The 60948-nt window shown below is 38.3% G+C and overlaps 2 protein-coding genes across 11 annotated transcripts; one reads left to right on the top strand and one right to left on the bottom strand.

Annotated features, from left to right (window-relative positions):
- Nucleotides 1-217: 217 nt before the first annotated feature.
- samd14 (sterile alpha motif domain containing 14) lies at nt 218-13909 on the bottom strand. 9 transcript variants are annotated; one of them, XM_058793685.1, is made up of 13 exons: nt 13778-13794; nt 13271-13297; nt 13064-13166; nt 12908-12981; nt 12370-12429; nt 10911-10960; nt 6817-6980; nt 5251-5608; nt 3879-3966; nt 2962-3030; nt 2707-2842; nt 1661-1774; nt 218-490 (listed from the first exon to the last, which is right to left on the bottom strand). In XM_058793685.1, the coding sequence occupies exons 6-13, from the start codon at nt 10951-10953 to the stop codon at nt 329-331; spliced, it is 1134 nt and encodes a 377-aa protein (XP_058649668.1). In that variant the 5' UTR covers nt 10954-10960; nt 12370-12429; nt 12908-12981; nt 13064-13166; nt 13271-13297; nt 13778-13794; the 3' UTR covers nt 218-328. The 9 variants fall into 9 exon arrangements, with proteins under 9 accessions (XP_058649668.1, XP_058649667.1, XP_058649676.1 ...); XM_058793684.1 differs by lacking the exon at nt 13271-13297 and having other exon boundaries at nt 13778-13909; XM_058793693.1 differs by lacking the exon at nt 13271-13297 and having other exon boundaries at nt 6823-6980; nt 13778-13909.
- A 189-nt stretch (nt 13910-14098) lies between these two features.
- Nucleotides 14099-35449, top strand: top2a (DNA topoisomerase II alpha). Of its 2 annotated transcripts, none has more exons than XM_058793682.1 (35): nt 14099-14326; nt 15216-15362; nt 15632-15722; nt 16393-16456; nt 16535-16680; nt 16763-16860; nt 17837-18049; nt 18151-18324; nt 19135-19236; nt 19334-19471; nt 20338-20476; nt 20558-20715; nt 20799-20924; nt 21004-21114; nt 21206-21311; nt 21531-21640; nt 21746-21838; nt 21941-22055; nt 22293-22414; nt 22655-22803; nt 25020-25251; nt 25369-25503; nt 25865-26065; nt 26195-26390; nt 27198-27289; nt 27391-27537; nt 27629-27712; nt 27919-28116; nt 30261-30387; nt 30617-30757; nt 31940-32108; nt 32253-32320; nt 32429-32539; nt 32901-33142; nt 34977-35449. In XM_058793682.1, the coding sequence occupies exons 1-35, from the start codon at nt 14300-14302 to the stop codon at nt 35112-35114; spliced, it is 4710 nt and encodes a 1569-aa protein (XP_058649665.1). In that variant the 5' UTR covers nt 14099-14299; the 3' UTR covers nt 35115-35449. The 2 variants fall into 2 exon arrangements, with proteins under 2 accessions (XP_058649665.1, XP_058649666.1); XM_058793683.1 differs by lacking the exons at nt 25020-25251; nt 25369-25503; nt 25865-26065 and adding exons at nt 23676-23907; nt 24025-24159; nt 24521-24721.
- The last annotated feature ends 25499 nt before the right edge of the window (nt 35450-60948 follow it).

Raw genomic sequence — 60948 nt, 5'->3', positions numbered from 1 at the left:
AACTCAATATATATATATATATATCATTTTTTTTTTTTTTATAAATAATATCAAAATTGTTCTTTGTGTTTTCATGACAAATATGCTGATGAGATCTCATTAATATACAATAAATTACAAAAAAGTACATGATACCACGTCACACTTCACCTTTAGACACCTTGCACACGTTCCTGAATCAGTTTTTGAATAAAATATGTAAATGAACAAATTTTGCAAGTTATCTTTATTACTATATCCATCAATAATACATTGTGAAAGCCAACGCAATGTTTGACATTAATAATGGCACCTGCAGCGTATTGTATTCAGTCTTTCAGAAATGCCATCAAGTGGTCAGTAATTTTTGTCCATCTTCACTGTGTCCATTTTTCCCGCTGTCCCGTTTTCCGTGAACGCCGTTCTGTCGCTCTGTCCTATCTTTACCAGCAGCAGAAAGCATTTTCTTTTTAAAACTGAAATCTGTGCCACGGCTGCTGTCACAGTCATTCTGAAAAAGAAGAAAGAAAAAAAAGACAGTTTTTTTTTTCACAAGGAACAAAATATATTTGTTGGTTACAGGTGTGATGTTTGAAGGATGACCGCTAAAGCAAACCAATAGGCTAATGTACCAAATGCTTTAATTTAGCATATTGAAACAGCACAGCAATTGATTCACTGAGCATGCAGCACAAACCACCTTTAATATGATTAAGCTAGTGTGAATCTGTTTCACTTCAATATAATATGATTGTCCTTTTCATTGAAAGATGCTGTGTAGCAGTGTGCCAGCGCCATCGATCTCCAAATGTTCCTCTTTGCATTTGAAAGGACTGAAACGGCACTTCATGAAAAATCTATATTAATGTTCTACCTGCATATTAAGATGTTCTTGCAAGCAGTTCTGCAACCTTTCTGTCCCTTTTTGGATTTAGCATTAAATAGTTGCACTGTTAGGTGTATTTATATACACTAAAAGTCAAAGGTTTGGAAAAATGAAGATTATTAAATATTTTTGAAAAAAGTATTTTATGCTCATCAAGGCTGCATTTATATTTGATTAAAAATATAATATATTTTAAAATGTAATTTTTTCCTGTGATTGCAAAGCTAAATTTTCTGCATCATTACTCCAGTCTTCAGTGTCACATGATCCTTCAGAAATCATTCTAATATGCCGATTTGGGGCTCAGATATTAGTATTACTCAATTATTAGATATTACTCAATTAGTAATAATGGTTCTTATAATTATCAATGTTGAAAACTGTTTTTGCTGCCTTTTTTATGGAAATGGTGATACATTTTTTTAAGGATTCTTTGATGAATAGAAAGTTCCAAAAACATAATTTATTTGAAATAGAAATCATTTGTAACATTATGAATGTCTTTACTGCGACTTTTGATCAAATGTAATGTGTCCTTGCTGAATAAAGGTATTAATAAATTTCTAATTGTTTAAACCTGAACCCAAACTTTTAAATGGTATCACGGTTTCCTCAAAAACATAAGCAGCAAAAATTGTTTTCAACATTGATAATGACAAAAAAATGTTTCTTGAGCATCAAATCAGCATATTAGAATGATTTCTAAGAATCATGTGATACTGAATACTGGAGTAATGGCTGCTGAAAATTCAGCTTTTAAGTGAGTGCAATAGAGTTTAAGTTCTGTTATCTCACCCCATCTGAATGCTCGGGGAGGGTCTGATAGGGTTGTGATGACTCAGTCTTGCAGGGTCTGCTGTCTTCCAGTAAACCCACTGAAGAATCAAAGTCCTCGTCAGTACTGGAGCCCTTGAAGTAAGAGGAATGAGTTTTACAGTGCTGTAATACTCCATAATTGGCTGTTTAAAATAAATCATTAATTTCTGTCAAAGAGGCTATTAATTTAACCTGTGAGAGAATTCATATTGAAATTGCAGTGTGTATCATCATTTTCATTCCATTAAATGAACCAATGAATCAACCACTGACTCTGCACCCCTTTACCTAAATTCATTACTTCAGACTTATGTGAATTCTAGAAGCTTGTGTTCTGCAAGTGAACGACGTATTATTGTGCCATCCCAAAGAAGCACAAAATCACTTTCACGGACCTTTAAATTAACTGTCCCCTCCTGGTGGAATGACCTGCCCAACTCAATCCGAGCAGCTGAGTCCTTGGCCATCTTCAAGAATCGGTTAAAAACACATCTCTTCCATCTTTATTTGACCCTCTAACTCTAGCACTCTCTATTCTAATTCTATTCATAAAAAATACTAACACTCGCTTTTCTAATCTTTTTGTATTCTATCTATTTGTTTTCTTTTTATTTATTATACAATTAACAAAAGCAAAAAAGGCCTCCAACACTAGCTTGCTCTATTCTTTTTCTCTTCTATCTGTTTTCTTTTTATTTATTATATAATAAAAAAAAAACCTTGCTACGTGTACTGCGTTAAGCGAACTGAGACTTGTTGTAGCACTTGCATGTCATTACTCTTTTGTTGATTTTGATTACTTCCATTGTCCTCATTTGTACTTCGCTTTGGATAAAAGCATCTGCTAAATGACTAAATGTAAATGGCTCACTCACTGTAACTTTTTTTCTTTCTTTTTTTCCCCTGAGGTCTACCAGTGATAGTAATTTGCAACTGCAATTTTTTTTTTATATAAAAATCATCACTGCAGCACTCTACTGTTTCTCATACAACAATTACAGAGCCTGTGGTTGAGGTTAGGTTACCTGGGTGAAAGGTCTGGATGGGGACTGGATGTTCTTGGGGGAGCCAGAACCTCTTAATCTTTCACTAAACCAGGAGAAAGGCACAAACGGTGGACCAGAGGAACGCGAGGTCCGGTTCTCTGTTCTCTCTGAATCCCTGGACACAAACACACAAAATACCTCACACATCTACGTCTGTACAGATATGCAAGGAAACACTGGTGCTTAGATTACTGACATTAGCTGAATAAATGCAGGACAGACTCACACACATACCGATTTCCTGCTGATAGTCTGTTGGATCTGTCTTTCCTGACCTTTCCATATGTGCGACGTAAAGTGACCCTGCCCACAGAAAAACAAGCAGATAACCTTTAGAGCACAACTCTGGCCACTACTACAGCATCTGTATGATTGCTCTCACATACAGGACAGCGTTTACAGTCATCAAACAGTACCCTATTGAAAAATAAATATACTAAAATGGATTTGAAATACATTTATTTCATGCTAAGTATACTACACATTTACATGTTATGCAACTGTTCTTTTAGTGTACTAAACTAGTATACTTACAGTATGCTTAATTGGTCCAACTCATTTTGTACTTAATGTACTTTAATTGTGCAGAAGTAGTGCTGAAGTCCAACTAAAGACTGTACTATATCTGATTATATCTATATCTAAATACTGAAGTATATCTGATTGTGCTAAAGTGGAACTATTGCAAATATACTTCAGGTACACTTTAAATATCTCGCATTTAAAGACCAATATTATTCAAAAATTTAAAAATCCTCATCAACAGTGACATTAAAACACATTTTAGGCTTAAAAATTAAGAAATGTGCATTTTGCACTAGTACTCCAAATGCAGTTTAATTATGAGTTTTATATCAGTAAGTCTTGAGCAATATGTCAGTAAATATGCTAACAGATTTGAAATATACTTAGTGTGAAATAAATCTATTTGAAATATATTACTTTTTTACTAGGGTATATCTACAAATAGCTTAATTATAGTTGTCCCTGCATGTTTAACATTTAAAATCTTCCAAAATGTTTATAGACATAGTCAGCAAACTCGAGGTACAACAAAGTCTGTGGTTAAAGACTCTGTGCACTGTGACAGGATAAATAGTCCAACCTTCATCTAAAACATTTAATTGCTGATTTTTTTGTAGGATACTAACCCCAGATCAAGAAAACGTCTCCTGGTTTTCTTGTCCAGCAGCACCGTTGGACTATCAGGTTCATCAGGGCCTGTGTCATGACTGTCGTCTGAAAACAGATCATCAAAATGAGCATCAGAATCTGGCCCAGGTATTGGAAACATTTAAAATGGATCAGAATGATCCAGATCTGAAAATCCCATGTTTTGCTATCCAGGATAAGGTTTTTTTTTACACAGCAAATTTGATTGGATCATCCATATTACCAATATTTGCAGATTAACAAATCTGAATTTCCAGAGCTGTAAATGGGAAAATATATTTCAGAAAACGGATTTCTGCTATCAGATGGGTTCATACAGTATATGTTCAAAAGAAAATTAAGAATTAAGAAAAAAAAAAAGATTCAGTAATTGGATTAGATCACAGACCACGGGAATCAGATAAGCCCTTTACACAATCTGACATGGCTGCGGTTGGAATTGAATTGCTGGTTCGTCTGGTCAGAGGAGAACTGGCCCCCCGACTGAGCCTGGTTTTTCCCAAGGTTTTTTCTCCATTCTGTCACAGAGGGAGTTTTGGTTCCTTGCCGCTGTCGCCTCTGGCTTGCTCAGTTGGGGACACTTAATTTCTAGCGATTATCGCCGATTTGATTGCACAGATACTATTTAAACTAAACTGAGCTAGACAATGACATCTCTGAATTCAATAATGAAATGCCTTTAACTGAAAATTGAGTGTTTAATCTTATCATTATACATTACTGACACTCTATCCTCCAATTTGATACTGTTAAGTGCTTTGACACAATCTGTATTGTTAAAAGCGCTATATAAATAAAGATGACTTGACTTGACTTGACATAATCCAGTCTTGGCTTTGATCTGGATCAAACCTTTAGTGTGTTGTTCAAACCTTTTTAGTTGGATTTGGATACTTCTGATCATATCAGTGGATTTCAGGAACAACATTTAAAACTTTAAAAATGTATCCTACATTGTGATATGTAGTCCCATTTAGAGCACTGGCAATCTGGATTCAGTGATCTGGAAAAGTTTGTATCTGGATCATGGTGATCTAATGTTGCTTTGAAAAAAAAAAAAAAGCCCAAAAGTAAGAATGTTTACCTGATCCGGGATAGCAAAACAGGGGATTTCCAAATATAAATCATTCTGATCCAGATAAAAAGTTTTGAAAAACTGGACCCAGAATTTAGTCCAGATCAGAATCAGAATAGAAGCTCAAAATTAGAATCTATAGTAATCCAGATCAGAGTCAGAATCAGAATCACTATAGAATCTAATTAATTTCAGAATCAGAATTCAAATTTATTGTCCAAGTTAATGATAGTTATGATATTACATTAGATGAGATGTTCGTATGCAGTTCAAACCTTCGCTCTGTGAGTATTCTCCATAGTGTAGAAGGGGTTGGCTGCCCTCACGTGACTTGAGGTGGTCCGTCTGACAAAGATGGGCTGGGGAAGATGTCTCCGAATGGATGCAGGGTCTGGAGGGAGACTTAGATGGGGTGAGGGGCAAAGCCTCTTGAGAGGAGGTGTTCAGGAGGTGCCTGTAGCTCCGTCTTTCATCTTGTGCCTCTTTTTCTCCAACCACAGTGTAGGGGTCAAAGGTGAATGTTCGGTCTCTCCGTGAGGATGGGGAGGAAAGGAGCAGGTCAGAGGAGGGGGAAGAGCAGCGAAAGGAAGGGTGGATTGGAGAAGAGGAGGTCTGCACGGAGCCGCCATAACTCTAGACCGCAGATACACACAATGATATATCATATCCCATGAGCCTCACATGAATGCGTGTTTTTAGGGTCAACCGAATCTAAAACTGACTAACTAAATAAGTAAATAAATAAATAATGTTACTTAAATGTTACATTAAATTAAATCAAATAAAAATATTTTTGAAAAATGTAAACTTTCAGCTAGTTCCCAAAGTAACATTTCTCATTTTCATATAGTTTAACTTGATATACTACAATAACTGAAACTAAAACTGATATATAAAATAATCAAAACTAAATAGACATATAAATAGAAAAAAACTTACACAAAATAACAAAAAAGAGTACAAAAATTACTAAAACGTAACATAAAATATAGAAATAAAGACTATTCAAGATAATAAAAACTATAATAGTTTCTCAGTTATACTACAGTAACAATGTATGTTAAACACATATGCGGTTATGTTTTCTTCTGTGGAACACAAAAGAAGATTTAAAAATAAAAATCACACAAATCTTTTTTTATTGACCATGACTGTAAAAATTGAGCTCCAAAAATGACCACCAAAAAGCACTACGAATAATTCCAATAAAAAGCTTTAGTGGAAGGGAATATTTTTAGTGAATATTGAAATGTTTTTAAACTTATATTAAGCAAGGAGGCATTAAATAGTTCAAAAGTGACATTAAAGACTTTTATCATTTTTACAAACTATTTCTGTTTCAATAATATTTCATATTTCAAAAAAGTTATTTTGAACTTTCGACTCATCAAAAAATCCTTAAAAATGTATCACGGTTTTCTACTATTTTCTACATTTATAATAATGGCTCAGAATGTGACTCTGAAGACTGGAGTAATTAGCTGCTAAAAATTAAGGTTTGCCAGGAATAAATTACATTTTTAAAAATATATTAAAATAGAAAACAGTCATTTTAAATTGTAATACTATTCTATAATTTTACTGTTTTTACTGTATTTTTGATCAAATAAATGCTTATTTATAGCGCTTATCATGACTGTCTCAATACTTTTCTCACCTATAGGGCATTAAGTGAGTCAGGATTGTCGCTCCATCAATAAAATAAGTGTATATTGATGGCTTTTATAACAGCATATGAGTTTGGAATGACAAGAGGGTGAGTAAATAACATGACACATGACAAAATTGTCATTTTTGGGTGAACTACTCATTCAGTCAGATGCATGAAATTTATGACATACACAAACCATTCTATCAATGCTGTCATCTCCATCTATCGAGCTCATGCTGTCTCTCAGGCGGGTTCGGGAGGGCCGATGCCTCCTGGTTTTGATTGACAGTTGTGCTTTGGCTTTCTGTAGACTGCTGTCAAGTCGTTCGGTCTCTGGAACCGCCTCCGTCAGATCTAATGTGGTATAAAACACACAGACGTATGTTTACTCCCTGTGTTCATTTGAAATTGAGCATTTGGAGACAAAAGCCCAAGACGCACAAACTAAAACCACAAATATGATGAAAATCCTGATAAAAGACTGCTGCACTGCTCTCAACACACACTCATGCACACATTAGTGTTCTCGTTACAATCCATAAAATGCAGTGACACCGTAAAGCAGGCCTGAAGCTCTATTAAGCTGTCAACAGCCTAGATTACTTATATGAATGATGGGCCGCCATTCCTCATGTACACCCTGGGGGTGTGTGTGAGGGTCAATGAAACAAAAAGTACACAAACACACAGTAAAAAATACACGAATGGCACTGGGCAGAGTGTAGATGTGCAGCTACATCAACAAGAACTTCACATAAGTATTCAAATTTTGTTTTCATACTTTGTGATAAAAAAACCCTGCACAAATCCACACGATTATATTCATAATAACATTTGCTGTGATTTAAATGGCTCTGTAAACCAAATAAATAAATTGACATTTGGATTCTTTATACTGTACTGTATTTAGCATGTAGCGGAATTGTACTATTTTAAACAATATTTGCATGTCACAAATTATTTATTTGGCTAGTACTATGTCAGTACAACTTTGTTGGCACATGACATCATTGTTTGTCACATGACCTCATCACAATTAATTTTTAATTGTGAGTGGCAAGTAAAGGCAGTAAAAGCAGCCAAAAGCAGTCATATGACATGGTCAAGGTCAACTGAGAGCATTGGATTGAGGGATACCACATTACGAGAAAACATTAAAATAATTGTACAAAAGCTGTCACTGGGGTGGTACCCGTTCAAAAGGTACTAATATCCACCTTTTACAACATACTAATTTGTACAATTTAGGTAATAATATGTACCTTTAAGGTACTACTATGTACCATTTTAAGAGTAAATAAGGTACCTTTTGGAAGGGTACCATCCTTGTGACAGCAGTTTTTTCTGGACATATATGCTGTGTTAAGCATAGTAGGCCTACACATACTAAATAGACCTTAGTCAGTTTAGACACCATATTGAATTTAAGACGGATGAAAAGCAGGCTGTGAGAGATAGACTTACAGTCTTTACAATGGCCATCAGCACACATTAGTTCAACTTATTTTCATATATATATATATATAGGCCTACGTCGCAATGATGGAAATATTTCTGTTTTAAACCATGAAGGCGAGCCAATGGATATCGCACAAGCAACGTGCAAACTTTGCGCAAGAGTTATGTCTTTATATGTGTGTGTCTTTATATATATAATAAATACAGTACACAGTACACACAAACTTTTATTTTGGAAGTGATTAATCACGATTAATCATTTGACAGCACTAAATTTTAACATCTTATTTTCATATACATCTCAAAAAATGTTTATATCGTGAAAAAGTTCATTTATTTTTGTAACTTATTTCAGAAAGTGAAACTTTCATATATTCTAGATTCATTACATGTAAAGTAAAACATTTAAATAGTTTTTCTGTTTTAATTTTGATGATTAGAGCTTACAGCTCATGAAAGTCAAAAATCCAGTATCTCAAAATATTAGAATATTTACATTTGAGTTTCATTAAATGACCATCCCTACAGTATAAATTCCGGGTATCTCTCGTTCTTTGAAATCACAATAATGGAGAAGACTGCTGACTTGGCAATGATCCAGAAGACAATCATTGACACCCTCCACAAAGAGGGTAAGTCACAGAAGGTCATTACTGAAAGGGGTGGCTGTTCACACAGTGCTGTATCAAAGCATATTAAATGCAAAGTTGACTGTAAGGAAGAAATTGGGTAGGAAAAGATGCACAAGCAACAGGGATGACCGCAAGCTTGAGAATACTGTCAAGCAAAGCCGATTCAAACACTTGTGAGAGCTTCACAAGGAGTGGACTGAAGCTGGAGTCAGTGTATCAAGAGTCACCACGCTCAGATGTCTTCAGGAAAAGGGCTACCAAGCCACTTCTGAAACAGAAACAACATCAGAAGCATCTTACCTGGGCTACGGAGAAAAAGAACTGGACTGTTGCTCAGTGGTCCAAAGTCCTCTTTTCAGATAAAAGTAAATTTTGCATTTCATTTGGAAATCAAGGTCTAGAGTCTGGAGGAAGACTGGAGAGGCACAGAATCCAAGCTGCTTGAAGTCCAGTGTGAAGTTTCTGAAGTCAGTGATGAACACTTCGGAAGTGTTTAACACTTTAACACTTGCCCACAGTGTCAAAACCACTTCCAAGTGGTTTGCTGACCATGATATTACTGTGCTTCACTGGCCAGCCAACATGCCTGACCTGAACCCCATATGGAATCTATGGGATATTTTCAAGAGAAAGATGAGAAACAGTCGATCCAACAATCCAGACGAGCTGAAGGCTCAATAGTGCCTCAGCAGTGCCACAGGCTGATCGCTTCCATGCCACACCTCACTGATGCTGGAATTTGTACTAAAGGAGCCCCGACCAAGTATTGAGTGCATAAATGAACATATTTTAAAGAACATAAACTTTTCTGTTTTGCAAATCCTTTTTTTGATTGATCTTAGGAAATATTATAATATTTTGAGATACTGGATTTTTGACTTTCATGAGCTCTAAGCTCTAATCATCAAAATTAAAACAAAATAAAACTTTTGAAATAAAGTGAAAAAATGAAAAATGAAAAAAAAAAAAACTTTTTCACGATATTCTAATTTTTTGAGATGCACCTGTATATACATATATACTTTAACGTTAATGTAATCAACAACTCTAAATTAAATCGTTTTATATTTCTTCATCCTTTTTGATTTGATTATATCATTCGCAATGCTTGGATGTAGTTCTTTCCCTCACCAAAGTCGTTAGAGGAATAGTTCAAATTAAAATTCTGTCATCATTTACTCACCCTCAAGTTCTTCCAAACCTGTACGAGTTTTCTTCTTCTGTTGAACACAAAAGAAGATATTTGAAAAATGTTAGTAACCAAACAGTAGACAGTACCCACTGACTTCCATAGTATTTTTTTTTACATACTCATGGAAGTCTGTGGCTACCGTCAAATGTTTGGTAACTAGCATTCTTTAAAATATCTTCTTTTGTTTTCAGCAAAAGCTCATACTGGTTTCAGCAACTTGAGGGCGAGCAAATGATGAAAGAACGACAAGAGTAAAAAATGATGAAATTTCATTTTGGGTGAACTATCCCTTTAAGAACTATCCCTTTACAATCTTGTACCTTGATCTTTTTGTCATATTCTCAAATATTGTTTTGCTTCAAATTAAATTTGTAATGTTGTGATTCATCTCAAAGCTGGTTGGCTTGGTTCATGGCTTATAACTCTTTAACAAAGACTTTAAAAAAAAAAATCCTTATAGGAAAAATAAATGGAAAAAAATACTTCCTGAATCAACACCACAGAAAAAGTGTGTGGCCACTAATGCATTCTCTGTTGTAGGCTTCTTATGGGGAGTGGGAACATGCTTATAAACATTTTGTATTTTAAACCCTGTCACACGGTTCTACTCTATTCCATAGCAACCTTTCTTCTCCCAACTTGTTTTCAGATCTCAGCACTAATTCCTGGGGTGACGTAGACACTGACTCAGCAAGCTGCACCTTCAAAGCCTGTACAAAAATCCTGTGAAACCAAACTCTTGAATGTGTCCCTTATATCTACCATTATTCCTCAACCATGATAGACGGCATCTAAAAATTCACAAAAATGTTTAATAAAATATTTACGACTCTAAAACCAACCAGTGCACATGCTCAGAGAGAATCATAGTCCCTGGTGCTTTTAGAGGCCAGACTGTAGCTGCTCTCTCCTGTAATGCGCTCAGTGCATTGGGAGTGTGGAAATGAAGATCTGGACATTAATGGAGGGGGAGGGGATGGGCAGACGGGAGAGGTCACTCACCAAACACATCCTCTTCTGCCTCGGCCAGCGGAGTGGAGGACATCTTCAATCTGAAAGAGTGAAACTTTCAAATTTAACTGCATATGGACAAGAAAACATTTCTTGGCCACAAACAGAGCAGTGGCAGTCTGTGCTTTTCAAGTGGGGAGGCACACATGTCACTGATCAGTTGAAAAGTGCTAAAATCTGTTCTTTTTGTGTGTGCAAGCTGATTCTAAAATCTGCTCCTCAAACTACCACTAAATGAAATTAACTGAAAATAATTGACCATGAACTTTTTTTAAGTACTTACAGCTATGTTTTAAATTTCTGAATTATTGTAGTAATTATTATAAACTCTATTTTATGTGTAGTATTTTACATTACTATTTATCTAGAACTGGTAAATTCACATAAACATAAACTCTTTTAGAAGGGGCACAAACACACACACATAAACGGCACTGACCAGTTGGCCAGGTTGGATTTGGCTGCCACATACACAGTGTCCAGGCAACAGGCCACTGTGCCATCTGCTGCCCAGCACCTTAGGACGGTCAGTGCCCTTACCATAATATTCATAATATCTATCTATCTATCTATCTATCTATCTATCTATCTATCTATCTATCTATCTATCTATCTATCTGGCTGATCTGCACATTTTAGTTTATCTGTATTTTCACTGTTAAAGAAAAAAACTGTACATTTTATGGTATTAAAAAGGCAGCTGTGGTTGCCTAGAACATTTTAAGTTTTACAGATTGAAATTAAATTTACAGTAAAAAAACTTATGTTTCATAAACTAAAATAATGTTATAAGATATTACTAAAATATTTTTTACCTTCACAATATACTGACAACCACCTTTAAAAAACACAAGATATAAAAATAAAGCTAATCACAAGTAGGTCCTCCACAAGCTGAGGTAAATAATACATTGAAGGTGCACACAAATACAAAACACCATCATGGTAACAAACAATAAAAAACACTAAAATAAAGCAATAATCCTTATTTAACAACATAACATGTAATATAAAACCCTAATGTACACAATTGATAATAAAATAAGTAGAAACAGATATTCAAATGGAAAACCATCAAATGTGAGCTGTCACAGATTTCTGTAAATTTACTTTTTTTCCACTGTAGATTATGATGACTTCTTCTTTTTCACTTCCAAAAACTGTATTCAACTGTAGTATTTTGCTGTAAAATTACACAAAATGCCCAATTACATCTATTATAGTTTTTTACCAAATAATTTACCAATTTAAAGGTTTTTACCGCCGCATTTTTACAGTGATGGAATAGCGTGTAGAGAGGGATTGTGATTAGGAGAGGTGGTTGAAAAAGGTTCACCTCCCCTGTGGTTAAGTTCAAACCTCTGGTCCATTAACCAAGGCCTCTGTAGACACTCAGAAAAAAAGGTAAAATAGCTGTCACTTTCATGCCTTAATCACCCCTAAAAGGTACCTTTTGAAATGATACTGCTCCAGTGACAGCCTTTGCACCTTCTTCTCTGCTAAACAGTCACTAAATACAGAATAAACACAAGACAGGACTACAATTTTATTAAGAAACTTATTAAGCTTATTCTTAACTTATTAAGAAATCACTGTAATCTGATTGTCTAGGCCACTGACACTGTCTATATGACTATAAGGGCCTCACTTTCACAAGTCATCTCAGTGTGATGGAGATATGAAGCTAATGGCCATAAAACTGCCCCCCACACACATTATCCCATCTATAAGAATTAGGGGGGGCAGGGCTGCTAAGTAGCTGACAGGCAGGGAATGGCAATAGCAAACAAATCGATATGGAGATGGGAGGGGACGAATCTGACCTGTGTGCACATATCAGCAAATAAAAGCTTACTTTGACTGCAGGGCTAAAACAACAGAAATGGTACATGCTCATCAACATTTCCTTAGCTACGCAGAGATGCATAACCTTGTATTCAATACACACAATGCCTGATCAGGAAAAACGTGCGAAAATAAGTACTTACATTCTTTATAGAGAGCATTAACCTAGCTCACCTCTGCTATAAGAGCTGCAGATGACAATCAGGATAAACAGAGGCTGTAAATCATGAATATTTCATTAAGACAAATGGATGGAAGGGGGACAGGGTGGAAAAGAAAAGATGGATAAACAGACTCACCTCTATGTAGTTGCGTATCCCACAGCAAAGCTCAGCTGCTGGGATGGGCTGACATACTGCTCCTCTGCACTGCTCAAGGGATGCTGCTGGAGGACTTCTGTTCCTGGATGAGCACAAATTTACAACGTCATTGGGCTACTCTGCGTGTACACACACACACACACATATAGTCCTCAGCAACAGAATGTCAGACACTGCTATACACACCCAAGGACAGTGATGAAATGAAGGAGGCTGAGAGAGGAAGGGAGAGACAGAAAGGGGAGGGAGGTAGAGGCACATGTGCATCATGAATCAATGTTATTACCACTCCAACAACCAATCAGCTTTTATGCCCCATCACAGAGGAAATCTATCTGTGTGTCTGCTTCCATTTCACTTACAAATACATTTAAATAAAAAAAAGTGTAGGCTATGTATGGTGAATCTGACTATATCTGAACTGAAGTGGATTATCATCTTTAAAAATGCAATAACACTACTTTAAATACATATAAATGATACTTTTAATATGCATAATATTAATTATAGCATTTGAATTTATAGGTTAAATCGTTTTTTTAAAGTTATTATTAGATATATGGCAACAGAGTAAACATGTCTATGTTGTAACGTACTTGATACTTTACTACATTTGTAACACTAGTTTTTAAATAATAATTTAAAGAAGAAATTAAGAATAAACGTTATAGACATTTAAATGGGATTTAGTACATTTCATCCTCAAACTCTCAATCTTCGGATACTTTTCTAAATGTATTTTATGCCATTCACAGATATATAATGACAACAACGCAAACATTTTTCTGTTTGTTGACATCAATGTTTTGACCGTTTGACCGTGAGAGAGACCGGAACAAAAATCTCATTGGTTTAACGAGTGTTATCGCCTATGTTATTGGACCTATGAAAGTAGGCGGGTCGCTGCTCAAAATATGTAACGCCATTGGTTAAGAACACTAAAAACCCAACCCACTCCTGACAGTGATTGGCCAGCGTCCTTGGCGGGAGGACATATGTGTGATTTGAAATTTGAAAATCGGTTACTGTTGCTCTGGTTTGTAGTCGCGCGTGTGTCAGTGAATTAGTTCGTGCGTTCATAAGTTTAATTCAGATAGTCTGAATCATTTTCTGTAAATTAGGAGAGCTAGTGATTTGTTACAGTTGAAGGCAGATCAATTTGTCTTATAGTTTAATTTGCTTCGCTTCGTGAAAGAGGTATCTTAAACAGTAAAAATGGCTGGAACAGAAGGACCTCTGAAGGTAAGTTAATTTATACATCATTGTCGAAAGAACGGGACTTAATGATGTATAATCCGTGTTCATGTATTATGTATGAAAAGCATTAGTTGAAAGAATATATATTTCTGTGGGATACAGTTTTTTTTTTTTTTTTTTTAGTGTAGACCACGTTTTGCATTACATTGTATATTGAATCTTAGTAACGATTCCTCACCCTTGCGAGAAAGTTACCATGGTAGCCATCATTTCCGCTACAGTTCCATACTGTTGTTAGAATATAACGTACAGGTAACGTGGTGTTGGTCACATGCGTTACCAAAAGCAGAAAGAGAAAGTGACGCTTTTTTTTTTCACTTGGATTTACAAGATTTGCAAACTGTGGCTGTTAGTCTGCCATGTCTGTTAGCATTGAGATTAGCAAGTGTAACTTCTGTAAGTTGACCGGTAACATTTTAGGTGCCGGTTATCTGTTTTAGTAAATTGTCCACAATATCGATGGCGCCATGCAAATTTTGTCCAAAATGCTTTATAGATTAAGACTGGCCTTCACCATAATAACACCTCTTAAGCCTTGTATTTTCAAAATCTCTGGCTCATTTTATGAAGGGGGGTCAAATTGACCGTGATTTGATTTAAAACCAATTTAACAAATCGCACACTGAAGAAAAAATAAATCTTTAACGTTAAACTTTATCAAACGTGTGTAAAAAAACCCCCCAAAAAAACAACAACAACAAAAAAAGTGTATACTACACGCAACATAATATAAAGGAGAAAATCATTGGACTGGTTTTAGTCATGAAACCTCATCATCCATGTCTCGATTTCCAAAAAAAGTGCTTTAGCAATCTTATCTTGCATTGTATTTGCTGTAACATGGTTTTTGTGTATTTGTTTTTGTTTTTTTTAGAGTGTGTTTGAGAATAAGGCTCTTAGTAAGACCAAGAAAGATGAGAAGCGTCTGTCTGTGGAAAGGATCTATCAGAAGAAGACCCAGCTGGAGCATATTCTGCTCCGGCCTGACACCTACATAGGCTCTGTGGAGCCTGTTACCCAGGTAGAGATCTTCCACATCTGCTATTTATCAGGGCCACTGGCACCCACTGTTTATGAATAATGTATACTGCCCATGACATATTTTATTAATAAAGCAGTAGAATCATTGGTTATTCTAAAGTGGTCACTCGTTTTAAGGCAAGAATTCTTGCTGAACTATACTAAAAAAAAAAAAAACTGAATTAAAAGTTTGAGTCTTGTTCTCAGATAGCAGTGCCATCACAACTGTAGTATGACCCAGCGTTCCTTCGCTTTCCCTTTCCTGTTTAGCAAATGTGGGTGTTTGATGAGAATGAGGGAATGAACTGCAGAGACATCACATATGTGCCAGGACTCTACAAGATCTTTGACGAGATTCTGGGTGAGGTTTTTTTTTGTGGTGAATGTCAAGCAGTTTGCTGTTACCAGTTTTGGTCCCACTTTATATTAGGTGGCCTTAAGTACTATGTACTGACATTTGAATTAATCATTTGGTACAATGCATCTATATGTAATTACATCTGTAATTAATTTCTGTAATTACATTGTTGACATACCCTTACACCTTGACCCACCCTTAAACTTATCCATACCACCAAACCTGTCCCTAACCTTACCCTTATCACACCTCAATAGCAGCAAAAGTGTTTTGCAATACAGTATGAACACAATAAGTACATTTTACTTATTTTTTGATGTAAGTACATAGTAGTTAAGGCCACCTAATATAAAATGTGACCCCAGTTTTTACTAATAGACTTTTACTAATGGTCTAAACATGAACAATGATTAATCAGAAGTAAAAAACTATATATAATAATTACCTTGAAAAGTCAGCTTTTTAAATATAATTTTTGTTGATAAAATAGGCCTGCTCTCTTTTTTCTTCACTTGACTTGAACTACTCAAGAGCATTTTTTCTTTTCATTAAATATAAAAACAAGTTCAAACATAATGAACAGGCAACAGTATTTTTAATATGCATTTTTTGCATCTTTATTGCTTATGCTTCATTGCTCCTTTGAGTATAATACTCATTCTTTGATTCATAGTGAATGCTGCTGATAACAAACAGAGGGACAAAGCTATGAACTGCATCAAGGTCAACATTGACTCGTAAGTACTTCCCATGCTCTGATTGTTCACTGTTGTAGATCAGGAAGGCATCTAAGTGATGCATGTTTGTGTGTGCAGGGAGAATAACACCATCAGTGTGTGGAACAACGGAAAGGGTATTCCTGTGGTTGAGCACAAGGTGGAAAAGGTGTATGTTCCTGCTCTGATCTTTGGCCAACTCCTGACATCCAGTAACTACGATGATGATGAGAAGAAGGTCACGGGTGAGGTTGAGCTGGAAGTGCATGGATTCATATGAATGGACTTAACTTGATTGGAATGTTTAATCGTGTGTGTTGTCAACAGGTGGCCGTAATGGATACGGTGCAAAGCTGTGTAACATCTTCAGCTCCAAGTTTACGGTGGAGACTGCATGCCGAGAGTCAAGACACTGTTTCAAACAGGTAAGCTTGATACCTGATCACGCCATGCATGTTGAACAAAAGTATTATACAAATGTTTTTAAATATAAAACTAATATACAATAGTCAGCATTTGAAGTGGATCATCAAAACCTTTCATCAGTTGTCCTAAAACCAAAATGCATTCTTGTCTTGGGATAACTTTGAACTTTTTTGATCCACTTCAAATGTTGACTAGTAGTATTGATTTAAATATTTGTTATAATTGTTTTTCTCTCAACTGTTTACTTTAATTTTAGACATAACAGAGTATGTAAACCTTGTGTGTTTTGACAGTATTTGCGCAAAGGATAACTTGGTTCAGTAATCAGGTGCTGTTTGACAGGGTTTTAGTGTGCAAGCTTCAGGTGTAGGCGCTGCTCAGAAAAAGTGCACGTCAGAACAGCACGTGAATGAAACGATTAACTGGCAAGGCTCTAAAGCAGATGCAAGTAATGTACATTTGTGACTGCGAATAAGTGCAGTGTCCCTGAGAGTAACTCTACCGCTGAGTTAACACTGAAGTGAATGTATGTGGCGCTGTACATTATCTTGAGATGGAGGCGCCAGAACTGCATCTGATAGAATGTGCGCTGTAGTACGATACTACGATATTTCTTCAGAAGCAAATCATGGAGACATTTTTATCGTCCACGATCCGAAATCATCATATCGCACACCCCTACGTATATCCTAAAAACTAAATCTTTGCAACTGAAATCCTCTGCAGTTGCACACCAGGTTATTTTACGTTGAAGTATTGGCTGTCAGTCGATGATGCCCTCTGGTGGTTGGAAAAAGCAGTATTGTTTGTCACTTGAACAGTCCAGTAGTTTAGAATTCTGTGAGCAATCCAGTCAGATTTTGATGCTTCAGCTATTGTTCAATCAATGTGATTTAATAGTGGCAACATTGATCAGAACTGATGTGCCTTATCTTGGACCAATATATTAAAACTTCTTTAATCTTCTCCCCAAAGACATGGTTTGATAACATGAGCCGAGCAGAAGAGTGTAAGATCAAACCCTTTGATGGCGACGACTACACCTGCATCATGTTTCAGCCGGACCTGGCAAAGTTTAAGATGCAGGCTTTAGATAAAGACACTGTCGCACTGCTGACTCGACGAGCATATGACATCGCTGGGTCCACAAAGGGTGTCCGTGTCTTTCTCAATGGCAAGAAGCTTCCAGTGAGTATATGATTGGTTTTTGCTCTTGACCCCATGAAATTTTTCTGTTTGTTTACATCACTGTATCTTCCACCTAAGTTTAATTTCCTTTATCTTTTCAGATTAATGGTTTCCGGAGCTATGTGGACCTGTATCTAAAGGATAAGGTTGATGAGACCGGTTCTCCCCTGACAATAGTCCATGAGATTGCGAATGAGCGCTGGGAGGTGTGTCTTACCCTTAGTGATAAAGGGTTCCAGCAAGTCAGCTTTGTTAACGGCATCGCCACGACTAAGGTAAACATCTTCAGGTTTTCAGCATAATATTTCTGCATTAACCAAACCTTTCCAAAAGGCCTGCTTACAACAGGTATTAAAGTGTTAATTCACCCAAAAATGGAAAAGCCTCCTTTACTCCCTCCTTTTAAAAATCCATTCACACAAAATTTGGATGCTTAAAGTTCAAAAATAGGTTCTAGTAGTAATCCATATGAATTGAGTGGTCTTCCAAAGGGACCTGACTGCTTTATATGAAAAACTGATTTGATTTAGACTTATTCACATATAAATGTTGCTCAGTGAGTATACTTAGAGCTTATCATAGCTTGATGTGAGAGAACTGTTTGTTCTCATGCATCAAGCAAGCTTGCTTAAGCAGCGGAAAAATGTCAGTTTCTACCAAGCAAAAACTCTTTGAGCGTCACCAAGGCATAAGTTTACGTATCATCAGCAGCAGTGTGCATGTTGCCAAAAACTCAAGTTTTATTCACGCTGTGACTGAAGAGAAAAAAAAAAACGTAGCCGACCATAGCTAAGAGTTAATGATAATGGGACAGGGAAAAGATACTTGTTTTTTTCCGCCAACTGATAAACAAAGACACTGACATCCACTCTAAATCTATCTGACACAACTGAATATTTGCATAACAAGAAAATTAACATACGTTGGTGTGGATGCTGTAGTATTGTTTCTGTGGGGGGCCTTAATTGGGTGACTATCTGAAACTCCATTAAATGTTGTTGACCTGTAAACATGGATGGACATATCTTTCTCGGATACTTTAAGATGGCAGTAGAAAGTGCTTTAAATATGATCTTGTGTTTCAGGGTGGAAGACACACCGACTATGTTGGAGACCAGATTGTGTCCAAACTGATTGAAGTGGTGAAAAAGAAGAACAAGGCTGGAGTAGCTGTCAAACCTTTCCAGGTACATCCTGATGATTATCAAAACTTATAAATCTCAAAGATTATGGCACTCTAATTTTGTGATCGGATGTAAAGCGCTGGTTGGACTCTGTGTGCAGGTGAAGAACCACATGTGGTTGTTTGTGAACTGTCTGATTGAGAACCCCAGTTTTGACTCTCAGACCAAAGAAAACATGACATTACAGCAGAAGAATTTCGGTTCCACCTGCTCTCTGAGTGACAAGTTTGTTAAACAGGTGAGAAATGTGACTCTTAAGCCCAAAGTATACTTCACTTTTTACGCGTACGTGAGAGACAGCGTACAGTGCGCATGATGCGAATCGCATCATCGGAACAGTACGTGCATACTATATGCGCACCACCTGATTTTTGTAACCATGCGTACTTTGTATGCTCCGGTCGCACATACCTAAGTATTTTGCAGTAATCAGTTTTTCCACATAGTGGCAACACTGTCCTGTGCCGTTGTTTTGCAATAGAAAACAAAACTAAAGAGACGGACAGTGACCACAAAATAACGGAGACTGCAACAGACGCTCATATTGACAAGCGCTTGTGAGCGAGAGGGTATGAGACAGCTCGGCTTTGGTTTAAAAGTTAAAAAAAAAGTTATCAGCCATGACTTAATGGGGAAAAATAGAGCAGACACTGAACATGGATGAAGCTTTGTAGAGCGCATGTCGACCGCCCGCGTTCGCACACAACTTCAAATGGAGTATACTTTGAAAGGCTGCACGTTCGACTGCATGTATACGCAAGCGTACAAAAATGAAGTATACCACTTAGGCCTTTAAATCCATCTCAAATTGCCTGAACCATGCTGTATAAAATCATGGGATAGCTGAGGTGTTTGTAATCTGGATTAAATGCTCCTCTCTCTAATATTATATGAATTGCTGCTGCCTTGATTTAGTTAGTTAAATAATTCCAAATTGGTGATTGGTATGCATTGAAGTTGGTATCAAGGACTGTTAAATTTTACTCCTATTGGTACCGTTTACTGAAATGTTGATATTATGTCACTAGCAGGTAGTTTGTGATTTCAGATGCTTTACAGCTGCATAAACTCCTGAGCTAATTCACCCCACTGTCTTGCTTGTAGGCTAATAACTGTGGAATTGTGGAGAGCATTATGAACTGGGTGAAGTTTAAAGCCCAGGCTCAGCTAAATAAGAAATGCTCTGCTGTCAAACACACTAAGATTAAAGGAGTACCCAAGCTGGATGATGCCAACGATGCAGGTAACAAGGTTTGTTGTGCTGTTAAAATATTAAAACACTTTCAGCCTGGATGTTCGTTTCAGGATTGCTGGTTTATTTCAGGTGGGAAGAACTCCACTAGCTGCACTCTGATCCTGACAGAAGGAGACTCGGCCAAAACTCTGGCCGTGTCGGGTCTGGGTGTGGTGGGACGTGACCGCTATGGTGTCTTCCCTCTGCGTGGTAAAATGCTCAACGTTCGAGAGGCGTCACACAAACAGGTCAGTAAACTCAAAAGCATTTTATTGTACGCTTCATGGGGTTGTCAATTACAGACCCCACAAAACAATTTTTATTTTTGCAGATCATGGAGAATGCTGAGATCAACAATGTCATAAAGATCCTGGGTCTGCAGTACAAGAAGAACTACAGTGACCCTGAGTCACTCAAGAGCCTGCGCTACGGCAAGCTCATGATCATGACAGATCAGGTCAGACTGTACACAGTGTGCCTCTTACAGAATATTGGGTGTAGTTTGTTGCATGTATAATGATGGGTGATTTCTGCAGGATCAAGACGGATCTCACATTAAAGGTCTTCTCATTAACTTCATCCATCATAACTGGCCATCACTGCTGCACCACAACTTCCTAGAAGAGTTTATCACGCCTATCATCAAGGTAGATTCCAGCTGCCCTTGTTGTCAACAGTATGCAAAAATGCTGGTTGTGGAAACGTTTCATTGACTCTGCCAGTGTTGTTGCTCTCTAGGCATCCAATAAGAAGCAGGAGCTTGCTTTCTACAGTATCCCAGAATTCAATGAGTGGAAGGAGAAACAAAGTAACCTCAAATCCTGGAAGATCAAATACTACAAAGGTTTGTCTCAAACACCTGTGGTAGTCCACTGGCAAATGTAAGCAGTGTTTTTACTCTGTCTTTATGTGTGTAAGTGATGTAGAAAGTGAAGGGGGCACAGATTGGGTCACTTGTACACACTGGGTGTTTCCACTAACATTTGAAAGTGGTTCTAAAATGTGCATGTATACATGGTCATTTGCAAATATCTCATGTAGTTTTCTATCTGCCTCTCTCCAGGTTTGGGTACCAGCACATCTAAAGAGGCCAAAGAGTATTTTTCGGATATGGCGAGACATCGAATCCCTTTTAAGTACTCTGGGCCGGCTGATGATGAAGCTATCGCCCTGGTAACCATGTCTCAGTTTGAATTTGCAGTGGACACAATCGAGCAACTTTGAATACAAAATTAAGTTTCCTAAAGATATTTATGGCTTTTCTTTGTCTATCTGCAGGCCTTTAGTAAGAAGATGGTAGATGAGAGGAAGGAATGGCTGACCAGCTTCATGATCAACAGACGTCAGCGCAGAGAACACAACCTGCCTGAGGTGCCATAACACAAATTAATGTGGAGTTTTTGTTTGTTTGTTTTTTGGGAAGAGTTGACTTTGTGCCACTAGAAAGCATGTTCTTGTTTGTGCTTTGTGCAGGAGTACCTGTACGGACAGGAAACCACATCCCTCACCTACCATGACTTTATCAATAAAGAGCTTGTGCTGTTCTCCAACTCTGACAACGAGAGATCAATCCCCTGCTTGGTGGATGGTGAGACACCTGAATTTCCCCAGCATTACAATTTTCATTGTTGAATTTTGTATTGTCGTAAAGGCTAACAAAGGGTAGTGGGTAAAATAATGCCATTATGCTGCTTTTTATAAGATTGACTAAAATCTATGATAGCATTGCATGTGTCACTCATGGTCAAGGCAATCCCAGAATACAAGCAACGAACTACTGAACAAAGATGCGGAGAAATATGTTGTAATGTTATTTATGTTTCAGGTCTAAAACCAGGCCAAAGGAAGGTGCTTTTCTGCTGTTTTAAGAGAAATGATAAGAGAGAAGTGAAAGTGGCTCAGTTGGCTGGATCAGTGGCTGAGATGTCAGCATACCACCATGGAGAGGTGAGGACTTTTGTTCTACTCACCTCATTCATTGTTCAGTCCAGTCTGTATATGGAAAATCTTGTCACGTTGTTTTTGTTTTTAGCAAGACATTGTCCCATTATAAATATGAAAATACACATTCAAAAGTAAAATTGCTAACATGTCTCTATCAAACTACTGTCATGACTATAATATAAAACCAGTGAACCTTGTAGCTTTCACATGATACAACTATTTAAATGTTTTTCTATTCCTCAGGTCTCTCTGATGATGACCATTGTGGGTCTTGCTCAGAACTTTGTGGGCAGTAATAATTTGAACCTGCTTCAGCCTCTGGGTCAGTTTGGCACACGTCTGCATGGAGGCAAAGACTCTGCCAGCCCCAGATATATCTTTACTATGCTCAGGTATACAGATGCACATGGCTAATGGTTATGGCTAACAAATAAAAAAATTCATAACTAGTAGGGATGTAACGATATCAAAATCTCACGATATGATAATATTGCGATTTATTAAAAAAATTAAAGACAAACAAAGAATTGGTGGAAAAAATTACAATATTTAAAGTTAAATTATTCTATCTAATGCACTTTGAGAGTTCAAAATTAAGAACTGCAACCCATTTTCTTAACTAAGAAACTTAAGTCAGAAAAGTCAGTGAATTGACTTGTACCTGAACTTTAAAGAGGACTCAAGCCTCTTTTTATTTTATTTTGTTATATACAATGTCTCAGTCTAAATTACATTCACACTGGTGTTTTAGGAAGCCAAACAAATTAGAATATTATAATAATAATAACAACAACAATGATGGTAATAGCCATGTAAAATAAATAAATATTTCATAGGTATATTATTTTCTTTACACTACAGTAGGGAAATTACTATTATTTTTTCTTAATTTCTACACTTGAAAGAGAGATTTTGAATTTGGACTCACTGCATTTAAACCGCTAGCTGTCAGCAATTCATACTGCGCTTTTATTTTGACAGAAACGGCATTTTCATATTGTGACTACGATAATATCGTATGGAAGCCACTAAAAAAAAAAAAAAAAAGGTTATTGCGACTTTCTCACAATTCTGACTTTTTTTTTCTCTCAATTGAGATTTTATCTCACAATTATGACTTTATAACTTACAATTGCGAGTTTATATCATGCAATTGAGAGAGGGAAAAGTCGTAATTACCTTTTTTTTTTTTTTTAATTCAGTGGCGGAAACAGACTTCCATAATGTCTAGTAAAGTAAAAAAATTTTTTTTTTTTATTCTCAGTCCACTTGCTCGCCTGCTGTTCCCTGCTGTGGACGATAACCTGTTGAAGTATAACTATGATGATAATTTGCGAGTGGAGCCCGAGTGGTACATGCCCATCATCCCTCTGATGCTGGCTAATGGAGGTGAGGGCATCGGCACAGGATGGGCTAGCCGCATCCCCAACTACGACGTGAGAGAGATCATCAACAATATTCTCCGCATGCTCAATGGAGAAGATCCACTTCCTATGGTAAAAATAAATTCATGTTTTAAATTTAATTACCATAAATGCATAGTTCCTTTTCATAATGCATATTGTTCTAAACCAGAACTGGTTGATGTACTCATTTCGCCCATTTATGTCTAGCTGCCAAGCTATAAGGGGTTCAAAGGCACCATTGATGAATTGGCAAAGAATCAGTATGTGAATAATGGAGAGGTGGCCATCATTGACTCTACAACCATTGAGATCACTGAACTGCCAATCAAAACGTGGACACAGGTGCGTGAAGTCTGTTTTTACTTTCTTTAGGAAGTTTATTCATGATTCCTTGTCGGACCCATGCCCATTTGGTATGTGGCAAGTAGTGGTTGGAAATATTCAGTTGACATGATAAACTGGTAAAATTAGTGCAACTAAATCTTTTAAGACTAATTAATATCTGCTGGGGTTTAAAATGGTTATACCAATGTTTCCTTCACTGCAAATTCATGTTTCATGCTGTATATAAAATTAGCAGTGTTTAACCTTTTAAATTTGGAGTAAAGCTGGGTGATACAGAATATTGAGCAGAAAATTATGCCGGTCAGTTAAAATTAACATTTTCTTTGGAATGAATGATGAATAACATGACATCTCTCAGACCTATAAGGAGAATGTGTTGGAGGCGATGCTCAACGGCACAGAGAAGGTTCCTCCTTTGATCACAGACTATAAGGAGTATCATACAGACACCACAGTGCGTTTCGTTATTAAGATGACAGAGGAGCGCCTGAGAGAGGCTGAGGCAGCTGGACTACACAAAGTCTTCAAACTACAGAATCTGCTCACCTGTCACTCCATGGTGAACAGCACACACCACATACTTTATATCACAATATGCCTTAAAAAAAAAAAAAAAAGGTTATTGCGACTTTCTCACAATTCTGACTTTTTTTTCTCTCAATTGAGATTTTATCTCACAATTATGACTTTATAACTTACGATTGCGAGTTTATATCATGCAATTGAGAGAGGGAAAAGTCGTAATTACCTTTTTTTTTTTTTTTTTTTTTTTTTTTTTAATTCAGTGGCGGAAACAGACTTCCATAATGTCTAGTAAAGTAAAAAAAAAAATTTTTTTTTTTTTTTTTTATTCTCAGTCCACTTGCTCGTCTGCTGTTCCCTGCTGTGGACGATAACCTGTTGAAGTATAACTATGATGATAATTTGCGAGTGGAGCCCGAGTGGTACATGCCCATCATCCCTCTGATGCTGGCTAATGGAGGTGAGGGCATCGGCACAGGATGGGCTAGCCGCATCCCCAACTACGACGTGAGAGAGATCATCAACAATATTCTCCGCATGCTCAATGGAGAAGATCCACTTCCTATGGTAAAAATAAATTCATGTTTTAAATTTAATTACCATAAATGCATAGTTCCTTTTCATAATGCATATTGTTCTAAACCAGAACTGGTTGATGTACTCATTTCGCCCATTTATGTCTAGCTGCCAAGCTATAAGGGGTTCAAAGGCACCATTGATGAATTGGCAAAGAATCAGTATGTGAATAATGGAGAGGTGGCCATCATTGACTCTACAACCATTGAGATCACTGAACTGCCAATCAAAACGTGGACACAGGTGCGTGAAGTCTGTTTTTACTTTCTTTAGGAAGTTTATTCATGATTCCTTGTCGGACCCATGCCCATTTGGTATGTGGCAAGTAGTGGTTGGAAATATTCAGTTGACATGATAAACTGGTAAAATTAGTGCAACTAAATCTTTTAAGACTAATTAATATCTGCTGGGGTTTAAAATGGTTATACCAATGTTTCCTTCACTGCAAATTCATGTTTCATGCTGTATATAAAATTAGCAGTGTTTAACCTTTTAAATTTGGAGTAAAGCTGGGTGATACAGAATATTGAGCAGAAAATTATGCCGGTCAGTTAAAATTAACATTTTCTTTGGAATGAATGATGAATAACATGACATCTCTCAGACCTATAAGGAGAATGTGTTGGAGGCGATGCTCAACGGCACAGAGAAGGTTCCTCCTTTGATCACAGACTATAAGGAGTATCATACAGACACCACAGTGCGTTTCGTTATTAAGATGACAGAGGAGCGCCTGAGAGAGGCTGAGGCAGCTGGACTACACAAAGTCTTCAAACTACAGAATCTGCTCACCTGTCACTCCATGGTGAACAGCACACACCACATACTTTATATCACAATATGCGTTCTTAAAAAAAAAAAAAAAAAAAAAAAATTTTTGCCTAATCCTGAAATCATTTTGTCTTCTGTTGTGTTCTTTCTCATTCTCATGCAGGTGTTGTTTGATCATGTGGGCAGTCTGAAGAAGTACGAGTCTGTTCAGGACATCTTGAAGGATTTCTTTGAGCTCAGAATGAAGTACTATGTCCTCAGGAAAGACTGGCTGCTAGGTATGCTGGGAGCTGAAAGTGCCAGACTTTCCAACCAGGCCCGATTCATTCTGGAGAAGATCCAGGGCACACTGGTCATTGGTGAGACACGCTTTGTTTTCACACTACACAAGCCTGGTACTGTGTAGTACCAGTATCATGGATGTGGCAGTTGATAATGTTTTGGCATGAAGTCTGTTTTTGCCTTGTGCCATACACTAACCTAAACACATTACAAGTGCACTTTCAACCTATTTATCTACCATCAACACATTTTGCTTTCTAAAAGTGTACAAGAAAATGGATCGAGCTACTAAATTATTTAATGACGATCATATTTTATGGGTGTTATTTGGCCAATACAGATAAAATGATAACAATGACAACCTTGGAATGCACATGGAGAAAGTGGATATTCGTTTTGAGATCTAAATGTAAAAAATGGTAAAATGAGTATGTCTTTTATAAATGTGCAGTATTACCTCAGAATTAATATCCATGTTTCCCACAGAGTTTTAGACTGGGATTAAGCTGTGGTAATGTCTCGGTCCACATCACATTACATTTACACTTACTTCAGACTTCAGACTTATGTGCCCTCCAGAAGCTCATTACAGTGCCAAAAGAGGCACAAAATCACAGTCACAGACTCTTACCTTAACTATTCCCTGCTGGTAGAATGACCTGCCCAACTCTTTCCAAGCATTTTTCAAGAAACATGCATTATGACAGGTTTAAATGTATTTTCGGTTCATTCTGAAACTGGCTGGCCTGCACGGTCTAGGTAATTGATGGGAAAAGTTGTATGGGACTATATATTGTGTATCCTTAAGTGTTAAAGTAAATACAGATTCCAAGTTAACTGTCTTAAGTCTTTGATATCAAGCTTCTTATCTTTATTATTTTTAGAAAATAAACCTAAGAAGGAGCTGATCCGCATGCTTCAGCAGATGGGCTATGACTCGGACCCTGTTAAGGCCTGGAAAGATTCTCAGGAGAAGGTATGCCCTACAACAACCTCTTTTATTGAATTAAATGCTTTTGTTTTCTTCCTTTTGACCGGTTACCTACATCAGTATCATTTTCATTGTGTGTTTGGCAGGATGCAGATGAGGATGCTGGGGAGGATGAGGAGGAGAAGGAAAAAGAGGACACATCTGGCCCTGATTATAACTACCTGCTCAACATGCCCATGTGGTACCTGACCAAAGAAAAGAAAGATGAGCTGTGTAGACAGAGAGATGCTAAGGTGACTATAAGTCTGTGATGGATGGGAAGCACAGCTGGTGATTTAGTATAGCAGTGGAGTTTACGAAGTTTCTTATGCTTTTGTTCTGCAGATGACTGAGTTGAACGCGCTCAAGATGAAAGCACCTGCTGACCTGTGGAAAGAGGATCTGGCAGCCTTTACTGAGGAGCTGGAGGTAAACAAGATGTGGACCGTTTGTTTGTTTTTTTGCTTTTTTGCATTTAGTGGAAGTTTATATACCAAACATCAAATTGCTATTGCTTTATGAAGAAATACGTTTCAGCCATTATAATGAAGATCGTGCCTGATTTCAAAATTAACATTTCAGTGTGATTAGTGATTTGTCAAGTCATCAATCGTTATCTGTGTGTTTGCATATAGCGTGTGGAACAGAAGGAGATGGAATCACAGAATTCAGTGCCTGTGGTGAAAGGTAAAGTGGGCAAATCAAAGGTGGTGAAGGTAAAGAACGAGACCATGCCCACCCCACAGGGCCGCCGCGTCATCCCCCGCATCACCAGCACCATGAAGGTCCAGGCTGTTAAGAAGGAGGGAGCCAAACGAGGCAAAGCTGTGAAGGTATGTGTTCAGAATGAGATTTGCATGCATAAATGGCACGTATGCAAATCTCTGAATGGTCACTGTTCGAGGTCGACCGATAGTGGATTTTACCGATACCGATAGCTAGGTTGGACCACACTGGCCGATACCGATTAATGAACCGATAGTTTTCAAAATGGATACTGAAAGAAAGCTAGTGCTTTACTATTAAAAAAACAAAATAAAAAAACAGTAACAGTACTGAACCATACATTGTAAATGAACAAAAATATTAATATTATTTACTTTAGACGGTTTCATCGGGCGCACGCGCCTGGACCGAAGTTAACTTCCGGTCTGTGTTTGTTTGTCGGTCTTGTTAGTGACGCCGGCTACAAACGCAGTTAAAGTGATGAGTAATGAAGTTGGGCTCAGGTTGTTGTGCTGTGGGATGTTTCACATGCATTTATTTATGTGTAGCGACCTGCCACGATATCAAAACGGACCGATTTTCCAAATGGCTTCATTGAATAAACATGAGCACGTAATGCACGTTTAAAAATCAAAACGAGGCGCAGGTGTTTTTATATCACTGTATTTCTGAAGGACAACTGTCTTTAGAAAATGTTCGATGTCATTTTCATTTCATCTAGCAAGTTATATGCCTGATAAAGCAGCGTTTGTAAGCTCAGCGCTGCTTTGTGTAACGTACAGCCGTTTCCGGGGAAACCTCTAGTTCTTCCGCTTTAAAGCGCCTCCTGCTGGCAGAGAATGAATTTGCATTTTTGATAAGTCCGTCCAAGTAGTTATCGCTGCATCTCAGTCCGTCTGATTTACGCAGCAAACATATTTTGCTTGTTATCAAAACATAATCTACTCTAGAGGGACTTAGCTGTTGTTACTGATTGTATTTGGATGTCTACCGGAAGTTAAGTTAGGGCCACAAAAGCGTGCATGCGCAGTAATGTTTGTTTATGTTGTTGCCGTTGAAACCGTCTATATTGATCATTAAAGTTATTTTATAGTTTGCTAATGTTAAAAACTTTATAAAAACTTTAAAATTTAAAAAATGTAGCCTATTAGTTGCTAATAGTGAATGTTGAAATGAACACTCTAACAAGGAACAGTACTTCTACAGTTTTCATTAATGCTACGAATGGACTCTTATTGTTAAGTATTACCATTTAATTTCAACAATCATGCTTAAAGATAGCCATCTTTAAATATCTGCACAAGGGCATAGCATTAAAATTACAAACATATGGATATTGTATGTGTACTCACACACTTTATATGCTCCTATTTTTTAACACTTGATAATTATCTAATAAAAAAGAAAAAAGAAAAGTTAGTCACACCGGGCAAAAGCGCAGCGCTGCGTCTAGGAGAACTCAGAGGCATCACACACACACGCGCACACACACACCAGATGCTTTGCGTTCAAATCAAGTGGCGGTCTAAAACTATTTATTTAATCACCAAACGGACATAAGTTTGCTTCAAGAATGAACAATGTGGCATAAATGAGTTTGAAGTTCGGTGTTTAAAAAAAAAACAGCAAGCGGAAAGAGAAATCGCGATCTATTACAGCTCTCTATATGAAGCATACAGACTTTATTAGAGCCACAGAAAGACAAACGTTTTGCTGAAAAATGCACAATACATAATTTATAGCATAGGGTGAAGTCATTATGTACATTCACAACGATTTGGGACAAATATAATGTAATTTAATAGAAAACTATGTGAATGGCGCTCTGTTCCACGGCAGGATTTTCTGTCGGCTGTATTTAAATGCGCGTCTGGAGTTTCCCGCTCTGTGCAGCGCGCAGTGTCAAGTGTCAAAATAAACATGTGCTGTCAATGATTTCCGCTTCTAGAGGCCGCTCTCGTACAGCCAGCGGACCCTTCTCAGCCACTCCAGCAATGGCTTCAAACCGGAAAACTATCGGCATGGATTTTTGCCGATAACTGATAGTTGCGGCAATCAACTATCGGTGCCGATTAATCGGCAAAACCGATGAATTGGTCGACCTCTAGTCACTGTACTGCACTTCAAGTGGATTTTTCATTAGTTGTTTATTCAGATTATGTTTGTTTTACAGCCGTAAATTCAATCAGTTTCAATAGCCAGACATTTTATAAGTTTCGCTGATCCTGAGGGAATACTTGTTTATTTTTAGAAAGAGGCTGGTGTGGTGATGAGGATGGAGTTTGATGATGAGGCAGACGCAGCAGCCGATAGCTCTGAGATGGGACTGACTGCAAGACTCACTAAGAAGGTCAAGAAAGAGCCAGCCAAAGAAAAAAGTAAGACAGACATGTATGAAAAGGAAGTTGGATGTCTATGGACTGCTGCTTTTCATGTAGTCGAAATTAGTAAAACTTTTTTTATTAATATAACTATTTAATGAGGTGACTATTACAGGATTTCGTACTGCTGATTAACCGTTTCAGAGTCCATTGTAGTTCTGTAACATGCAATTTTGATGGGACCTATCAGATGCATTCATGCAGTTTCATCTTGTCTTTGTGTCAGGCACAAAGTCAGGCAAGCAGACCACCCTCTCCTTTAAACCAGTCCAGAAGAACCCCATGTCTTTTGAAGAGGGAGAGTCTGAATCTGACATGGAGCTCATCCCTGAGGAAGTGGCTCCAAGAGAAAAGCGAGAGCGCAAAGGTGAAAAATCTTCATGCATGTTTACTCTCCTTAAGGCCTTTTCACACTGAGTGTGAGGCGAAAAAGCGAGGCAAATCGCAAATGAACGGTGCTTTCACACATAACTCGACATGATTGTTTGCCTTCTGCTAATTCACGCCTGCACGCTAGGTGGTGCCGACCAGCAATGCATTTTTCCTCAGATATGCATCTCATATATGGATTTAACATCATCCGCTGCTCAATATACAGCATTTAAATTAAGAAAGTTTGGATCTACACCAGAAACAAACTATCTATAATGCTTACAAGAATACATTGTAAAATATAAATAGAGGGGTATAATTAGCATCAAGCTGCACTTGAAAATGTATGTTGTTGTTATTAATGTATTTGCTTAAAACCCACTTTAAACCGTCATCGAGTGCTTGTAATAACTTCAGATTGTGATCTATAGTTGACTTTGATTCTATAATAGGCAGACAGGCACTCTTTGTATGTTTAATAACGCTACACTGCTTAAAATTTGTCATAAACATCCTTTGTTATAAAAATAAAACGCATACAGAAAATATATCCTAATATGTCTATTTGCGTTCATGTTTTATATGTAGAAAAATGTTTAACTTTTTTTTTTTTTTTTTTTTCTTTTTTTTTAATACTGAAGATCTAAAGAGTGAACGCGCTCTAACTCTGAAAGTCCTCTACTTCGGTGTTTTTACATTCGTGCTCAATACAGTCTTCTGAGCTTTTAGCGCCACCACGTCAACCTTTTGGGTAACAGCAGTTGCTCTGGCCACGTGATGTAATGTTCAAATCTTATTGGACGGCCTGTGTTTTCGCTTTGCGAAACTGAAAAGATTCTTCGGACTGGTTCGGGAAAACATTTGCATTTTTGGTGCGTGTATGTTCGCGGTCTATGTGGAAGCATCCATAGGAATCCGTTTTATTCCAGTGCGTCATCGCGTCTGATATAGTGACAACTTGTATGCATTTTATGGAGGTCTGCTGTATTGTTATAAAGGTCTCACTGATTTACGTTATAAGCTCTTGCAATTTCATCTTAAATTTTGGCCATATAAATATCAGCAACTGCATCAAGTTGAGACTGCAGATCATGGAAAACCATTTGACAAAAGTGTGGGATCCCTGAAAGTAAATTGGAAAACAAAACAAAAAAGATGAATAATTTTGTCTTTGCAGCTGCAGTGGAAAAGAAGTACAGTCTGTCGAGCAGTGAAGATGAATTTGATGACTGGGCGAAGAGCTCTAAACAGAAGCGTGCTGTCATTGTGGATGATGAGTCCTTCATCCCAGAACCCAGCGGTGCACCTGATAGTGACATTGACTCCCCTCCTCCCGCACCTGTTGTGTAAGACTGACACAACTTCTAACTTTTTGCTTCACAGATTTCACCTGTTTTATATTCTGATGGTCTATCTATAGTATTATTCCAAAATTGTTCTAAATTCTATCTAGATTTTTTTATAATATTGTTTTCTTTTGATTCTTTCAGGAAAAAAGCACCAGCAAAAGCCAGCAAACCAAAAGTAGAGAAACCCGAAGCCAGTAGCAAGTCCGGCTGTAAGTACCACACAACTCTCTGCCCATCACAGATAATTTCTTTAGCTTTGTCCGTTTCATGATTGCTTGTCAGCTGGGTTTACTTGTTCACTGTGCTTGTTAAACTAGCTGAGACCAGCCAAGAGCCGGCCCCTAAACCTGTGAAAAAATCAGCTGTAGGAGCCACCAAGAAACCGGCTGCAAAGAAGACAAGTGCTGCTTCTAAGAAGAAAGCAACAGGTGTTTGAATGTTGTTACCTTTTTAGAGAATGGTGGAATTTCATTGCCCCTTTGGAAACTTTTAAGAGCATAACTGCAGTGATGCCATAGAAGAACCATTTTTAGTTCCCCAAAGAACCTTGCATGAACAATTCTTAGAAGAACCATGTTTTTTCTTGGTGTGAGGAACTTTTTTTTTTTTTTTAATTATTATTTTTTTTAATCTCTAATTTCCTAAAAAAAAAAAAAAAGTGTAATGGAAAGGTTTGATGGATGTTAAAGGTTCTTCATGGAACTATAAATGCCAGTAAAGAACCTTTGTTTTATTTATCAGTATAGCAGCTTCTTAAATAATTAATGAATGATTTTGACTTTTTTGTAGATGCAAAACAGCCCTCAATCCTTGATGTGCTCTCGAAGACAAGTCCTAAAAAAACCAAAGCCACCAAGAAGCCTGCTGCTGTCAAACAGTCTTCTGACTCAGATGGCGCAGCCCCTGTTGTAGTTGAGAAGAAACCAGCCAAGAAGAGGAAGCCAGCTCTGAGCAGTGACCAATCAGACAGCTCAGACTCTGACAGTGGCAATCTGATGGCTCGCCTCAAGGGCAAAAGCACTGCTGGAAAGGTAATTTGACACTTTACTGTTGATCAAAATGAGTGTTTTAATGAAAAAAAAACACGATTTAACGGGGTCGATTTTTTCGATCTTTTTTTTAAATGACCTCGATTCGATATCGATTCTCAAACCGCGAATCGATCTTTTCCAGTATTTCAGCACACTTAAAACAAGATCTGATTAATGTGATTCTTATCATTAGTCTTCTCCACTAGATGTCACCCTTATTTACCTTGCGCGATGTTACAACAGAAAGCCTGTCATTCATTCAGTGCTTATCATGGCGGAGATACTGTTAACAAGAACCAAGAACAAAGCCATATGCGTCATTCGTAATGCTCAGGTGAAATGCTATAGTAATACTGTAAATCTGTGGAAGCATTTGATAAATCATAAGGCGCCATGATTTCCGCAATGTATGAATGGTGGATGGCGCGACGCACTTTTGTTTACCACACATACTAAAGCGCGCTCGCGGTGTTTTCATCTTCTGCCGTCTCACTATATGATGATATTAACACACTGCTGCTCTGAGAGTCATTTCATTAGCATTTTACAGTTTAATTTGAGAAAACTACTGTCGTATCACATGATACACAGCAGCTGCAAGTTCCTCACGGCAACCTGTCAAAATAAAAGTTTAGTTTAACGTTAAGAGCAGTCTTAAGACTCAATGCTACTACTACTAATAAATATTAATACATCTTTATTTTTAAAGGAATAATCCCATTTGTTTTCTTTTGATTTTTAACAGTAAACCTCTGTTGTGGAGCACTTTGTTTGCCAAAAAATAAAAGGGTTTAATTTTCATTTGATTAGGATAAATTAAATGTTTTATGCCTTCATCTGATTACCAGAAAAATTAAGAACATTTTATAGGGCCCTATTATTGTTTAAGAAAGGACCCTATAGAATAGGTTTAAAATACAGGCCTGTGGTTCTTAATTTCTTTTTATTAATTCACCATTTGTAAACTGATGCTTACTGTTCATTTTTTAGAAATATCAATAGCTTTTGTATTAACTATATTCACTGAATGTAATCAAAAAATCGAGAATCGAATTGGGACATCTGAATCGATACCTAGCCCTAATCAAATCTTATTCTCCGTCACAGTGGAAACAAATATGCTGATGTTTAACTCCTTTATCAAACATTTCAATATTGATTAACGGATTTGCAAATTACAGTTGCTTGTAGCACTCATTATTAAACTGCTGTACAAATAATTGTTCAGTACAAGAAGAAAAAAATTGGTAATGAAGGACAGTTTTATTGAATTGTGGCCACATTATAGTAATTAACTCCCTCATTTTAGTTTATTTCAAAATGAGAGCAAGAATTAGTACAAAGTGGTCTTGGTTTAATAAAATGAGGGAGCAAAAGTCGTAGGAATTAATTCTTAATATGTGGCCACGATTATATTATATTATATTTTATTTTTTTTCTCTCTGTGCATGGCGTGTGTGGCTCTGTACGTCACCTGTTTATTTTGGTTAAAAGTTTTGCTTAAGCAAGTTTGTCATTTTACGATTTTATTTTTGTAAGAATAATAATCAATCATTTAAGCATTCGTTTGGTTGAAAGAAAAGGAAACAATATAACATTAAAGCTTGAAGCAAGCGCTACAGATCCTAAGCATCATTGACTTTTTTTGTGTGTGTGAAATGCACGGTGTAATTGGTATTCTGTTGTCATCAGGTTTTTTTTTTTTTCATGACATTCCTAGTACAAAGAAACTACAAGCAATAAAACAAATGCACATACAGTTTTATAGTAGGCATTGCTATAGTAGCTTTATTGAAAAGCTTTAGAGTTTAATCCTTATTTAATTCTGTTCCAGAAAGCAAAGAGCTGGGAGGAAGACGACAGCTTTCAGCTGGAAGAGAAGGTAGTGACATCTGCAGCTCCCAGGAGCCGAGCTGCACGTACCACCAAACCTGTGACCTATGCTCTTGATTCAGATTCTGATGACTATTAAATGTCCTGAAGTAGCCTGTATGTATTACACTCAAAGGGCACAGTTGTTAGAATTTTTTTGTTGTTGTTGTTCATTTTACTTATGTATATTAAAAAAAAAAAGAAGAAAAAAAAGTTTATACTTGCAGAAGCCTGTTTTATGTTGGCTGTTTTTTTTGTTTTGTTTTTAAAGCGATCAATGACAAAACTAGCCTCACATGTGTGAACAGGTTTCTTAATTTGTTTTTTATAACTTTACATTGTTCATTGCTGCTTTTTATACTTGTTGTATTGTCTTGTAAATATTTTATATGTTCTCTTGTTCAAAGCTTGTAATAAATTTTCAGTGAGAATTGATTGACTGGTTTTATGAACTACTTCAATTTTTAAATGAATACAGTACATTACTACACTACACTACTACATTAGAAATGAATGAATTCCACGAATGACTGAAAAGTGTGCTGTGGCATCCATAGTATTGGTTTTCAAAATCTGCATGCTCTGATTCTGATCTCCACTTTGAACTCGTCTCTTAATACCAAAGTGGGTTCATGCTCATAAGCAAGAAACTGAATTTATTTCAATTTCAATTTGACATCTGCACTGGCAACAGATGTAAGGAGCCACGTAAGAATTTGTACTGTTGAAAATGTGATGTTATCCATAATGGCAGTTGATTTAAAGGGAACAATCACCCAAAAATGAAAATTGTCATTGTACACGCTCTTGTTCCAAACCTGTATGCATTTGTTTTTATTCTGTTGAACACCCATTTTGAAGAATGTTGCTGGTAGCCATTGGTTTTCATATTCTTTTTTTCCAATTGGAAGTGAATGGCTCCCAGCAATTGTTTGGTTACTAGTGTTCTTCAAAATATCTTTTGTGTTCAACTGAATGAATGAAGCATTTACAGTGAGGAAAATAAGTATTTGAACACCCTGCTATTTTGCAAGTTCTCCCACTTAGAAATCATGGAGGGGTTTGAAATTGTCATCGAGGTGCATGTCCACTGTGAGAGACATAATCTAAAAAAAAATCCAGAAATCACAATGTATGATTTTTAACTATTTATTTGTATGATACAGCTGCAAATAAGTATTTGAACACCTGAGAAAATCAATGTTAATATTTGGTACAGTAGCCTTTGTTTGCAATTACAGAGGTCAAACGTTTCCTGTAGTTTTTCACCAGGTTTGCACACACTGCAGGAGGGATTTTGGCCCACTCCTCCACACAGATCTTCTCTAGATCAGTCAGGTTTCTGGCTTTGAGCTCCTCCAAAGATTCTCTATTGGGTTTAGGTCTGAGACTGGCTAGGCCACGCCAGAACCTTGATATACTTCTTACAGAGCCACTCCTTGGTTATCCTGGCTGTGTGCTTCGGTCATTGTCATGTTGGAAGACCCAGCCTCGACCCATCTTCAATGCTCTAACTGAGGGAAGGAGGTTGTTCCCCAAAATCTCGCAATACATGGCCCCGGTCATCCTCTCCTTAATACAGTGCAGTCGCCTGTCCCATGTGCAGAAAACACCCCAAAGATGATGCTACCACCCCATGCTTCACAGTAGGGATGGTGTTCTTGGGATGGTACTCATCATTCTTCTTCCTCCAAACACGTTTAGTGGAATTATGACCAAAAGTTCTATTTTGGTCTCATCTGACCACATGACTTTCTCCCATGACTCCTCTGGATCATCCAAATGGTCATTGGCAAACTTAAGTCGGGCCTGGACATGTGCTGGTTTAAGCAGGGGAACCTTCCGTGCCATGCATGATTTCAAACCATGACGCCTTAGTGTATTACCAACAGTAACCTTGGAAACGGTGGTCCCAGCTCTTTTCAGGTCATTGACCAGCTCCTCCCGTGTAGTTCTGGGCTGATTTCTCACCTTTCTTAGGATCATTGAGACCCCACGAGGTGAGATCTTGCATGGAGCCCCAGTCCGAGGGAGATTGACAGTCATGTTTAGCTTCTTCCATTTTCTAATGATTGCTCCAACAGTGGACCTTTTTCACCAAGCTGCTTGGCAATTTCCCGTAGTCCTTTCCAGCCTTGTGGAGGTGTACAATTTTGTCTCTAGTGTCTTTGGACAGCTCTTTGGTCTTGGCCATGTTAGTAGTTGGATTCTTACTGATTGTATGGGGTGGACAGGTGTCTTTATGCAGCTAACGACCTCAAACAGGTGCATCTAATTTAGGATAATAAATGGAGTGGAGGTGGACATTTTAAAGGCAGACTAACAGGTCTTTGAGGGTCAGAATTCTAGCTGATAGACAGGTGTTCAAATACTTATTTGCAGCTGTATCATACAAATAAATAGTTAAAAATCATACATTGTGATTTCTGGATTTTTTTTTTAGATTATGTCTCTCACAGTGGACATGCACCTACGATGACAATTTCAGACCCCTCCATGATTTCTAAGTGGGAGAACTTGCAAAATAGTAGGGTGTTCAAATACTTATTTTCCTCACTGTATATAGCGCTTTTATTGTGTATTGCTATACACCCAAAGCACTTTACAATCATGTGGGGGGGTCTCTCCTCAACCTCCACCAGTGTGCAGCATCCACTTGGATGATGCGACGGCAGCCATAGGACAACGGCGCCAGTGCGCTCACCACACACCAGCTACAGGTGGAGAGGAGAGAGAGATAGAGCCAATCAAGTGGATGGGGATTATTGGGAAGCCATGATTGACTAGGGCCAGTGGAGGGAATTTGGCCAGGACACCGGGGTTACACCCCTACTCTTTACGATGAGTGTCATGGGATTTTTAATGACCACAGAGAGTCAGGACCTCGGTTTAACGTCTCATCTGAAAGACGGAAAGACAGAAGAAAAACTAATACAGGTTTGAAACGACAGTTTGAAGTTGTGTAAATGAGTTTTTGAGTGAACTATATATTTTTTTATTTGTATGTGTAACCAGGTTGAAATTATATCTTTACTTTTATGGTTGAAATGTCACCAAATCCTGATGAATATTGTTTTCTATATGTTTAAGATGTGTTCTATTGCCAATATTTATGCCTGGATGTTGTATTCAGACCATAGTGTTAATACCTGTACTTCCACTTTAAGAGTGTCGCAGGCTTTGTGGCGTCATTCACGCGCTTCTTTCAGTTTGCGCCAGACTAGCTGAGAGGAGTCTGCACCAGGCTCGCTGAGAGGAAACAAATTTGCTGTTTCGCCTTAATTAAAAGAGAAACCAGCAGTTGGTCGTGGTCTGCGTCTTTCCTTCATTCAACACAAGAACACAACGCAGTACATACAAGAGTTAATGGACGTGCATCCAACCCACATAAACTGTCAACGACAAAGCACGCCCGTTACAATGGTGCCGTGACCTTTCAAGGATTGGTCTGAAGATCGACATCAGCTCGTTCGCCGTGGGAAGCTGCATTCATTCGCCTTTTACTGTGGTCAGGTATTTCCTTGGACTGCAACCTGATATTTTTTTTTATTATTTTTGTCTTCAATATAACAGCATTTAAGAGAGTGCTTTACTGATGTGCAATTGATTGCTGATTGATGTGATTATCTAGATTTTTTTTTTTGGTGCTCTTCCAGTTTAGTCATTTAGATTTTATTTTATTGGCTATATTTTTTTTTTTTACTCTCATATTTCTTTTCTGTGTATGGAGTGACTGAAATATGGCAGAGGGTTACACACATTTTGCAGAGGGTGAATCTGACAATGCTGAGCGTGACTCTATCGAGGACCAGTTTGGTGTGGGGAGGGGTTTGTTCTTTCGACCCTTAGAGTCCAGAACACCAGGGCCTAGTGTCACAGCATTACACACCCCACAGCTTACCTCTACACGTTATGTAGATCGTGCCATGCCAAGCCAAGTCGAGCAGAATCCAGATTTAGGCTCACTCATTACACAGTTAGCTGAGAAGCTAGGTGAATCCATTACAGCTAAGCTACAATCTGACAGGTGCACACACAACACCAGTACTTCTGTACAGCCCTCAGAGATGACATTGCCTAACGTCAAGGTTGTCATGCAGTCAGACATAAGAGAGCCTCCTATATTCAGGGGTGATAGCTCAGACAAATTCACAGTTCATGAGTGGGAAAATCTTATGACTCTGTATTTAAAGAAACGAGCTATTCCAGTGATTGAGCATTCACAAGAAGTCCTGGCAAAGCTTATGGGCAAAGCAGGGGATGTGGTGAGGATAAAGCTGCGTAACGACACATCTATTAACCATACTGCAAATCCCCATGTGATTTTTGACATTCTGAAACAACACTTCAGCGAACTGACTTACTCAAACATGCCTTTAGCAGATTTCTATAATACATTGCCCATGCCAGGTGAAGATGCTATGGAATACTGGATACGGCTAAACAAAACAGTTGATATAGCGGATGAGTATCTGAAAAGGCAAGGCCGTGGCATTGATGACCCGGGCCATGAAGTCAGTATGATGTTCATCAAATACTGCCCAGACCAGTCTCTTGCGAGTGTTTTCAAGTTCAAGTCTGCTGAGAAATGGTCGGCACGTGAGATCCAAGAGAGGCTTGATGAGCACATGCAGGGACAGAAAACTCAAGCTGCAACTGTTAGGCCCCTTAAGGTGAGCACAGTAGAGCACAAAGTCCTTTCCCAGTGTCATGTGCCTATGGCTGATAATACACCAGCCTCAAACACCACTGTACCGTCTGTGCCATCTCCGGTGCCCATGACTACTGCGAGTGTTGACAATGTCTGCATGAGGAGTTTGGTGAACTTGTTAGACCGACTGGTTACACAGCATACACAAGTGCCAGCTAACCCCAGAGCTCAAGCCGCAGTCCCTCACTCTTTTCAAAAGGTGTGCAGGGTATGTAGGGCTTCGGATCATTCCACATTGTCTCACTGCAGACGAGAGAACAGGTGTTTAAAGTGCTTATCGCCTGGTCACTGGAAGAGGGACTGTCCTGATCAGACCAACCAGCGCCGCTCTCAATCTGCCAACAGCGCTGGTGGACAGGATCAACAGTTAAACTAGAAAACCCACACCCTGGGAGGGGCGGTGTGGGTATTGTAAATGAATCCCTCTCTGATACACACGACCCAGCTCGCTTATATGAGGACTGCTGTGCCAAAGCACCTGAGGGGACCCGAATAGTCATTCAAGCCACACAGAAGATCAAAGCATTCAGTGAGTTGTTTTAGGCTACTGTCCTTGTCAATCATAGTGTGCAGTTTAAAGGCATGTTGGACTCCGGCTCTATGGCATGTAGCATCAGCGAACATGCGGTAGAGAAACTCAGTTCTGCTGGTGTTTTGCCCGAGAAGCAGCACCCTGAAGAAAATATTGTTTTGATTGGCTGTGGTGGTCTGCAGACTCGACCTGAGGGTTTTTATAACTTGGAGATGCAGCTTTACGGCGCTCGCTGTGTTGTACCTACCTTGGTTGTGCCTGGTCAGCATGACGATCTCATATTGGGCTCGAATGTCATCAAACATGTGATTCGTGTTCTGAAGGGTGATAATGATTATTTGAACATGGCTTCCAGACCGGAGTATCAGTCTGATCCCAATGTTGAACAGTTCTTGTCGATGTTCACAAATGTTGAGCGCTGGAGAGGGAGTGAGGTTCCTGACAAAATAGGCACTGTCAAGCTCACCCAATCAGTGATACTTCTACCCAGTCACGAACATTTGGTTTGGGGTAGACTCCCTGCTAGCGTGCCGATGTCACCTGGAAGCACTGTTGTCGTAGAACCAACCAACTCCAAAGCCATGCCACGAGGTGTTCTAGTGGGCCGTCTTGTCACACCTCTCTGGGGTGATAGATGGGTGCCAATGACAGTTGTTAACCCATCTGACAAAGCTGTCAAGCTGAAGAGAAATAGCAAATTGGCTGATGTGTTTCCATGCTTGGCAATCGAGGATCTAGCTGCTTCTCAGGGTCTACATGTGGCTTCAGAAAAAATACAACCAGATGCACACAACAAACAACCTGACATTGAGATACAGCAATCTCATACGGAGAAACAAGTACATGACATACTGCAACAGAAACTTGACACATCGCCCAGTGCCTATTCGGCTGGTCAGCTGGCTAAAAGCCTGTCAGAGTTGGGCTTGAGTGATGTTGACATAGACGCATGTCAGGTTAGTAAAGACTGTAAGTCTAGGCTCACACAGCTATTAATTGAATACAAAGACATCTTCTCCAAGCACTCATTGGACTGTGGTGAGGTCAAGGGATACACACACCGCATTCATCTCACCGACGATCGCCCTTTTCGCTTGCCGTACAGGAGAGTCCCTCCTGCCCACTATCAGAAGTTGAGGCAGGTTCTCACTGATATGGAGGAAAAGGGGATTATCAGGAAATCGTCAAGCGAGTATGCTTCTCCACTGGTGATGGTGTGGAAGAAAGACGGTGGGTTGCGGATTTGCACTGATTTCAGGTGGCTGAATGCCCGGACCTTAAAGGATGCCCATCCCTTGCCGCACCAGTCTGACTGCCTGGCTGCTCTTGGTGGCAATTGCCTCTTTAGCACGATGGACCTCACTTCTGGCTTCTTCAACATCCCAATGCATGAAGACGACAAGAAGTACACCGCTTTCACAACCCCTCTTGGACTGCATGAATATAATCGCATGCCACAGGGACTGTGTAACAGTCCAGCGTCCTTCATGAGGATGATGATTGGGATTTTTGGAATGGACTGGTCAGCGGAATGTGGAATCGCTTTTGACCGGTTGAAGACCATGCTGTTGGGATGTGTTGTGCTGGCTCATCCAGACTTTGACGAGCCATTTATTCTGTCAGTCGATGCTTCTTTGAACGGACTTGGAGCAGTGCTATCTCAAGTGTCACGAGGAGAGTCCAAGGCCAGACCAGTTGCTTTTGCAAGCAAGACCCTTAGTGCGTCACAACGGAAGTATCCAGCTCATCGACTGGAGTTCATGGCTTTGAAGTGGAGTGTCTGTGAAAAGTTTAGCCATTGGCTAAAAGGCCGTAGCTTCACAGTTTGGACGGATAATAATCCACTAACCTACCTTCTAACAAAGCCAAAGCTTGACGCATGTGAAATCCGCTGGGTCTCTAAGCTTGCATCTTACTCCTTTGATCTTAAACACCTGCCTGGGAAAAGAAATGTGGTGGCTGATGCCTTGAGTCGCGACCTCTTCGCGAAGCCCATTTGTCAGAGGCTGCTGAAGGAACCATATCCCACCCTGATTCAGGAAGCTAATGGGATAGAGGAGGATTCTGTGCAGGATGCTTTCAGGGTCAGCTGCCAGTCTCAAAGCTACAGATCTGGGGACCATCAAATGTTCAAGGTGGCGTGTGATTCTGCCGAGATCAGAGCTCTTTGTCAGGCCCACTGTGACTGGATTGATGCAGCAGAATCCAGGGCACTCTATCTGACCCAACACGTCCAACAGCTGTCGAGTGGTCAGGATGTTACACCCATGTTCTCCGCTCAGGAGCTGCAGCTGAGTCAAGAGCAAGACCCCAGCATTTCTAAGGTGTTACCTTTTGTTGCAGCCAGGAAGCGACCATCTAGGCGGGAAAGGCATGGTGCTGATTCAAAGGTCCTCAGATTGTTCAAGCAATGGGACAAGTTGGAAGTCCATGATGGGATGTTGTATCGAGTGACGAGAGATCCCGTGTCCAAACAGAGAAGATCTCAATATGTGTTGCCTCTGAGTCTAAAGGAAAAGACATTGTTGGGCATACACAATCTGGCAGGTCATCAAGGTCAGGACCGTACTCTCTCACTGGCAAGGCAGCGATTTTACTGGCCTGATATGGAGAGGGATGTGAGGGCACATGTCAGATGCTGTCAGAGGTGTGTGTTTGGGAAGTCGCCGGAACCTTCTGCTCGTGCGCCCCTAGAAAGCATCAAGAGCTCTGCCCCGATGGAGTTAGTTTGCATGGATTTTTGGTCGGCAGAGGACAGTAAGCAGCGTTCAGTGGATGTCCTAGTGGTCACCGACCATTTCACCAAACTCGCCCATGCATTCCCTTGTGCCAATTAGACGGCAAAGCAAGTCGCCAAGAAGCTCTGGGACAATGTGTTCTGTGTTTACGTTTTCCCTGAAAGAATACATTCCGATCAGGGCACCAATTTCGAGAGCAACTTGATTGCAGAGCTTCTTCGTCTGGCCGGTGTGGCAAAATCCCATACGACAGCCTACCACCCCATGGGCAATGGGGGAACAGAGCGATTTAATCGCACTTTGGGTAACATGCTCCGTACCCTTCCCCTTAAGGAAAAACAACAGTGGCCACAACAAATTCAAACCATCACGTTTGCCTATAACGCCACCGTTCATGAGACTACAGGTTACGCTCCCTTCTTCTTGATGTTTGGCCGTGTGCCTAGATTGCCGGTGGATATTATGTTTAAGCAGGTTTTGAATGACCCAGGGATTGTTGACTATGACTCATATGGCAAGTCCCTGCTTTCTTGCCTCAAAAGTGCTATGGAAATCGCCCAGAAACATTCATCTACTGAGCAACAGCATCAGGCCCGGCAGTACAACAAACGTGTCAAGGGTACCTACCTCTCTGTGGGAGATCGTGTTTTAGTAGCAAATAAAGGAGAACGAGGGAAGAGGAAGTTGGCCGACAAATGGGAGGATGGAGTGTACACAGTTGTTGGTGCAAATCCCAATATCCATGTCTATAAAATACAGGATGCAGAGGGACGCACGAGAGTTGTGCACAGGAATCTTTTGTTGGAGGTCAACTTCTTGCCACTCTCTGGGATGGATGAGAGCCAGGATACCCATGCAAATGATTAGTCTTTGGCCAGCGAGGAGTCTGCTCAGGAAGACTGTGACTGTGATGATGATAGAGCCTCAGTGTCTGAGTTACTAACTCAAGATGCACAGAACCTGTCAAATTCCGGAACTGGTGAGAGTCTTGTAGTTTTGTCCCCTGAAGTCCCACTTGAATCTGAGTCAGCTGATTCAGAAGAGCTGGACCAGTCTAGTTCAGTGCAAAGTCATGTTGGTGCCATTACTGATAACCCATCCATTTCACCTGCACCGCAATCAGATATTTCACACTCACCACATGCTGATGCATTGGTTCACACTGACCCGCACACACAGACCGCAGCTGATGGTCTTGTTAGAACACGTGCAGGGAGAGTAGTGAAATCAGTGAACAGACTAATAGAATCCATGGTTCAGAAACCATTTCTGAGGGGTTCAAACATTTTGTTTGGGAGCCATAGCTAATCTCTCTTTGTTTTGCAGAGATGACTCTTGATATATATATATATATTTTGGACTGTGTTATGAGCATTGATACTTGCAAATGTCTGTGGGACAATTTTTTTGGGGGGCCAAGTGTTGTGTGGCGTATCAGGCGTCGCATTGAGCTAAGGGGATTAAGAGACCTGATCAACCTTTTTTTTCCCTGAACCTTGTATGTGAGGTGACTTCTAAGTTGACTGTGGACTAGGTCTATTTATTTTCATTTGGGCCAGATTGTGTCAGTAGCAGACGTATTATGTGTTCTTCACAGTCCCGAGACTCCACTTATCAGGATGTTGGTGAATTTCAGGAGGGGTGAACCAGCAGTTGGTCGTGGTCTGCGTCTTTCCTTCATTCAACACAAGAACACAACGCAGTACATACAAGAGTTAATGGACGTGCATCCAACCCACATAAACTGTCAATGACAAAGCACGCCCGTTACATATGTTTGTTCTTCACCTTGTTGAAGACTTGCAGTGATTGTTTTGTGGCTTTCAGTCCATGTTGATGATATGATAACTCCCATTTTTACATCCAGATCTGAGAAGTACTTCATTAGTTGTTATTAATGAACTAGTCAGTATTTGATATTCTGAAATAATTTTATGAACAGTTATGTGACTAATTGTCAAAGGCCTGTCTAACGTTCTGCAAAAAGGAAACAGGGTCATTATCATCACTAGTAGTGCATGCCAATATATGAAAAAATAAATCGGCCATCTCACATGGCCATGACTAGATCTTTAATGCTGAGTATGCTGTACTTTTACATTTAAAAGATAAGAATATCCTGGGTTATATATGGGTAATGCATCTTATATATGCAACTGACATGAAATTTGCATGCTGTTGATGTATATTGTTGCAAAATAAATGATCAGAACAATATAATTGCCATGATATTTGCTAATTGTCTTTAGAAAATAATCTGAGATAAAGTAATCCTAACAAGAGACACTCTCTCAGTGGATAATAGTGTCCCTTATCTAAAGTGGTACCAAATTGTCTAATAAACAGGACATGATATCATCATATAAAACTCCTTCAAAACAAATATGCTGAGTGGATCTCAGCATGTTTATTTGCAACACCTCATTGCAGCCAGGAGATGGTAGAATTGTCTCATTTACTCACAACACTGTTTCAACCTGTCTTGTCTTTGCTCTTCTTCACTGCTACTGTGGCAAAAATAATATCAGCTTTGTTCATCAACTGTGTTCACTGTTCAGCAGTGTAAATTTAACCCTAAAAGTCGCAGGTGGCACTCTTATTTTTTATTCAAAAAAATTCTTAATTTCAGTGTCTTTGATCATGTGCAAAAATAGCTTTTACATTAGTTAAAAAAGATTATTTATATCATGGTTATGTTCAAACATATACTTGGTAAAAGTAAAAAGAAAGCTATCAAACATAACTTTTAACTGTGGACTAAACCTTGATTCTCCTGATGACATATGATCTGGCGTGAAGTGTAGACAATTATCCCTCCCCTTTAGCAAACTGTCACTCAATTAGCAAACAACAATGATCCAATCTAAAATTCCCAATGGACAAAACCAAGTCCCATCCTAGATTTTTTCTCGTCCATTTTATGTGGCTGTGTGTCACAAAAGAGAAGAACAGATGATCACAATTTCCATTTCATGCCCCCAAAATCCTCTCCTCATAACACCACTGTTCTAAACCCCAGGTTAACGGAATCCTGCGTTATCTGGTGTTGTTGCACATTGCTCATATTTGCACGGGTTAACAATTAATAATGGATATTCATAATCTTTCTTAACTCTTATTAAAGTAGTTAACTGTTAACAGTCACAGTCAAAGAACGCAAAATCCCATATTAAAGGCATTCAATCATTTATTAAAGTTACAAAAGTCATTCCAAAAAATCAAGAAAAACTCAACATTTTGGCATTACACTGTGTGGGGTCTCCTTGGTTTGTTCGCTCCTTCAAAGCAAGGGGCCCGGTGCAACCGCACCAGTTGCACCGCCCAAAGTACGGCCCTGGCAACTGGAGTTCCTAACAGCAGCTGCAGTGATGCAATGACTTACCACCTGACGACTGGCTCTTTAATTTAGAAGGCAGGACTTATTCTGTTATAATTCACACTGCACTTTCTCCCATTTATAGCAATTTCAGTGCATTGTCTCGGCATATCTAAAGTCTTTGATTTGAGGCACACGCTGTTCAATTTCTGATCAGATGCCTTGTCAAAGCTTCTAGCTGTAACATTGTAAGGGGCTGTTCATACAGCACGTGTTTGTGCGCTCCAGTGTGCTGCTTTTCCATTGTTTTTCTATGCACTAGATGGATGTGTTTGGGGCCGTTCACACTAGAACACATTTTTGCATTCCACTGCGCTGCCAGTGTTTTTCTACGTAAACATTTGCAAGATGGACCACCATTTTTTATTTATTTATTTATTTATTTATTATTCATGCTGCATTCTGTGAACGGTCCCTTAGACCATTGTGCTCATGTCTTGCGTCATTTGAAGAGTCATGTTCTAAAAATCCATCACTCTAGTTCAACTTATAAAAAAAATCTTTAGACCTTGCATTTTTTTCATTCCAGTGCATTGTCTCGCATTTTTCAGCACAAAAACACATTCTGTATGAATGGCCCCTTAGATTATTGCACCCACAAAAATGTGTCTAAGATTTGTGTTTGTTTTTTTTTCTATTCCGTGTGTCTCCCATTTTGAAACTGATTTCTGTGTGAATTACCGATAATACAACATTGTTTTCCTATGTACACTTTCGCAGCAATGCAGGGTTATTCCTGCAAAAGCGGTGGAGTAGGATTTCGTAACTCTGAGTCAAAAACAATGATAACCTCTCTTTCAAATTACAAGTGTGAAATGTTCCCCTACCCAGGGTTAAAAGCAGGGTCTAGAACAATGATAACCCAGGGTAAAAAGCCCTGTAGTCATCTTGTTTCATAAGTTGTTTATCATTGAACATATCGACCAGTTCAGTAGGACTAGTAGCAGCAATAACACTGTTTAATGTTGGTTTATAGATCGCTTAAAGAAAGGAAGAAACTGTCTTCCCCCTCTCTCTCTCACACACACACACACACACACACGTGTGTCTGTGCCTGCGGGTGTGCAGCCGCATGTATGCAGATTGGGTTCTTGTATTCCTTTGATCCGCATGAAGGGAATTATAGATGGCTTTTACGTAACTGTTCTCCTGCCCAAAGAGGAAAAAAAGATTAACGTCTCAAACTTTATTCTGCTTTACTCTCAGTGTTTTCCTCCCTCCCTTTCTGAAGCCTGGCAGGCTTGTGTGCGGTGTGGAGCTGTGTCTGTATTTAGGTCATCTCACTCAACGAGTGATTCTCTGCATGAAGAAAAGGAACAGAGAGGAGCTGTGGGAAATATAGGTGCCGGTACTCCCCTTCTTTGCATATATATGTGGGTAGAGACAGAGGCAAACTGAAGCAAATTGAAATGTACATTACCTCCTAAAAATATCCAAAAATACAAGAATAAATGGAAATATTTGTTATTTACTGACCATGCTTGATGTACAGTGATTAACAAATTTATTAGACCACCTGTCGTCATAAAGAGAAAACAAATATATTTGGAATCTGTCAAAATCTTGTTTAAAACTAAAAAAAAATATATATATAGTCATTTATTAGGCAAATAAACTGGAAAAAAAAGTCTTTATTCATATATAATAACCAAAAAATAATGTATTTTATTATTTTGTATGGCCTTCTTTGGCCTTCATAACAGCTTTCATTCTTGCTGGCATTGTTTTTATTTACTTTTCCACAGTCTCTGTTGTTATTGACTTCCAAATAGTTTCTAGCTGTTCCAAAAGACTTGCTTTGATTAAAATTGTGTGTGATCTATATTTGAATCTATCAAATCCCAACAATGATTATATTTTAGCATAAAAAAGACTATAATGTGAGTAAAGAGTTTACACATACTGGTGTGGATTAACCATTAAAAAACATTTTTAAAAAATTTAAAAAGATTTTGTTAATCACCTATACTGTTAATTTAAGGCAGCTGTAGCACAAACCTTACATTGGGTTGTGGTCTAAATCTGTAAAGCACTGTATATTAATTGTAACAGACCTAATACAGTATATAGCCTTTATTTGCTCTCTAATGGTGTTTACCAAGCATAGGGCTACTACAATATGCAAGAGAGAGAGTGTGTGTGTGTGTGTGTGTGTACTTGTTTTTCTATTCAGGTGGTGATTAAACCTGAATACACACAGACTCATGGGGACTTGTGTCATGGTGGGGACCTAAATTGAGGTCCCCATGGGCAAACAAGCTAATAAATCACAGAGAATTAAGTTTTTTGAACATCTAAAAATGCAGAAAGTCTCCTGTAAGGGGTAGGTTTAGGTGTAGGGTTGGTGTAGGACAATAGCACATACAGTAAGTACAGTATAAAAACCATTACGCCTATGAATGTCCCCACAAGGATAGTGAAACAAGTGTGTGTGTGTGTGTGTGTGTGTGCGTGTCTCCCTAAACTCCAAACTAAAGAAGCATCTTTAAAATTAATATAATATATAGAATATTTGTATCTAAAAATTATATCTAGATCGATAGATATTGTAATTCATCTTGGAGCTGGTTGATATGGTTCATTGCTTGCAACTCAACTCAAATTTACAAATTCAAAAACAACTGCTAATTCACACTCTAATAGTATGGGGTACTTATAGAAAAGCATAAAGGCATAAATGCCCCAGTTATCCTGGTCCACAAAATGCTTCACAGATTTTCACTTTTGATACCTGCTTGTTATGTAGAAGTCAAAACATTTACATGTTTTCAAACAGCTGTATAATACAGATACAAGAGAGTTGGTTTCAGATGCTTTCTCTGCTTTTCACTGTTGCTTAGCAAAATATTCTGATGTACAATGTGTTCCATTTGACCGTAAGTGCCCTGCTAAATGGACTTCACGGGCTATTCCACCATTTTAAGTGAGATTCCAATCCAAAGGGAACTAACATGTTTAGCTGGAAGGGCACTGCAAGCGATGTAGCGAATGAGGGAACATCAATACTTCACAGGAAGTGGAGAAGGGATTTTGCCCACTAGTCATTGTGCATCATCACTCCAGTATTTAAGTAGTCCCATGTGAATTTATATCATATTTATTTACATAAGTATATTATGTCATCACAGTTTAAGCTCCTAATATGCAGAACTCAAGTGTCGACTATGTTGGCTGACATTGCAGGGTGTTCTAAATTAACGCACTGTCAAGTGAGGTGAACTTCAACAGATAATGTACCCTATGCTCAGGGAGTAAGGAACAGCAAACACTGTGTAGGAATCCAATCAGCTGTAATTTTTTATGTAACAGCAGCAGCTGTGAGTATGTGAACAAAAGTGCAAATCTGGTTGGTCAGTCTTCACAGTGTGATGGAAAATATATTATACTGCAGCATGCCTGGTCTCATGAAAATGCGAATTAATAGTGCGCCAAATAAAAACGAAAACTCGTGGTGTTGATACGCAAAAATGGACTTTGGCGTTCATATGCTACGAACGTGTTTTGCGTGCATATAATACGCAGTTTTCGCGTGTATATGATACGAAATTTGTTGGCGTGCATTTGATACGCAGTTTTCGCGTACATATGATACTCATCTACCCCACAACCCTAATCCATCGCGTAGCATATACACGCCAAAGTCCATTTTTGCGTATCAATACCAAGAGTTTTCATTTTTATTTGGCATATTATTTATATGCGCTTTCATGAGATCGAGTTATAATTACAAGATGAAAACCCGTGATGTTTTTAGCAGTCCTTTGGCAAAACTATCAACAGCAAAATGATTCAGCAGAGGTCAGGTGGTACAAGTCAAGAGCTCTCATAATTTCCTAATTTACAAGTTGTAAATACGACTTCTACAAGAATGTGAGCACTTTTTACAAGTTGAAATCTCATATTAATATAGCGCAAGCGTAAAAAAAAAAATAATAATAATTGTTGCATTGACAAATAGACATTTTAATTGCTACTCATTAAAATTAAAATGTTTATTGTGCTGAATATATTCATCTTGGTGTGGACATGCCTTTAAATCGAAAACATATTTAAGTTACTTAAATTATCTTCATGTTTATAGCTAGATGCTAACTGCCTGAATAAAAACACATATGGTTTAATAGAGGACCATCTTTTTAAGTACAGAAGACAGTAGTGCGTGTTGAGAGTTGTTGATATGTAAGAATATGCATCAGACCATTTCAAGCACTGGAAAGAAGAATTGTCTTTGTCTGGTTTTCCCACCAAACTTTCCCTGCTTTATCCTCCCGCCATAATCTTCCTCTTACTCCCCAAAGACATGTGTCTCTCTGTTCTCAAAGATGACATCATATTTCATGTAAGGAAGCTTTTAAAGTATACAGTACATCTCCAGCAGGCACATGAACTCCGTGGACCTCTCGGGTCGCTCACAGGCCTGGGAATGGCTTTGTGTGATGTAAACAAGGTAAATTGACATAGTTACGGTGGGGAAGTTTGGTGACAGCAGAAATATTCTGCTCTACGACTGGAAAAATTCTCTGACATGGAGCTCAAGCATCCTGTTTCTGGTTCATTTCCTTCCTCTTTTGGGGTCAGTGTATTTATCCGTTTAGTTGAGCTTCATTGCCATCCGTCTATCTGTTGTGTGGGAGAAAGAAAATGTGTGCGTGTTGTGTCCTGTCCTGCATTGTGTTGTTAGTATGTTACTCTAACTTGATGTGACAAGCCAAAAACTGCTGTACCAACAGCATCCATCCATCCATCCATCCATCCATCCATCTATCTATCTATTTTTGCAACTTCCCCAAAGTAAGCAATGTTTTATTATTTGTTTTTACTTGTTCATCAGATGGTTGTTCCTGTCTGAATTAGCTGCAGTATGGACCTTTTCAAGCCCCTTTGTTGGTTAAAAGAAACAAATCATAAAACTCCAAACTACAAAAATTGCTGAATGAGTTAAGAACAAGACAAATAGAGTGTTGCAGGAAGACATTTTTTGGTAAGCCAAAACCCAGAAACGAGTAAGCATTTTAGTACCTCCAGTGCCATTGTCCTGTAGTCAATGCTTTTGATTAAATGCCTGAAATAAGATCTGTGGTTAACACACTGTCAAGATATTGTGACTATGACATACTGTAAAATATGACCACAACCATATACTGATATTACATATATGGAAGCCCATAAAAAATTGTTGCAAAATTTCACAGTTCTGACTGTATAACAAAATACCAACCTTATATTATGAAATTCTTACTATGAAACTTAAAATTACAGTTTTATATCATGCATTTCTGAGAAAAAAATGTCAGAATTGTGAGACGAAACTCACAATTGCAAGTCATAAAAAGGTAAATAAAAAGTTGCAACTACTCATAAAAAAAAAAATTAATAATAATATTTTTTCAGTGGTGGAAGTGGTCTTCCATAGTAATATAACTTTTGTTATACCAAGCTTATTTTATGCAATAATCCAAAAGTCAATGGAAAAATCCTATTAATTTTTGTAAAGGGCCCCAGGGGGATCCTACTTCAATATGTCATCACTGCTGTGGTCTAATGACCATGGAAATACGGTGAAATGTTGTTTATATTTAGTAATGGAAACTCATGCCATGTGCTGTGTAAAATAAAGCTAAGAATATTTTTGTTTTATTTGTGTTTGTGCATGTTTTTCCTATTAGAATAAAAGGAGGTCTCTTATTATTTTTGAATTTAATTTTTCTCACATCACCTACTTCTGAGAAAAAGATCACACTAATCTCATGTCTCCTCTAGAGTTTCAGAAGAGATTTCAAACTGACTTGCCAAGATACCAAACTTACCATTAAAGACATCTCAATATGATCTTCAGGTTTCACTATCCACATGAATTGTATCGCTCTGTACCTCTGTATCTCTACTTAAATGAAACAAGACCAAGAAATCCATTAAGTCTCCTGAGACGTGAAAGATTAACCTCTAAGCAATAAAAGTTTTTTCATGGCTAGGAGAGATAAAGGGGTATTAGGCTCCGATCTTCGTGAAAGATGTGTGTTTACGTGTTTTTGGTGTGTGTTTGCCATTAGAGCCATCCTGGCCTCTAGATGGAGTTGTTGGCTGTTGGCGGGTCAAAGGAAAGTAGGCCTACTGACCCATTAAATGCACAAGTGTGTGTATGAGAAAGAGATTTGTGAACATGAACCAGGAATTGTTCATTGATTCTGTGAGCATTAAAACAACAATTAGCTCACCATTTAAGGCTGGAATACACTTTTGCCCAGATTTTGCCCTAATTTGCAGTCTGGATGAGCCAACACTACAAAATTCAAAGCTAATCAGCAGATTTTGAGCAGTCAGAGTTGACCGATTTTTGTGAAAGATGGGGAGAGGCTTCATTTTGTTAAACTTTGTCATCTGTCTCCTAGCAATGAGTCTGTTTTCAGAACTACTTCAAAGTCTGATAGTCTGTGATCCTTATTCGTTTTGGGTATGATGGCCAGTTTTTCTCTGTAAACATTTACAAAGTTGCAGAATGTATGACTTTTGTAAAGAATATTTGTCCTTTTTTCAGTCAAATTCCATAAAAGTATCATAAAAGTACCATCAAGTTAGTCAATATGACTAATCTGAGTTTTCCAAGTGACAGTTTTGAGGATACATTGATGCATTTGGTTCTTGTGTATATCATGAATTAACCACTATCAGAATTAAGAATAACATTTGAGAGCTGCTGCAGCAAAAGACAAGTATTTCAGTAAATAATGACCTAAATGTATATCTGTTTCTCACACAAACTGTATGCTGTACTATATGAAAATTCTTCGAACCTCCATGAGTGTTCTACAAAAATATAAACAGCAGGAAGGTTTGGAACAACATATGTAAGATTTTCCTATATGAAAGTATGTTTTGTGCCCCTAGCCATTCCAGTATGAGTTTCTAGGTGCATAAGCAGGTGAGTTTGTGATGAATGCTAGACTGACGGCAGGTTCTTGGAGGGATGACTGCTGAGCGCTGTGTGATGGCCCAGCCACAGGCCCCCCTCCCTGGATAACCTTTACCACAGGTCTGCCTGTCAGCCTGGAGCTTTGACTCATCCACAGCCACGATGCCCTTTTCCCCAAGAGCACCGCCAAATGTGATGTGACATGGAGGAAAAAGAGAGGGAAGACAAAAAAAAAGAGAGAAAGAGAGAGAGAGAGAGAGAGAGAGAGAAAACCAGGTGAATGAGGGAATGACATTATTTGATGGTGCCCTTGGGAGGCAGATTGATTATATATATATATAAACTCAAGCTTAAAGTGCATGCGTTTGTGAGAACAAGATATTTACATTTTCTAGAGTCTAGTGTTCTGAGTGGTTATAAGGCACTTGCGTACTCCTCTGAGCCAAAAGAGCCCACCTTCAGGTCTTTATGATATCCTGGTCTCTAGGTATGGCCTGGGCCTATTCTTATTCAGAATCAGAGAAAAACACTAGTATGACTGAAGTAATGGTATCATTTATGTAGCACACAGTAGTCATATATTTGACTGACAGGTGGACTATGTATTACTGACCTTTATAACAGGCATCAAACATCAGCTCAGATTTTATTTTGTTGCCACTGGAAAGCAGCAACAATGCTATAGCTCTGGTTTAGATCAGACAAAGGGAAAAAAAAGAGTCTATTTAGTGTCCGACAGAACATTCTAGAAAGCCAGACAGCCCTCTAGAGACAGAGAGAGAAAGAATATTCATATGCAAGTATAGAGGATAGTAGAACAGTGGAGCTGGAGAGAGTACATACCGCATGTGTGCATTTTTTTACATTGCAAAATGCTGTTATAAGATTTATTTTTTGAAAGACATTTAGTATTTTATTCAGCAAGGATACTTTCAATTGATCAGAAGTGACAGTAAGGACTTTTGCACTTTCCATTTATCAGAGAATCATTTTCCACAAAATTTGTATTTTATTTGAGACTAGAATTTATTTATTTTTTTATATCTGCCACCACACTTAATATATCTCTTGTTTGAAGATTTATACTATAACTGCAGAGAGACAAGGATCTGTGGGGTTTTTAGAAGTTTCAACATCAGCTGTTCAGAGTTTGCCAACTGCCCTCTTCTCTCCAATTATTAATTTCTCCTTATGTTTTAGCATTATTTCTGGTATTTCCCCCCTGTTTCTTTTCTCTCCCACATATTTTTATACTCTGGACATTCTGCAGAAATTCAAGACTCTAAAATATTTTAGCCAGGAATTTTTTGAAATAATTTCTCAACAGTGTTCTCACTCACCCCTCTACTTACAGTCACTTTTCTGTTCGGCTTTTAATCACCGTCTTCACATTAAGAAGTGAAAGCTGTTACTTAATAAAAGCTTTTTTATCTTAGTCAAATGATTTTATTCTAGTCAGACTAGACTATCAGCATAACGCATAATAAATTTATAGCAATTTTCTTTGTTTGATCTAGTAAATAGATAACTATTTTGAAGCAACTTTTATGGCCCTCTGGGGCAGGAGTCTCAATCCCTGCTCATGGAGACCTACCATCCTGCAGATTTAAGCTTCATCCCCAGTCACACCTGAACCAGCTAACCAACGTGTTCTGGGCTACTTGACAATTACAGGCAGGTGTTTTTAGAGTGTGTTGGAACTGATGTTTGCAGGATGGTAGCTCTCCAGGAGCAGGGTTGGAGATCTCTACTCTAGGGCCTTACTGCAATATTTTGGCTTCTTACCCTGGCTTTCGATTCAGAGGTCCATTAGCTGCAACCCCAGCCAAAGATATGCTTCTTCAAAACCCCTTCTGGCAATAGTAGAATCCCTTTTCTCAAAACGAGCAGCTACAAGAGTCTTCTAAATGGATTTTGTGGCTGTGGTGGGGTTCGAAGCCTAAGGGTTCCCAATCCTGTTCCTGGAGAGCTACTTTCCTGCAGAGGTCAGTTCCTACCCTGCTCCAATACACCTGTAATTATTAAGTGTTACTAAAGATCTTTAGTTCAGAATATTGGTTTGTGACTATTCTAAATGAGAATGTAGACCAGTTTTTTTTTTTAATTCTAGATGACTTTAATAGCTTCACAGAGCTTTATCAGTATGAAGACTTGCAGCTACGTCTTCGAACTTTCACTTCTCTCCTCATGGTAACCACAAACTTATCTGTCACACTACAACTTCCCCAAACAAAACACTTCTGGTAAATATCATTCTAACTATAGTCCCACAGAACTTGTACTCATTTCCACTGACTTCTATCCTTAGAAGTGAACATAAACCATAGAAATCCTTTAGCATGCAGCTCTCAGAGCTATATTAAAGTCCTATTTCACTGTTTCAATGCGACATTGTATTCAATCGATTTTACAAGCGACTGCCCTAAACAAAATCCAGTAACTGGGTTGGTGTAGGCCAGGGTGTGGTTTTACTGAATATAGTTGAACTTGCATCTGGAAGTCAGTCAAAGGTCAGCCAAACTGAACCATTCTATGAATGGATGTCTGCTGTTTCTGTACTGTAGTGCACACTGAAAATTTGGAGTGAACTCTGTTGCTAACACCTCTGCAGGCACAATATATTGTCTCTATCTATGTGTATGCTGGAGTTTATTGCCATCTCAAACATGCTCAGTAATTCAGAGCAACTGCTAAATAGCTCAACAGTGACCACAAACTGCAGTGGCCCTGAAAATATTTTCCTCATTAATTTTCTGCATGGCATTTTCAAAGATTTGTAAGCTGTAAACTTTAAACCAAAACAACCAGCTCCAAGATTAATCAAAACATTGCAAAATTTAATTTGAACATCGTTTAAATTATGTCTCTCCAGGTTCCACCTTGGTTTGGCTAAATACATGCTGTTTTTGCACATTTTAAGCTGTAAAATTTGAAAACATGACCATGGCCCTTGTATGTTGACTCACCGAATTATATGAAATGCAGTATATGAAAATCTAGAAGTATAGGGCTGTGTACCTAACATCTTGTAATAAACAAAAGGAGAATGAAATACCCATCCCATGAAGCACTGCAAATGACAGAATCTAATCGTAAACTAACGGTACAATATAAAACTAGTAACAATAAGTTATTGATTATACACATAAAATATGAGATATTCAAAGTTTATTGCAAAACTATTCAATCTAATTTAAGATTGTAAGGAGACCAAATTGATCACATCATCTGTGAAGCTTTATGGAAGTGGCCAAAGTACAATTGCATGGCCACAGTGCTGAACTATAGATATTTGCTGGAAATCATTGGATATAATGCAACACATGTAACCGTGTATAACTATGTTAACTGTGTCATGTCAAACATGATCTATTGAACATCCCAAAACAAAGAGTGTACTCTGGAGAATCCTCTCTCTATTTCCCTGTGTATCTGTCAGTCACACATTTTTAAGTTGCATTAAGTTTCACACTGCTCTGCTTTTGTCAGTTTCAGAGGTGAATGTCAGTGCTGTGTTATCGTGTCATGTGTGAACTTTATTGCTGACAGCCAGATCTGATCATACACTAAATGCCAGATTGACATCACATATGAATATATTAGGCTATATTTTCTTTTCTTTTCTTTTCTTTTCTTTTCTTTTCTTTTCTTTTCTTTATATTTTTATTAGAAATCACTTTCAGATTAGTTGAGAAAATTGGGAGGTGGGGGTATTTTTGATGGTTGTTGGGCACTCATCTCATGTTTTGTTTGAGCTATTTTTACTTTGGTATATTTTCGTCACTTTTGCTCAAAGACTTAGAACTGCATTGACTAACCTTGAAGGACGATTCTGAAATCAGAATCGGAGTAATACTGATCGAAGCATTCCTGTTGTTGCTGATTCCATTTTTATAATTTAAATTAACACATTTATATAATTATTGTACTGCATATCCCATATTGCATTTTTGTTAATATATTCAGCAATTTGACACTACACCCCAGGTTCTTGGCTGACTCTGCTGGCATTAGCAATGTTGAACTCATCTGTATAGTGATAATTGACTAATGGGTTTGCTTTGATTATGAGGATTTCTGTCTTTGAAAAGTTAAGCTGAAGGTGGTGTTCCTTCATCCAGTCCAAAATGTATGAAAGGCAGGGATAAGATGGTGGGGTTGTCAAGTAGGAATGACAGGTAGAACTGCCTAAAGCTTTGTGATAGAAGCTTTGTGCCTTGATTGGGGTTAGTGAGGTTGTATACTCTATATTGTGAAGAGGAGGGGACCAAACACTGCACCCTGAGGCACCCCAGTTGTTACACATGAAGATTCATATACTAGGTGTATTTTGAATCCCTCAGTAACCCTAACACTACTCATGACGTATACCTTGAAAGCATTGCATGTGAGTTTTTGCAGGACAAGATTACAATAGGTTTGCAACATATGAGGTTCCATGACAGTTAGAATGCTGACTTAGAAGGTAGTTTCCTGGATAGATAGCATAGCAGCTCATCTTTTGGAACAAAGCTATGGTTTGTTTGTCAGAGTTAAAGCATACTTCCAGAGCGATCTTTCACACAGATTGAGCTGTCATTATGTTGACCTGAGACAATGTGCTGCTCTCTGCCAGCAGGCCTTTTCCAGATCAGGCTTCAGACCAGAAAGATGAGTGAAGAGCAATCCCTGAAAATCCCAGAGTTTTTCACCCCCCTAGAGCATGGCTGATTACCTGGGTCCCTGCCAACACTCTCGAGGAACAGACTCAACGGGGTTTTATTCATATATAAACACTGACCATCGCATCACATGTGCACAGAGCACATCAAATATAGTAAACGGAAACTCAACAGTACTTGCTAGATGACAAACCTCATTGGTTCTCCTTCATCAAGAAAGCATGTTGATGATCCTGTTTACCATATCTAATGTGCTCTGTGTGTGTGCGTCGGTCAGTGGTCACTTCAGAGGACTTTGCTTGATTTATATGGATTTATTTTACCATATCAAATGATTTATGTCAAATGATGTATATTAAGATTGTATATTATGATTGTATATAAGTGTCTATCGATGTGTTTTTGTAAGAAAAATATTCATATTTAAAACATTATAAACACTTTTCTCTCACTTCCACTAACTGTCATATGAGCAAGCCATTCTGGGCGGATGATGTAGGACGTATGCGCAGCGCATGCTAGTCTCACGCGTTTGTTTACAGGAGCAAAGGAAGCAAAGTTTCCTTACTTTATCAAAGGAAAACCAGTCTCCTCTTGGCTCATAGTCTTGCGAAATCCTCGTTTTGTGCTTCTAATTCATGACCACTATTATGTTTTGCTCTTTCTCCTCCGTGCTTCCACGTTGGTCACTAATCACCGCTGCATGCGCTACGCCTACGTCATCTGCCCGCAACAGCTTCTGTGTTCGACAATTAGCGGAACTGAGAAAAAAAATGTGTTTATAACTTTTTAAAAATGGGTATTTTTCTTACAAAAATGCATCCATTCACTACAGGAGGCCTTTATTCAGGAACACTTTATTTCGATAGTCCACTTTAGACATTCTACTAACAGTGAGTAACTTTGTAACTACGTCAACTAGCAGTCATTAGAGTATTAGTAGACTGTCTGCTTAATATCTAACACTTTATTTTGATGGGTCCACAACATACAACATACTGACTATGAGAAACTTTACAAGTATATGTCAACGTATTCTACTAACATTAAACCTACCCTACTGAGAGTTAGTAGACATGTAGTTGCAAATTAATGAGAATTAGTTGACATGTAGTTACAAAGTTACTTATAGTTAGTAGAATGTCTAAAGTGGACTATCGAAATAAAGTGTAATTCCACGGAACCGTGTGAGGCACGTTTTATTATGGATGGATTGGCTTTATTTGACTACTTTTGGACTGTTGAAGAAAACACCCGCCCAGTGCCATTATAAAGCTTAAAAGAGCTAGGACAATGTTTAATATAATCCCGATTGGATTCATCTGAAAGAAGAAAGTCATAAACACCTAGTATGCCTCGAGGGTGAGTAAAACATGGGTTAATTTTCATTTTTGGGTGAACTAACCCTTTAAGTTAAGGGTTTGGAATGATATGAAGGTGAGTAATTGATAGCCCTGCATATTCATCCTAAAAAAAACAAAAAGGTTGTATGTTTCTTGTCCACACTGCCAATGTTATTGTCAGTTGTCCAGACACATGATACAGTGTTTGAATATAATGGCCAAATATTTACAAAACAAACAAACTGACTGGAAGCTGCCTCAAAAATAATTTTGTACTTTTTTTTATAGATGTTACGGTATGTGGTTGTAGTAATAAGGCGCACGAAGGAGTAAATGAAAGGAGTCTTTAATAAGCTTCAACACATTCAACCATTAGAAAACATTAAACCAAGACAAAGACGAAACTGAAGGCTTATAAGGACTAGGAAACAAAAGGAGCAAACGAGATGATTAATTAACACAGGTGATCAGAATGAACGAAGATTAAATAAGGAGAACAGGAAATACTAAATAAGGGAAAAAACTGATTTAAACAGAAACAGACACGTGACAATAGACATATAGTCAATTTATTTTCAGTTTGGGGGAAAATTGTGTCAAAAAGTGGCAGAAATCATAAATTAGAATAAAGAATATACAGTTTTAATCTTACTGTTATATGATCCAAAAAGTAAACTCAGAACAAATGAGACTCCTTGCTGCTTCTGTGGTCATCAAGAAGAATGCCTGATATTGTTCTTGAACCATCAAGATTTAGAGGTTTAAGTTTCAATTGTTCCAGAATCGATTGTTCTTTCTCCTCTCTCTTTATCAAATTTGGACCTTTTCTTACAGTGCGATATCCCATTCACAGATGAAGAAGTGTGTTATCATTCTGATAGTGTACTCTCATCCATCATTCCCTCCCTCTTTTATTCATAGCTGCTGCATCTCATCTTCATTACACCGTTCATCATTGTCCGTTATTGTGATATCTGTGTCTGACATTCCTACTTCATTCTGGAGGAAATCAGTTGTCCAATTCAGCCTGAGGACTCGCTCTACAAACACCTTTCTGATCTTCAGTGTTTACCCTATATATTGCATCGCATACCTTTTACCATGTCACAAGGGTTTTTGAACTTAAATTAATAGTTCACCTCAAAATAAATAGCTGTCTCTCACCCTCATGTGGTTCCAAACTCCTATGACTTACTTTCTTCTGTGGGACACAAAAACAGAAGTTTAGCAGAATGTTCAGGCTGCACTTTTCCATGCACTGGAGGTAAATGGATACAGGGACTGTGAAGCTCCAAAAAAAAAAAAATTAAACATTATATATATTATTATTGTGTTTAAAGTTGTTGTTGTCACGGGACGTGGTTGTAGAACAAAGGTGCACGAAGAAGGAGTAAATGTAAAGGGATTTTAATCATCAACACACAAATTCCATTGCAAAATAACATTAATCCAAGACAAAGACTAGGGGAGAACTGATGACTTATAAGCAAGAACCAAACAAAGGGAACTGATAAGATAATACAACACAGATGAATACAATGAACGACGAATAAGTACTAATGAAGGAACACAGGAAACTGATCAAATAAGGAAAAACAGGAAACTCAACAGGAACACACATCCCGTAGGGACTCAGTTAAACTGTGTAGATTGAGGTTGGGGC

The sequence above is a fragment of the Onychostoma macrolepis genome, chromosome 12 (genome assembly GCF_012432095.1).
Source record: "Onychostoma macrolepis isolate SWU-2019 chromosome 12, ASM1243209v1, whole genome shotgun sequence".
Taxonomy (NCBI): domain Eukaryota; kingdom Metazoa; phylum Chordata; class Actinopteri; order Cypriniformes; family Cyprinidae; genus Onychostoma; species Onychostoma macrolepis.
The sequence above is the reverse complement of the archived record's forward strand: the minus strand, read 5'-3'. Positions and strand labels throughout refer to the sequence as shown.

Bases quoted from the DNA above. Each gene is read 5' to 3' on its own strand.
- samd14 (XM_058793684.1), bottom strand. From the start codon at position 10,953: ATGTCCTCCACTCCGCTGGCCGAGGCAGAAGAGGATGTGTTTG. The intron at 6,981-10,910 runs GTGAGTGACCTC...ATACCACATTAG, and splicing joins GGCAGAAGAGGATGTGTTTG to ATCTGACGGAGGCGGTTCCA. The intron at 3,031-3,878 runs GTTAGTATCCTA...TTCTGTGGGCAG, and splicing joins AGACGTTTTCTTGATCTGGG to GGTCACTTTACGTCGCACAT.
- top2a (XM_058793682.1), top strand. From the start codon at position 14,300: ATGGCTGGAACAGAAGGACCTCTGAAG. The intron at 21,312-21,530 runs GTTTGTCTCAAA...GCCTCTCTCCAG, and splicing joins GAAGATCAAATACTACAAAG to GTTTGGGTACCAGCACATCT. The intron at 25,252-25,368 runs GTAAAAATAAAT...ATTTATGTCTAG, and splicing joins GAGAAGATCCACTTCCTATG to CTGCCAAGCTATAAGGGGTT.